At 35.8% G+C, this 63,504-nt stretch overlaps 3 protein-coding genes across 3 annotated transcripts; 2 read left to right on the forward strand and 1 right to left on the reverse strand.

The window, feature by feature from the left end:
* The first annotated feature begins 11,743 nt into the window (after positions 1-11,743).
* LOC146140800 (transient receptor potential cation channel subfamily M member-like 2) lies at positions 11,744-35,043 on the forward strand. The gene is made up of 30 exons (XM_083391329.1): positions 11,744-11,873; positions 12,714-12,773; positions 13,424-13,604; positions 14,066-14,166; positions 14,684-14,746; positions 15,294-15,483; positions 15,598-15,692; positions 16,200-16,338; positions 16,798-16,956; positions 17,345-17,514; positions 18,036-18,181; positions 18,251-18,332; positions 18,834-19,061; positions 19,370-19,537; positions 19,909-20,047; positions 20,203-20,315; positions 20,476-20,616; positions 21,255-21,370; positions 22,167-22,296; positions 22,914-23,097; positions 23,721-23,874; positions 24,331-24,497; positions 25,236-25,362; positions 25,766-25,947; positions 26,718-26,800; positions 27,781-27,965; positions 29,904-30,096; positions 30,817-30,963; positions 32,575-32,688; positions 33,563-35,043. The coding sequence occupies exons 1-30, from the start codon at positions 11,772-11,774 to the stop codon at positions 33,677-33,679; spliced, it is 4,176 nt and encodes a 1,391-aa protein (XP_083247455.1). The 5' UTR covers positions 11,744-11,771; the 3' UTR covers positions 33,680-35,043.
* Positions 35,044-37,986: 2,943 nt separating this feature from the next.
* On the forward strand, positions 37,987-43,652 carry LOC146140801 (uridine phosphorylase 1-like). The gene is made up of 8 exons (XM_083392712.1): positions 37,987-38,109; positions 38,183-38,312; positions 40,243-40,361; positions 40,440-40,512; positions 40,611-40,681; positions 40,984-41,119; positions 41,341-41,490; positions 42,875-43,652. The coding sequence occupies exons 1-8, from the start codon at positions 37,987-37,989 to the stop codon at positions 43,006-43,008; spliced, it is 936 nt and encodes a 311-aa protein (XP_083248838.1). The 3' UTR covers positions 43,009-43,652.
* Positions 43,653-44,188: 536 nt separating this feature from the next.
* On the reverse strand, positions 44,189-52,325 carry LOC146140802 (uridine phosphorylase 2-like). The gene is made up of 8 exons (XM_083391348.1): positions 52,137-52,325; positions 51,067-51,181; positions 50,376-50,494; positions 49,925-49,997; positions 49,167-49,237; positions 48,683-48,818; positions 47,549-47,698; positions 44,189-44,809 (listed from the first exon to the last, which is right to left on the reverse strand). The coding sequence occupies exons 1-8, from the start codon at positions 52,260-52,262 to the stop codon at positions 44,679-44,681; spliced, it is 921 nt and encodes a 306-aa protein (XP_083247474.1). The 5' UTR covers positions 52,263-52,325; the 3' UTR covers positions 44,189-44,678.
* Positions 52,326-63,504: the final 11,179 nt, after the last annotated feature.

Raw genomic sequence — 63,504 nt, forward strand, 5'->3', positions numbered from 1 at the left:
TAAATATAATTTTTTAAATCTTCGTGATATTGATCATTCGCATGAAAACGTTAAAATGATGCCGATAGTGCAGGATGTTGAGAAAATATTTCTGAAAGATAAGTAACTGTTGGTACATCGGATGGTAATTGGCTTACCAAAATAATTTAGCCTATACGATATAGTGCAAGCATGTTCTGGCTAAAAAATAGTTAGCCTCTAGTAAGGTTCAAAACTCAAGACAGGATCGGCAACAGCGTTCAACAAGTTAAACGTACGTATAGGCTATACACCAGAGGTTCCCAACGTGGGCGGTACCGCCCACTTGTGGGCAGTGCCGAGTTACAAGGGGGCGTTTTACGTGTTTTTCTCATTTGGGGGGGGGGGCGCTTAATGCACATAAGGGGCGTTACATGAAAGTACTGATAGCAACATTTTATGAAAAGTTCACATATAAAATGTGACAAACCGCACTGTAGGTAACTTTTAACCTTAAATGGCAACTTCCGTACCTCGAACTTGTAGTAGTTTCCCGACCATTGTTACGTAATAGTTGTCTTTCTTATGTAAAGTTGTTGGTTGCCGTTGCGTTTTACCGTTTTATACGCGGCAAAATGTTTGTATATTTGAAAAATGGGTCGCTTACCTACGGCCCAGCCGCACCCCTTTGACAACTAGACACGAGTCCATTTCAAATAGTTTTTGACTATTTGACCTTAGTACAGACAAAAAAATTCGCGCTTTGCGCCAATGATCATTCTACGTCCAGTTTGTTTACACGTTTTGAGGCTGTCCATGAACTAGATCAGCGCTTCTTTACCGTTGCGCCGTGGAAGGCTGCCAAGTGCGTCGCAGACAAACGGAAAACGTATTCAACTCTTTTTTTTTGGCAAATGTAATAATAAAAACTAGCAGGAAATTTAAAAGAAATGCCGGTATACCCCTAAAAAATCACGCTCGCCAGGTGCGACCAGACTTAAAAAGATTAACAAACACTGAATTATACTATCTATTAAGGTTATCGCGTTTCCTCAAAGTAGCTTTATTACACTTTTCATTATAATAGTATGGTGAAAAAAATGCGGCCCACAGAGACCTTTCTGAGTTTGGTTGGCGACTAGGAAAGGTTGCCGACCCCTGATTTAAATTGTTGGTGCAGAAAGTTGAATTCTTCCTGGTAATGACATAACCTGGTGAAATAATGTATCTATAAATTCCTATAGTGAATGTATGTTAGACAACCTAAAGTATGACTGACAGCTTATCGAAACGAAAGTGATGGCAATATGAAGTTAGGCAACGATTAATAAAATACTTTACTGTAAAGCAAGATGGGGGGGCGATATGAAAAAATATTGAGCCCAGCAAAGGGGCACTAGTGTAAAAAAGGTTGGGAAACACTGGGCTACACAAAGTGTATTCTGTAATAAGGCCCTTAAAAATTCGTACTGGACAACGATAACGTCACACAGATTACAGTAATCTCCCGCTTAAGTCCGCACCCGTTTATGTCCGCATCCCAGTTAAGTCCGCAAAAAATTCTCCAAAAATCGGGATTCAAGTTTATCAAAAAGCCGAAAAAACTCGGGATTCAAGTTTTTTTTTGCCATTTTTGTACAGTAATTATCTACTATCGAGAGCTGTTCAGCGATTTGCTTTGCTTTGCTTTTAAAATCGCCAATAAAGATGGAACCGAAAGACTTGCTCGGCGCATGTTATTAAGTCAAAGATACAGCATATGTGTTAGGTCAGAAAATCAAACAATAGATGCTCGAGGTTGTTTTCTTTTACTTTCTTCTCACAACCGACAGTTTTCGCAGATCGTTTTCAAATAGCTTCTCTATTTTCCCAACCTCCTGAATAGATTTTTTATCTACATCGTAATTTGCGAGAATTCGCTTAATAGGATGACCTGGGTCACTCAATTTACTAGCGTAGGACCTTAACGTCACGCGTTATAGGATTTAATGGAGCAACTCTGATTTTAATTTATTACAATTTGGCGCCTGTTCGGTTCAAAAGTTTCAAAAAACCTAAAACAATAATTACAGTTTTATATGTTGCTTATTTTAAGCAAGGGTGGTAAAAGGTTGGCAGCATCGCGGGCCACAAAAAGTGCTACATGCGTTCCAGGGGCGGATAATTGATTTTCGTTTGGTCAGGACATAAAATGTTTGAAGATGATATCACAAAGCATTGTCGAATAACATATAAGCTCCATTAACTTGCTCCTATCGTCTAACTTATGCGCAAATAAACTCAGGTGTTTATAAGCGTGGAATGTTTTTTAACTAGATCAATTTTGCTGAAATTGCATCAGAGAAAGAGCGTTATTCTTTAGTCACAGTGAAATCCTGTAAAAACAGTACTTTCCAGAAGCGCGATATATGTTATCGTTTATTCACTTCCAAGTTGCAAAAATTGTCATTTATGTAGGTTTGTACTTTTTAGGTTATGTTTATATTAAAAACACGGAAAACCAAACGCAAATATAACTTAAAATTTCGCAAAACAGTCATTTAAAAAAGTTATATTATAGGACGTACTGCGACTTTCATACCGGTCTAACACATACCAAAATTAGTCTTTCTTGCCACCCCCTGTATCCAACCTTGATCAGCGATAGCAAACTGGTTTATTTAATGGTGGAACCGGAAAATGTTATCATTACCAAACAATTTGAACATGGTTGCTGTTTGTTGGTCACTTATATTTCTTTGATTCAAGTGTTTCGCAACCTTTATTGGATTGAGGCACCCTACAGAAATGATATATAGTTCTAGACACTCTTGCTCGTATTTTTTTGAGTTATTACCGGTAGCGTTGCAATGAGCGAGATTGTAACAGCACAGTAACTGAGCTAAACGGTTGAAAATAAACGTTTATTTTTTGGCACACATATTTTGCCTATTGGACCACACTGTTTTAAGCTATGCTTTTGTGATCTGGCGCTTGGTAATTAATCTTTTCCTCGCCTTTTTAGTATGCGTCTTGAAGCAGAGTTACGTATAACACTGTTAAATAGTTGATTAATGTCAAGTTTGACATAAATCTCTATGACGTGTTAAAATGGCCATTAGAACAATGTGAATTATAATTTTTAAAGACGTACAAACACGCACTAATGATTATGACTAACAAGAGTTTATTGTGCTGAGAAGTAGCCTAGTTTCTTTGTGCCATCCACTGTACTGTGTGTACCCGAAAAAATACCTATAAACGTTAAGTCCGCACCTACCGGGTAAGTCCGCACAAGCCTATATAAGATTCAGTTTGCGGACTTAACCGGGAGATTACTGTATATAGGCCTAGGCCCTAAAACTGGTACATTCACTTGGTAGCGAATATCGGCTCCGATCTGATATTAGGCTATATTAGGGTTCGGCAGCCTTTCATATATATACAGTGTGCCAGTTTATGAATAATTTTAAAATATCAACAACTCGCGTGCCGAAAATTTTTCTATGTTTGGTTTTGCACTGGCAACCAAGGCTACGGAGTCGGTTAAAAACAACCCGAGTCCGACTCTGTGCCAAATGTGCAATTTCATCTAGTCCCGAGTCCGGTTCAGACTCTACAGCATGTATCTCACCCATTTACGTAACTAAAATAAGATGGGTATTCAGCAATCTACTTATAGGGGTCATTGAAAATATGCCACCATATGCTATTTCACCAAAACTATTTACAGTTTGCTGCTTTATCAGTTTCTAAAGTTGTTGCTGCGCATGCGCACACGTCGAACTCTTTTTAACTAGTCCTACTCGAGTCCCCAGTTGACTCCGCAGCCCTGCTGTGATCTGACATCTAGTTTACGCATCTTAGGAGAGACGTCATTAAACCTAATTTCATAAGTTAAATTCTGTAAAGATACTTAAAAAAACGAATTGTCACGAACACAGTACTGTATCCGCTATTTTAGAACATACTTTTTAGCCGAATACCTCGAAATGTTAACTATCAGTTTCACTTTTAGCTTGGTTTCTCCGTGGCACAAAAACACTCGTGCTTACTTCTAATGTAGAATCTCCTGATTTTACGCAGTAAACATCCCGCCAATTTTAGGGCATTATGACGTAATACGAACGGTTAGTCGTAAACAACAAGTTTAAGGCCCACAAAAATAATTTTTAACTCAACAGTTAAGACACTAATTAGCGACACGAACACGGCCGAATCATTTGGCGTGCCCTGCAAAATCATCCCGGGTTGCCGACCCCTGGGCTATATATATTCACGAATTCCATTCTAAGCCATTTTTAATTTACCAATGACTCTTCGAATGATTTCATAGAGGCGCCATCCAATTTCTCAAGGGGCTCTAGCTCTACTGCACTACTCAACTGTTGAAATGATTTTATTAATGCCATGTTACGTTTGATATTAATCCTGCTTTTATTTTATCCTTTTTGCGTTTAGTCTTTGGGATACCGGTACATAACTTTGAAAAGTTCTTGGATTGTATGGACTATATTTACATTTTATGACCGATTTGCAATCAGTTTAGTCAGAACAACATATAGTATATAAAGCAGTTGATGGAGATCTAAGTTGTGCACAGGGTATGGGCAACCTGCCACTCCCGTCAAACTTTGTTTTTTAACTTTAAAACAATTAAACGACAACAAAACGAACTTAATTTTCTTCTTTTTATTCTGTTTTTTTTTTACATGTTAGCACAATGACTCTATGTGACTATACCATTGCATGTTTTCTATATATGCCAAATATTTTTGATACAACTTTTATATATGGCTACAGTCAGGCGCAGAGGTTTCAGTATGGGCGCCCCACGCGGGGGCAAGGGGGGGCACTTGTCCCCCCCCCCTGGAATTTTAAGATTCGATTATTAGTATTATTCGTAAAAGTGTAATATGTTTTACTAATAACGTTAAAAATATTATACAATATTTATTGCCCCCAGTGGCGTATCCAGGGGGTTGGGGGTTCTTGCCCCCCCCTTTTTGCAAGAGTTATTGTCGTTTTTTATTCGTTTTTGTCACAGTTTGACAAACTGTTCGAAGCGGCGTGCTTTTCAAGTAATTGGGTCACGCGTCTTAATCTAATGCGAAATCAAAATCAAGCCCAAAACGCCGTTTTTCGTCCTTTGTTTGGTCGACCTTTCGTTATTCGTTTAGGTTGACTGATAGCAAGTGTGTATAAGACAATTGACAACGCCAAGTCAAACCTTTTTTTTTCTCGCTAAAAACTTCGAGTTTGGCGCAGTTTTTATTTCTCGCTGTTAGCTCTCTGCGCTAATATCCGTTGTTGGTGTAACATAGGCATTTGTTTAAAGCGATAAAAAAACAGATTCTTAAAAGGAGATATAATGGTAATTGTCGTGCGCGTTTTAAAGTCTCCATTTTTATGCATAGATACTATTAGATAGGTAACGCAAAATTATGCTTTTTACGCATATTCTAAGTGTTAAGTGTGCAATTTACACAACTTATTTTCCCCCTAACCGCAGATTCTATTTTAGCTGACTTGGCACACAGCTCGGCGCAGATGTTGCACTAATCGTGGAATAACACAGCCGGAAAAAACGATTTTCGTTTAGTATTGAAGGTAGGGTTCCTCTTTTTCCCGGATTTTTTCACTCCCGGAAAACGGGATTGAAAAATGAAAATTCCCGGGTATCCCGAGAATCTCGACGAAAAAAATTATCCCTAATACGTCATTCTACTGTTTAAATTTTCTTTATATTGGCTCTAAACATTTGATTAAGCTCATTTATTTTCTGTTGTATTGCTTCTGCAATCTTACAAGACCTTCTCGTATTAAAAGCCGTACCCTTATTTGATTTGATTTTAAAAAAGCGCATGCAGGGCGCATTTTTTTTGATAGAATAAATTTAATCAAGTTTTTTCCGCTGGTAAGCGCAAATAAAGCAACTCAGGCAACGACTTTTATAGGTTTGGTAATATTTTTTTCTTCATACCAGTCAAAACAGACTATTTTTTTTAAGTTTTGCTATGTTGCCAATAACCGGGATTATAAAAAAACTCCCGGGATTCGAGATCGTTATTTTGCGGCAAATCCCGGTAATTTCCCGTCGAAACATTCCCGAAGAGTAACCCTACTTGGAGATGACGAAAGGCGTGCTTGTAATTTAGCGCTAGTCCCGTTTATAAACTTAGAAAACTACGCTGCTGAGCTGTTTTCGGCTCTAGGTGAATTTATTGTGCACTATAAGTCGATTTAACAAAACAAAACACAAAATAAAAAAAATAACATCCATGTGGCCCGCGCAATGTTTCTACAGCGTAGCCTATGATTTTTCTTTGTTAGTGTGAGTGCCGTTAGTATAGGTAGGCTACTCAAATTATCTCATGCCGCCCTGAGTAGGACTTGAGTTTGGTACCCCTGGAGAAAGCCTAGATTTATACAGTCCTAATAAGTGAAATTGTGATTTGAAAATTGCCTTCAAATTCTCATCTGTTTGATATGCCAAAACAATAGTGAGGCGCCTTTATGCTCAGACTCAGAGCGAGACAAATTACATTTTTTAAAGTAGAATTGAACTCGTACAAACAAAAAAGGATTGCTGGATATGGTCCTGTACAGCCACCTTTTTCAAATTCGCTGTAAAGATATGCTGTTTAAATATCACCAATTATTATAAACAATTAACAGTTTAAACCAGGGGTTCTTAAACTTTGTATGCCCCCTAGACACAATTTAGGGAAACTTTTATTTTTCGGAGCCACAAAAGCATATGCCATGTGCTTAGACTGTTAATCTTACTGTGTAATTATATGTATCGCTACTAGTGAAATATGGTGTAGAGATGTTAAACAGTGAACTTATATAAAAATATGTTTTTTATCTGTGACTTTCTTTAGCCAAGTGGTTTCAAAACGGGGTGCCGCGGCACCCTGGGTGCTATTTCTAATTCGGTAAAATGTTGCATAGGTCTGATTATGGTCATTTAGTTCTTATTTCTAAAGATTTAGGAGGAGAATAAATTAAGTGATTCGAATAAAAGAATATGGGTTAGTCACAGTAAGTTTTTTTATTGGTGCTCTTGGAACTTGATACTATGTTATTATTTATTCTGAGTAAGTCTTTCGCGCCCCCTTGCGATGCCTTTGCTCCCAGGTGGACGCACGGTACGCCTATAAGAACCCCTTGTTTAAACAATAGGGCGAAGTTTGTGGTAATAATCTTACCTTGGTCTTCACACGTCGGGGAGTTACTCCTAGATTCAGCAAAAGTCAGAACGATCACAAATGCTACAAGTAGCTTTGATCGTGTCATGATAAATACTATTGTAATTACCTGTAGAGAGTTAGATAACAATTAATCAAGGTAATCGGGTATAAACAATCAAAAAACAGTTTTATTGTTCTAGCTCTTCACAGACAAAATGCAATTATTATCTTAATGACTGACTATCTATAGCTGTTTAAATGGCTTACCTCTGTTACATGTATATTAAACACTGCTTCCGAAAAAAGAAATTGTACAACAACGTAATCATTCCTTCATATTTACAGCTAAATTACCGCCGTAATGCATATGGCTGGCCTTCGTTTTCCAATACCATATCAGTCATGCAACAACATCTTAAAATTTCCGGCAAAAATAAGCGCCAACATGTTGCATACGTAGGAGTTGACACCTTTGTGGCCTTAAAGACATGTTAAATGTGGTATTAAAATGCCAAATCAAATGTGAAACATTAAATTTGTTATTTTTATCGATCTCATGTTTGCTTATACTATACATTACGCATATGCTTTAATTGAACAACAGTATTAGTCTACATCTATAGTTCATGTTAAAATTGATAATAAAATATCCATTGTTTGAGAACCTAAACGGTCTTTTAAAATATGGCTATATAACTCTTAAAATATATCTAACGATCTTGTTTATTTTACCATATTCTGGTATACAAAGTAAAGGTAATTTGGTCTATTAAATTTTTGATGGTGCTACAGACTTGCACATGCAGATTTAAGCTGGAAGTACAATGTTCGACAAATCTGTATTTCAATTTGTCATTGTATACGCTCGATCATGTTTTAAAAAAACGACAACAAGGGAAAGCTAAATTGCTCTTGTAGGTTTGCGAAAAAAAGTAAAGTTTTGTGACATATATAACTTACACACATTGTACTGTGGACATACATGATTTTGTGTCGCCGGAGCGTTTATTTATCGTTATAACGTAATCTTGGCGCTATGATATAGCATCAGTAATATACCGTAGTTTTAAGTAGTTTGTGGATTTCATGACAAGATTTGTTGTCGCCAAAGCGTTAACTGTATCGCGAGTTATTCGTTATTCCGAGTATATATGCAAGCTTGTAATAAAAGTGGTATTACAGTAGTTATACACTTGTGTAACTATCTGCTGCTATAGAAAGGTAAAAATATTTATAAGTGAAGTGATTTGAAATGCGAGGCGCAACAAAATATCGCTCAATCCTTAAATGTTTGGCGCAACTTTCGCGCTTAAATGCATTTTTGGGGGGCATATAACGTGCTACACGAAGCTATAACGTGCTACACGAAGCTATAACGTGCTACACGAAGCTAAAACGTCCTGGAGCCCGGTTAAACTCTGATTGTTGTAAAACCAAAACGCATTTTTCACAGCGGGCCTAAAAACTGACCTAAAGGAATTTTTATTTATCTAGTTTTTTTGAGAAAATGTCTTTATTAAGGTTAGGTTTTCAATTTTCACATAACGATATTCCTCACACAGAGCCAGCTTTGGTTAGATAAAAAAGCGCAAAAATGTCGCGTTTTAGATCTACGACGCAGAGCAGCCTGAACGAATGGAATGTCCTAGGGATGTCCTATGTTATATAGCAGTGGTGGCCAACCACTCAGATACCAAGAGCCGCATTTATTACTTGGTTAACCGCAAAGAGCCACACCTTTTCACACATGGAACGAAAGAATGGCTTTTCACTCTATTTCTTACTCACTCCCATAAAGCGATCGCAAAAAAAAGTTCCTTTATATCTTTAAACAGACAAAATTTTAATTTAGAAGGAGACGCGACGCATTGAATGAAAAAAAGTGCACATTTCTCGAAATAATGTGATTTATCAATATTATTTGGGCATATTTTTGCTTTTAACTTGTTTCAAAAGTGTTACTAATGGCCTAAAGGCAGACATTCGGAACCGGCAATAATCCATAACTTAACCAAACGAAATCAAAACATTCTAAAAAATCATGCAACATGAAAGTGCAACATGAACGTAATGGCCGAATATAACTGGGTGAAGAGTCGCATGCGGCTCGCGAACCGCTTGTCGGCCACCCCTGTTGTATAGGCTAGCTGACCCGATGATAAGCAAACTAACTTTTAAAGTAATTTTACATCCGCTTTGGAGGTGGCAAGGTATTTTTTAAGTCTTTTGGTTGTTTGTAAATATTTTATTCTTATATCACATAATTCTCAGGTTGGAGGCACAGGTCTCTATACGAAACAATAACCATATTGGTGGACTCTTATATATATAGGTACCTTATCATCAGGCGCGGGTCTAGAATTTTTGTTTGACGGGGCTTGAAAACATTTTCAGAGACAATGTCATCAAGTTACGTCACGCCATAAAGAAAACCTTAAAAACAAGTCGATACTGGTTGTTCGCTAAGTTTTAGTTTTGAAAGATATTTCGCTGCATTACAAAGCTATTATATGAATATGAATTCGGGCACACCTCAATGTTGCTTAACTTGTCAATACTTTCCTTTTCGAGGATACATTTATAATTTAAATTATTGAAATATGGGCTTTGGACATTCTCGAAACATATTCAGATACCAACATCTGTTTGCAATGGTGTGATTTAACACTTTAAACTCGACTCGATCAACTAACGGGTACCTTTTTTTTAAGGCACACTTTAGGTATTCTCCGAACGGGTTTCCAAATACAAATATAAGTTATTTAGGTGTTACATTTTTGCCTGACTGCATGCCCTTTAAATAAAACTAACTACAAATGGTAACTCCACAAGTAATTGTGTTATATAATATTAGGGGAAGGCGGGGCAAAACGGACCCCTTAAGGGATAAATGCTATATTACGAGTTTCACAAAATATTTTTTGATGAATAGGGTAGGCTATCAACTGAAAGGTCTTACTGAAAGTTACTCCTATGCTAAAAAAAAACAACTGAAAGAAGCATACCTTCTGAATAAATTAACTTTTGTTGTCGATTTTAAAACGGGGCAAAACGGACCCCTGGCGGGGCAAAACGGACCTCACTTATAAAATATAATTCATTTGCTTTGTTGTGTGAAAAAGCCGGATCAAGGATTTGTGTTCAAGTGACGAGTAGAAATTTTCAGAGATGTTGTCACAAGTTACGTCACAACGTGACGTCATAATTTAAGTAATGGTATATATGGCGCCTTCATAGCTTGAAAATATTTTACTAAAGTAAGCCAAAACATACAAAAAACAAACAAAATAGCACTATAATAAGTACTGGTAGCATTGTCACTCTTTATAAGTTAGGCTACATGGTTATAAATAGGCCGTACCATACGTAAACTGCCTTATATTTATCTTCATGCATACCAACTCATAAGTATTAAAACAATTAGCAATCGAGATTTTTTACAACAGATATTGGTAAAATTTTTAATTGTGTGGCTTTCCTACAAAACTGATCTAAACATATTAAATAATGATTTATTATTTAATTTTATTCAATTTCCAAAATGTTTTACTGAAGCAGTTTTAGGCTAGTAATAACAGATTGACTTGTGAGGGGTCCGTTTTGCCCCGCTTGGGGGTCCGTTTTGCCCCAACACTATCAATCGCATAAAAACCTGGTTTCTTTCAAATCGTTCAACTTAAAACGCCAACTGTTTCGGATTAATAAACACACCCTAACCTACAAATTATTGAGCAAAAAAAGTAACTCCGTCTTTACTTGAACTTTACTAATAAACGCATCATTTTACTGCGCTATACTTATATCAATATCCCCCAAACACATTTTCTCCCCTCCCTGGTTTGTGCGAAATCGAATTAGTCTGATTTTTGTCGATAAACAAACGTTTTTTCGACAATAGTCACTGTTCAGTAAACAAATATTGACGCTGGCAATTTTCGTTAACGAGAAAGGTGAGGGGTCCGTTTTTCCCCGGGGTCCGTTTTGCCCCGCTTTCCCCTAAAGTCTACTCATAAGAGGGAAGTATGACAGGAACCGGTTCTGCAAACTATCACTTTTAAAATTATTGGCGTTAACCGGTTTCAGTTCGGAGTAATTTAAAAGTTCCGGTTCAACTCCGGTCGACTAAATTTGCTTTTAAAACCCGTGTATAAAGTTCCGATTGGGATGCCATGATAGTTGTGGGGGTCAATAAATGTAGAGCATAATTATTAAATAGCAACCCGTATTTAACCTAAGTTTCGTGACGTATTAAAAACAAGCAGTTCATTATTTAAATATCTGAAAAAAAATCAACGTTCTATTTACTAAATATTTTTTTTAAATTTCGAAAATGGCATGACTGTGTAAAATACAAGTCGTGACGACATGCGTGAACGGGTTCGGTTTTTAGTTGAAGTAATAATAAATAAATAAAAATGAAAAATGTATGCTTATCTAGAAAATCGAAAAGGCCTATACAGTAGTGCTTTAACAGGATTATTTATTTAAAATGGTAGTGGGAATACAAAATATTTAGATTGAGTATAATGTGGTATCCGGTTTCGAAAAAGAATTATTAATATATTCCGGCGAAATGACAAGTTCAGTCAGCCGTGTTAAATGTTGTTGTTGTTTAATGTTTATGCATGTCGTACGTAAATGGGAACTTATGCGAAAGTAAATTCAAGAAACAACAAAGTGTCCCACATGGATGGATTTCCGGGCATTCCAGTTGAAATGGATGATCTTGAAACACAACAGGTTTGTTTAAAAATGCTTAAAGAATAGTGAAGCATTTATTCGGCGCCGGTCTAAAGTATACGAGGCTCCAGTGTTCGTGGTGTTGTAATGACTTGACTCAAATGTACTTAATTCACTGTTTTCAAATGACTTGACTTAACTTTAGTCTTTTGACCAAAATGACTTGACTTAAGTATATCGGACAAATGACTTAAGTCAATGTCACATGAATTAGGTTTAAGTTAAGTGTTTTTAATTAAATTTGGTTATTTATCTCCAGTTTTGCACGTAAAAAATTGCTAGCTGTATATTGCGTTTTTGTTATTTTCATTTAGGTTTTTGCTCATATTCTGACGAGTTTATCAATTTTGATATTTTTTGTTCAACATTTAAATTTTTGTGTCAATGGCATGACTTGGAGTTGACTTGGTCTTTTTTTGACTTAGGGATCTGATGACTTGGAGTTGACTTGTTGTTTTAGCTAAAGACTTGACTTGGACTTAAGTTATTTTACATATGACTTAACTGGGACGAGTCATTTCAAAACGACTTGTTTACAACACTGTGGGGCTCTATCCATTTAGTACATAAATAAAAAGCAAAAAATACAGAAAAAGTACCGTCTACAAATTATGCTTTACGCACAATATTTGGGTTAAGGTTAGCATTTAGATGTGGGTGGTTAAGTATTATTATTAGTAAACAATAGTGTCAATAAATTGGTAACAATTTTTTTTAGTTTTTTTTCACCTAAATTCAGTAATTTCCTTTGTTTTTTTTTCAATGTAGGTGCTTTAAGTTTTTCAGGCAATATGTGTAATTTGTTTCAGTTTGCCTCCCTAACATCTGCTTTGTTTTTAGCAGCTTGGTTTCGCTTATGGTCAACTTGAGTTTGAGGATGCCACCAACAAATCAGCAAAGGTAAATATTTTAGGATTGTTTGTTTATTGGTTCCCTTTCATTTTGTTTTTTTACAAATAGTTGCAAAGTAAACTGTAATTTGCATTTAAACAAATAGAATTGCTTGATTGAAAATAGAATTAAATGATTGCATGCTGCAACACAAGTCACTATATGATATGTGCATAACATGTTTTGCATGTTGACTAAATGTCTAAGGTCAGGTGTTAAATCCAGACAGGTGTTTGGAAGTTGTATAACACAACACCAACCATCACTTTAATAGAACTCTGACAATCCATTCTTTTTGTAAGAAGGAAAATCCAATCCAAATATTATATATATATATGCATTTAGTAAAAACTCTAATCAAAAAAACATTATGCAGGTATGCTCCCGAAATTTATTAAATAAAAAATTGCAATGGTTCGGAACATAAGTCAAATTCAACGTTTATTATTCTTCTCCTAGTTTTAGTGATTTCGCTCAAACACCTGTAAAACCCCAACATTTGTTGTTGTGATGCATATGTTTTGCATTAACAGCTTTATATCATAGGGTGCTTACATTTGCTTTTAATTGCAGGTATCAACAAATTGTTTTAATGTGTTTGCATGATTTTAAAGTTAAAAATTTAGATTTATCAGAGATATTTTTATACTTGTTTGCAGTACATGATTGTCAGAAAAGATGACTCCATTAAAAACGTTGTCAAGTTCATGACAAAACGATGGCAACTCACTCTGCCAAGCCTCATTATATCAGTAACTGGAGGAGCTCAGAACTTCAAACTAAAGCCACGCCTCACACAAGTCTTTCGCAAAAGTTTGATCAAACTCGCCCAAAGTACAGGTAAAAATACACTTCAAATTTTTCGCTAAAATATGAAAGAGCTTATCAAACCTGGTCTCGTTGAGTAAATATTTTACTTATTTTAACTTTCATGAAAGTTTTTTAACCAGGCAATAAAGAAGTAATTTCTTTAAATTTAAAGAAACCTAATAACTAAACATGTCATTAAATTTATATTTTTTAATAAATCAGTTTAATTTCTAACTATTGAAAGGGCCCCTCTGTGAGTTAGGACTAATTTAAAGACAGTAAACAAATCCTATTAGGGCAACCATAAATAAAACCGAAATTTTATTGTGTACTACTTTTGTAGTCGATTAATGAGAATTTGCTATACAACTGCCTTCATATTATTCACATACAATTATGTTGTTTTACCACAAATCAGTAAACTAACAGCAACCATACAAAAAATGCCATCAAAGTTAGTCGTAGTTCTTTTAGAAATATTTTTTTACTAGGGGCATGGATAGTTACTGGTGGTACCCACACTGGAGTGATGAAACATGTTGGCAAGGCTGTTCATGAATATGCAACTGCCCATTCCAAGTCTGACAACAAGGTTTGGCAACTTTTTATTAAATTAACCTGAATATGATTTTTACTGATAGATTTGGGCAAACTTTAAACAAATATTATTACAAAACCCGAAAATTCTTATCATTTTTATTGCCTATTAAAATCACTTGGACACCTAGAGCTATCAGTGTAAAGAATTTTCTAAACTCAGAATAACTGTAGAGATAATCAGGGTAAAAAATAACTTTAAAAAAAATGTTGAGGCATTTTTGTTGTCCCTCTGATTCTTATAAGACTTTTTTCTGTTTACTGCAAGCATTGGATCTGAATTATATACATATATATATGTATATTGTATATATATATATATTGTTTGCCTATATAGTACACAATAGTGAGTTATACCATATTTACATTTTATATATTGCTAGATAAGCTGGGTAAAATAATGTGGATTCCTATTTTATCACATTATACTACTCTTTATATGTAAATGAAATGTTAACATACCCTGGTAAAATCCGTAATACAATTTTCACTCAAACCTAGTTATTTTTCAGGTAATAACTCTTGGAATTGCACCTTGGGGTGTTATTTATCACAGATCACTTCTTAGTCAGCAGGTATTGATAATTGTTATATATATACTAAGATGTTTGATATACAGAATGCCTTTTTAACTGTGTAAATCCAAGTCTTCCAATCGTGATTTTATAAACAAGGTGTAACACTTTATTATTATGATTATGAAGTACAGTAACTAAGTACATCATAAACATTTCCTATCTTACACATACTTGTAGCACAAATATATATCACTTTTAGGATTTATTTATTTATTGTAGTATTGATGTACTGAGCCATGTTTTTTATTTAACACTTTATGGGAGAGTTAAGTCTTCAATTGATTTTATCAGTTTCCATTAACTATACAATCAAATTAAAACGCTTTTAGAAGAAAATCTTGCAAACAACCTAATTCTCACTGCTAACATTTTTGTTGCAGGTAATAGAAAGTCTAAATTTTTATTTCAAAAGTGTTAAATAGTCCTGCTCAGGTATTATTGTCCTGTGCTATGTGAACTTCATTTCAAATCATAAGATAGCAAATATTGACTTTCAATAGTTGAACAATTGAACAAACGAAAAGAAGGATTTGATTTGTTACAGGCTGAACAGAGTGAAGAAACAATTTTATATCCAACTGACCCAGATAAAAGCAAAGCAAATCAAAGTGTGCTGGACAAAAATCATTCTCACTTTATTCTATTTGATGATGGTAGTGAAAATAGCATTGATGGGAAAAAATCAAGTTATGGCCATGAAATTGAATTCCGCGCCAAAATCGAAAAGCACTTAGGTAATAGGCATAATGTTAAAAACTTTATGCTAATATGTGGTACTATGTTTGTATATATTGTTTTTAATAACACACTCGTATAAAAATAGTTTACTGTGTATATAATGTATTTAGCTATGCAAACAACAACGTCATCCCCATCATCTTTGGATAAAACGAAAATCTTGATATGCTGTGTCATTGTTCAAGGTGGCCCTGGATCACTTAAGGTGTGTTTTTCTTTTGCTAAATAGCTGTATTGCTTACCACAAAAAATGTAAAATTTTATTCTCGCAGCAAGAAATTAAAGTACCGCTAAATGCCTTAAAATTTAATAATTTCATGCAAACAGCCTATTTGCTATATTTAATTTGGGCGAACCCTGAAATCCATAAAGGGGGCACTAAATTTGAATTTAATAAATTCTCCCATTTTTTGTTTGCCTCTTTAATTAAATGAATCTAATGCAGTTTAAGGGGCTGTTGTTGCACCAACACCGGATACTACCACAGACAGGAACATTACCTGTGCCTAAATTGTTTTATATTTAGTGTGAAAAATTTGTATTTTGTGTAAAAACAGGGTAAAAAACAAACTTGACATTGACATGTATTAATAATATGCGAATTGTAACGATTAGTCATATGCTGTTTTGAGAAATGTTTGAAATGCGCTGTCTTCAAATGTGAACAATTTTAGTATATATATTTGTCAGTATATTTATTGTTATGTTTTAGACTGTGTTCAATGCCCTGAAGGAGGGTACTCCTGTTGTGGTGGTTGCAGGTTCCGGGCAATGGGCCAATATCCTTGCTACTCTACTAACAAGCGAAGATGACAATGTTGACAGGAACATGATCAAAGAGTTACTGACAGGTAGGTTGGCTGTGAAGTATGTTACTATTTGTCTACCAAAAAGTTAACATATTTGTAAAAGTATATATATATGCCAACTCACTAAAATAAAAGCTTGGCTTTGGAAGGTCACTTCATATGCATTAATTTGTAATTTAAACCTGTTTAGTATACATTAACAATTCAGGTAAAACAAAATTATATTCGATAAATTAACAAAGAGAAGTATACCAACTAGTCAAAATACAGACAGATACAAGCAACAGATGATAGATTACCAGGAGCTCAAAAGTTCACAGAAGTGCCAAATCTATTGCTTAATGCCAAGGGAATATATAATACTCAATCTTTGGTACAATAGTGCAATAGAAGTCTGCATTTTTTGCAATTCTTGTGTGCAACAAACTAGTGAAATATACTATCGTTCTTGGCAGAATTTTATTGTTTTTTTAGTCATTTAAAATGTTTTTTGAATCCTAGAAAACTCAATGAAGTGGAAAAATGAAAATCAGATTGAAGAGTGGACAAACTTAGCTGAAGGCTGCCTAAAGCTGAAAATGCTTGTGACAGTTTTCCAGCTGGATGCACCTGACAGTGTAAATGATTTGGACATTGCAATTTTGCAGTCTCTTTTAAAAGGTAGCTTCATTAAGGGGGTAATAACTTGGGATGGCCAATTCTTGACTTTATATTCCGATGCCAATACCCAATACTTTGAACTGAAAGTATTGCGTTTAACACGTTATTCAATAATATCATACCTAAAAAAATGTGTCAAATTAAGACGTTTAAAGGTATTCGAATGGGTATAAATATCACCTTAGTGATGGACAAGTATCTCTACCACCACTTGGCATTGGGTATCGGCCCTACTAATAACCTAATAACACAATTGTAAATATAACAAACTATTTTTAACAACTTAAAAAAATATTTTACCGTAATGATATAACTAAAAGACAGTACACCAATTTACTTTTTAAGGTAGGTTTATATATTGTTTAATACAAAGGTTCTGCAGCAAAAGTTGAAGGTTCTGAACAAAGTCGTGATGACCGAACGAAGATTGATGCGAGTCAGCTTCGACTTGCTCTTGCTTGGAACAGAAGCGACATCGCAGCTTCGGAAATTTTAACTGATGATAGCAACATAAGCAAGCAAGACTTATTCGACATCTTTCTTGAAGCAATCACTGAGGTGGCCTATATATTTTTGTTTTTATCGACCAAACATTAGACAATGATACACAGTTCATTTTAAAATATTGCCTAATGCTCAATGTTTGATAAATTGATATATTTATAATCACACCTTATTTAAGATCTTGGAGCCAGAAGAAAACTTGTTTAACTTGAGTAAAAACTTATAACATTATTTATCAAAGTTGATCCACAATTAATGTTTTTTCAAACACACATTAACAGTTTCTATCGTGTGTTTAATAGTGATATGGAAGATTGTGCTTCCTATGCAATTTATTTGACTCCTTGTTTTATTAAGTCTGGTGCACAATGTGTTCCAATATTAAACATTATTCTAACCTACAACAACACAATAATCAGTCAAATCTAATATTGTTCGTTTCTGAAACTCAAAAACACTAAAATAGTTAACAAACTTATTTTGTAGATTTATTTATACAATACAGGAAAATATAGTTCACTATAAAACATGATTTTTACATCAGTTTTATCACTAAGCCAACCTACTATTTTAAGGACAAGCCAGAGTTTGTTCAAGTTCTGTTGGACCACGGGGTTGATTTGTCACGCCTAAAGTGGGATAAATTGGAGAAGCTCTATAAAGAGACCTCTAAAGATATCTTGAGTTCAAAAGAAATAACAGCACGGTGCGATATTCAAAAGTAAGCATAGGATAAATGCAATTTTTTTTTGGTAATGTTTTATATACTAAAACTCAAGTACGTTCACAGTGTTATGCGAAAACTTCTTGGCAAAACCTATCTTGGATCTGCCTATGAAAATAAAACGAATCGTCAATCTAAAGTTAATGTGGTAAGTAAGGTTTTCATTTTTTATGTCCTTGTGCAACCAATAGAATTGCAAAATTCCCGGGAATTTTCAGAGCCAAAACTTTCCATGGAAATTTTGGGAATTAACGGAAATTTTAGGAAATTTTCGGTTTTAAAGCAATCTTAGTTTGATATGGAAACGGGAAAATAATGCCCTTAAACTGTTTAGATTAAAAGTACATATATAACTAAATTACTTACGAACATACAAACACACGTGGTTTAGTTTATTAACTTCAAAAAATGAATAATCACCAAACTGCTTTTTTACAAACAACACTGACCGGTCTGGGCCAAAATATCCCCAGCTTACGGTAGCTAAATGTTTCAATATTTTTTCTCACAAAATGCAGTAACATTGGGTAGGACCTCTAAATGGGATAGATTTTTTTGGTAATTTTATTTTCTTTTTTGCGACACAATCGGTTAACAGATGTGCCTCCCTAAACATTCAGCTATAGAAACTGCAACCTTATATTTAAAGGATCTGGAGTATGGCAATGGCCAAAATCAATCAAATGCAAAAGAGCCATATGCGAAAGAGCCAAGTGCAAAAGTGCCAAATGCAAAACACGAGCTGTTTCAGTGGGCTATTCTTTCAAACCGTCCCGAAATTGCTGAGATACTTTGGCAAAGAATGTGGCAGCAACTACCAGCCTCTATAGCTGCAACTGCAATGTTTAAGGCATTGTCAAAGCAACACAAACAAAAAGTAAGCAATATGTTCATGTGATTGGCAACAGCGCAGATTTCATAAGTGCAGCATAACTGTGTATGCTTAGTCACTCTATTGTCCATAGATTTTGAGAGCTACATCCATAATCTATAAATAGTATAAATGTAATATGTTTAAATTTTTACATGTTTCTTTCTATTTTTTATATAAATGATTTTAGCTACTTTTATATAAATGATTTTAGCAAAATATTGTATATTTAGAAACAAGAGTTACTGGAACAGTCTGAGAATGATTTTAGCTACTTTTATATAAATGATTTTAGCAAAATATTGTATATTTAGAAACAAGAGTTACTGGAACAGTCTGAGAAATATAAAACCTATACGGTTTCCTTGCTGACCTGTCTTCACAATGAGCAACCTGAAACCACAAATAAACTTCTGACTTGGAAACAGGACCAATGGGGCGGTTTAACTTGCTTACAAATGGCAGTTGATGCTTCAAGCAGGGTGCGACATTAACAAATGTATTTTAAAAAAATCATATTTATCATATAATGCTAGTTACAATCAGGTGTATACTCTTTTATTAATGTATACTCTTATATTAGTTTTTCTGCTGCTTTGAATGCTGGTCTTAAGTTAGTTGTTAACAAATATTTGTCACATAGTTTCTGTTAGAAATTTTGACTACTTTCTAACGAGAAATGTTTACGCTGCAAACTGTAAACTTAACAGCTGCTTTAGCTGAATTTTTTTCTTGCTCCCCCAAAAAATAGTTGAAACTTTTTCTTTTTGAACTAATTTTCAACAGTCAATGCATTCTGATTAGCAGAAACGCATGTTATGTTGACCAAGTGTTAAATGCTTTTCTTGTACAGGAGGTTGTTTCTCACACAGCAGTGCAGGAACTGCTCACTGGTATATGGAGGGGAGGAATTGATCTGAACACGAGCAGATGGCGGGTGTTTGCCGCTTGCGTCTTTCCCATGCTTATTTTTTTAATTACGTTTAATAAAGGTGAATACCGCTGCTAAACTTCTTTCAAACACCGACCTAAGTTTTAATTACTAAATTAAAATAAATCACTGTTTTGTAAGTTGTTTGTTTCCTTGTTTATGTGTCCATTTTCCAAACTAACTGTATGTAAAACATTTATTGTGTATATTTTATAGTTGATAGCAAGGATTCTTCAGAAGATGATAAAGAACCAGGATTCTTTAAAAAGCTGTCACATTTTTTTACAGCTCCAATTGTCAAATATGTCTACAATATAATTTCCCATATGGTGAGATAAAAAAATAAGTCTATTTTATTTAACTTGGTAATACTATAACAAAATTCTGGCTGCAATTTATTCGAAAATATTCTGTTTAGTTTTGCAATATGTGTGATCTAAATCTGATATTTTTTCAAGCTTTTTGATTACTTTTTTGCATTTTTATAAGGTTTTTCTTCTACTGTTTGCCTACATTCTACTGTTCAACTTTTACCCTTATCAAGGCTCAATATCCATTACAGCCCCATCTATATTTGAATGGGTGTTGTTTACTTGGGTCATTGTATTCGCTTTTGATGAAGTTTATGAGGTAAGTTAAAAAACGTGTTATTAAAGTACTATCATTAGTAATCGTTTACTCGATTTAAATGGCTGGTATTGGAGTTATGTCGGGGGTTCTTAAACTGGGGTCCATGGACCATTAAGGGTCCGTGATCTATTTTTAGGGGTTCCATGAAGGCCTAAGTGAAATATTAGTGTATATTTAAAAAGTAATCAAATCTCAGAAGAGATTTCAATTAAAAATAAAACGGTTTTGCACTGAATGTATTTAGAATAGACTTTATTTACCTTTCACATTTTTTGGCTTCAATTTAATACGTCATCTCGGAAAATTTCTTGCCTACCGTGGTCCACGCGAAGCAAAAAAAAAGTTGAAGTTTGCATTAAAAAAAGTTTAAGAACCCCTGGGTTATGTTGATGTTTAATTGAGGCAATGTTATTTTAATCAACTAAAATGTATAATTGTTGTTGCTATATACTTGAACATTTGTTATTCAATAATTTTTCAAAAAACTCATTTTAATGCAAGTCTACAAAATCAAAAATGATTTTTGATTCAAAATTAATAATATTTTAATTTTAAATACAGATATCGTCATATTTACGATATAACCAAGAAATATGTTGTTATACATCAACCTAACGTTACTCAATATGTCGTGTTAGGTTTACCGACAGAAAAACAAGACTATTCAGCATAGAATCAAACTCTGGTTCTCAAATCATTGGAACAAAATGGACTTGTTGGCGTTATGTCTGTTCATTGTGGGATATGTTCTCAGGTTACAATTTCATCTTTTCTTTGTTTTACTATAAGAGATTCCTTATATACTCTGTTTGATCAACGCGCATGTTTCACCAATGAATTTATGCCATTGATCATGGTTTATATTTGGGAGGGGCGTTTTCTATCTGGCGAGCGAATTTTTTCTAGTTAATCACCTACCAAAGGTTCTTAACGCTTTACCAATGTTTTTTCTTCATAACCTATAATAAATACATTTTAATTTTTTTATAGTTAATTACCTATCTAAGGTAAAGTCTTAACGCTTAACCATTTTTTCTGCTTCGCAACCTAAAAAACACATTTAGGCTAATTGACCATGACAATATTAACGCTGCAGTCCGGGCGGTCGAACTTTTTAACCAAGCTATTTTATAAAGGAGTCTGAATAAAGTAAAAGTAAGACCAACCGCATTGTTATTCCTGTATATTATGTAAAACTGATGCAAAACGACATTCATCGTCAAACGTGAAATTATGCGACAGTAGTGCAATATAATAGGTAGTAGTGATTAAACTAGTTATATAGCCTTATCTTGATGGCCTCTTACATTTTGTTTACCTCCGTTAATAAAAAAAATTGGCAACACATTTTTCAATTTTATTTGCTTGTTTTTTTATGTAAGTGAAGATTGCATTTCTTGCGAAATGTTTTGTATAGCCTTTGTTTTTAATTCTTTTTTTATTACTTGTTACAACATTTCTCCATTGAAAAACATTTTCACCTGAAAAAAACTAGTAGCCGCCCAGCTTTAAAACAATCGAGTTTTCAAAATGTCGCATGTGATGGTCAGGTTTGATGTCAACATGGACGCTTCTCGCATTCTTTTGTCTTTCTCCTTCACGGTCTACTGCATTCGCATCCTGCACATTTTCACCTTGAGTTCTGAAATGGGACCCAAAGTCATTATGATCGGAAATATGGTAAGATGTGAACCATGAACACTATTCATTTAAAAATATGGTTTAAATCTAGTTAATCCACTAAAAGACTATGTTGCCCTAAACTAGAAAAGCATGTTGATTGTAGTTATTGATTTTTTCCCTCCCCCCCCTACTAGTTACCCTTAGAGCAGTGGTTTTCAGCCCGTGTGCCGCGACACTATAGGGTGCCATTTTAACGCTCAAGGGTGCCAAGGGGTATTTCAAATTCTTTAGGATTCCAATTTTTGCTCTGTTGGTAAGCTTTGTGATACATTTTTTTTGTAGGCTCATGATTAAAGTGTCAGTAATGAAAAAGGTTTTTATCAACCTTGTTGCACAGTTTATGTGCTGTTTTTAATCTCGTTTATTGTAACGTTACAGTTAACCATTCAGCAGAAAAACGAGCAAGGGTTCTGCGAACTATTTATAATTTCTCTAGGGTACCGCAAGCCCAAAAAGGTTACGAAACACTGCCTTAGGGGAAGCCGTTTTACATTTTTTTGCCATTATAAAAACTTTTTGTCAAATCACCCAACTCCCATCAAGGTATTTTCCTTATTACGATTTCTTGCCACAATGGTGGCGCAATCTGTTTAATTAATATCATCTATCTTCAGCTGAAAGACATCCTCTTCTTCATATTCATCCTGGTGGTGTTTCTCTTTGCTTACGGAGTTTCCAGTCAGGGCTTGCTCTACCCCAACGAGTGGCGCGCCTGGCCTGCCATCTCCGGCGTGGTTTACAAGCCCTACTGGCAAATATACGGCGAACTCTTCCTCGACGAAATCAACTACGACCCGAGTAAGTAAAAACAAACATACGTTTTTTTAATTTGCCATTCAACACCAATACCTAACGAGGCGCCAAACCCCGCTTATAGCCTGGGATTAAATGCTTTGTAAATAAAACGAAATTAAAGTTTAGTGGTCTATTTGATATTTATACCACTTTTCATGGTTAAATCCCTAATTGTCTTATGTGCATTGTGCAGCTTAAATCAATGGTTTTTTGCCACTGAAAAACTATTTGCTTATGTGTTATGTCTATGAATTATACTTGAAACGAGTCAAGTATTCCAAATTTAAACAGTTGAAAATTTATAAAATCTTTAAAAACATTAGAAAGGTATTTTTTGAATAAAAGGTTGGGCATCAATCGCTGTGGCAGCTTTGTATCAGAAGAGCCACGATGTGTATTTTTTGAGCGGAATAAGGGCCCAAAATGTAATTGTGCAATATTAAATTTTGCGTTCGTTTTTTAAATCTTACTTTCTTTTACGCTTTATGTTAAATTTGTGCAAATGAATTGAAAAATAGGTAACACCCTTAATCCCTTATGTCCTTCCAGAACGTGCCTTTATAAATTATATGTGTTGAGATGTTGTTGCAAGACCTTAAATTACTAGACTTGTGTGTCACGTTTAGATTCGGGAGCTTTTGATTGCACGAGCAATGTTACCTTGTTGGACGCCGGGTACCAGAGATGCCCGCGTGAGCAGGACACAGTTCCCGTCCTTTCAGCCATCTACATGTTGCTCGCCAACGTTCTACTTCTCAACCTGCTGATCGCCATGTTTAGGTGATACTTTTGCTTTTAATCCCTTGCAGCTACAGGGATTGTGTCCAAACTTTTATTATGTATATACAGTTAGATTCGATGCAAATGACAGCAAAAAGTTAAGAAAGGCTCCCGGTGTAATATGACACGTCAGCCGTTACTGTTTAGAATGGCCAGATTACAGTTGTTGTGTACACTTACACTTCAACTAACGGTTTGTAACAAGCAATGGTGTCACGGTTGGAGCTTGTTTGCCCTCTGAGACTGTGTAGCTCAGTTGGTAGAGCGACGGTCCCGGTATGGCCGGAGGTCGCGAGTTTGAACCTCACCGCAGGCTAGTTGTTCCGGCGTTGCTTGCATAATTAATCGACTGCTTCGGGTAGTCTATTAAAAGTTCCCGATGTACTTAACGCTACTTAGAATTCCATGGAAAAAGCCGAAGCAGATTAAAACTCATACGCCATTTGTTTTGCTTAGCTTCACGTTCAGCAAACTGACCGAAGAGAACGACAACATCTGGAAGTTCCAGCGCTACGAGCTTATCGAGGAGTATTACAGGCGCCCCTGGCTGCCCACGCCCTTCAGCATAATTTACTACGCTTTGTCTTTCTGCATTCAAAAGAAAGGAGACGATGACGCGTTTCGTGAGTTAATATACTACTTACTTGGAAAATTAAGACTTTAACCACAAAGCGTGTATTATTAAATGAATTAAAGCAGGCTTTTTGTGGTCAAATCGGGCGAATTTTAATGTTTTACTGATTACATGTAATTTCGACTTTAAATTTTTCTCTTAATTATACGCCAGAGCCAAATTCACCTGTACCGACGTAAGTGGTTTTAAACTTTTTTCAAACTACGGCAAGTAAGCAATTTATGCGAATTCGTTTTTAGTGAACATTTGCAAAATGCAAAATGACGTTAAATATTCTCCGAAGCAGTTTAACGTGGAATTTTAATGTTATGTTTTCTTGCGTATAAAACGTTTGTCCTGACTCATGATGAGAGCAACTGACTTCGCAAGAAAAAAATGACCGGACGGCTACTTGCGCTATTTGTTCTCGGTGTTTCATCTTTAAGTTAATATTATTATTCGAATTTCTATTCCTGGAAGTTTCGTAACACCCCTTTCCAAACTGTTTGATTGCTAACCTTTAAAGTGCTGTTTCTTAACCTTTTTAGCTTTCATGAAATTTTGTCGTAACCCCTGTCTACGATAGACGACGGAAGTAAATCAAATTTTAATAATAAGAATTAAACTCTGTATTTATAAGTTACGTGTTGAATACATGCATTAAAAACAGTCTTTTCACACTGCATGTCGTACCCCCGCTTACCCCTGCTATGCTGTTGTATATTGGAGAAATACTTATGCTTTCCAGAACACTCCGTTGAAAACAAAAAGGAAATAAAGTCTTTCGAGCACTGGAACGTCGAATCCTGTTTGGCGGAAAAAAGGGAAAAAGACAAACTTTCGGTGGACAGCAGAATACAAGTTATAACCGATCGGTGCGATGTAAAACATTTTTTTATTTGTGTTATATATTGAAACAGAGATTTTTCCGCAATTCGATGCTGATCTGTTTGTATGCTGGTCGTTTTAGTATAAAATTAATCATTTTACCAAAACTCTATGTGTCGCCATTTTTCTATTGATGACATTTTACCACAGACCAGCATAAGATTCGACATTACAATGCGATATAAGAATTTTTATTACAAAGATAGTTTGCGTAGATGTGTACTTTAGAAAAAAACAGCTGCAACAATAAACTTTGCTACTTTTAACGACAAACCTTGTCTAGCAATTTCGCCAACATTGGTAAAGAGTTTTCGGGGACTTAATTACTGCTTTTTCGAATAAGGATTTTAAATTACTGATTTTTCGAATAAGGCCGTTTTTTCGTTGCAGGCTGGACAGCTTGAACGGCTCGGTGGACAGTTTCTCCGAGCACCTTGCGCGTCAGAAGAAAATGAGTAAGCGAGTGAAAGAAGTCGAGTCGCTACTCGCCAACACTAACGAGGCGCTGCGTTGGATCATGCAAGCAATGCAGGACCACAACACCGCGCCCAAGCAAGCTCCCGACATGAACGGTGCGTAGAAGTGTTTGCTGAAAATTTTGTTCGTGTTTTGCAAACAATTTCGAACGAAAAATGTCATTCTACTAGCTACCTATAGTACAGTCCATTGTTCGACATGAACGGTGCGTAGAAGTGTTTGGTGAAAATTTTGTTTGTTTTTTGCAAAGAATATCGAACAAAAAAATGTCGTTCTAATGCCTATCTATATTACAGTTTTATTGTTCGTAGCCCGTACCTATAAGGTTGTTTCTGTGTATGTGTGTGTGCCTGTTAGTTGCGGTATTACTTTTCTTTTTCCTTTATACCTTAATTCAGTGTTTGTCAGCCTGTTATGGCTAGCGGCACCCCTTGGAAATGATAAATAGATTGCGGCACCCCTATTTACCGTGGATAATTCACTAGATTGTCACAATAAACGGAACTGAAACAACACACAAACTCTATACAACGTAGGAAGTTATAATTAAATTTATTTCACTCTAATCTTACACAAAAAGTTGTAAGAGTTGAGCAAAAATCAGATTTTCAAAGATTCTCAAATATCTCTCACCCTTCAAGGGTGCTTCGGCACCCCGGTTGAGAACCACTGCATTGTTTCGAATAGACAGTTGTTGCAAGTGCTCCATTATGACTTGGTTTCTGTATAAAACAAAAGCTACCCAGCCAAGACTACCTTTGCTTGCCATTGTTTTATTTTATTGTTTTTTTACTGGAACTTTCTTTAATAGAAAACTTTTTGTATTGCTATTCTTTTTCATAAAATTCAACTAATTTTATTTCAGTCCACAAAAAGGCCACAACTTCTCCGTACCCGAAGAGCAACGTAAACAGATACCCGGTGCCTGATTATCTCATCTCATGGACGGTAAGTCTAACGTTGATTTTACCAGCAATAGTTCTTATATGCTCAAGTTTTGTAACTCAAATTTAGTTACTACATAATTGAACCAAATGTATAGTAATTTTAATGGTCCCATACTACGCTTGAAGCTAATTCTGCTATAACGTCTTATGCTTTCGATCAAAATTACACTTGTTTCTAAAGTTGAGTACCGCAAAAGATGGTTCACGTTTTTGCGATTTACAAATTGTAAACGAATAATGTTCTAAGAGTTTTTCGTTGGTTGAGCCCCTTTTCTATATTTATATTAAGACCGATTTGGGCTATGTTTAGTCAACAGACGTGTGCAGTTGATGGAGACCTAAGTGGTGTGTTTGGCAGTTGGTCATTTTGTGTGCCTAATGTCTCTTGTCTCCTGAATTTTGCCACGATGAAGAATCAACTTCAGTATTTTTATATTATCTCACTTACTAATCCATAAACATCACGCTGTATATTTAGTATCTAAAGGCACAGTTGAATAAGGGAAGGGACGCGATTTAAAAAAGTTAAGAACTATACTGGTCTAGAAATAGTCCGAAATTTGACCCAGTTTTGGCGAACAGTTCAAGCTTAGTTTGACCAAGTGTGTTCATTTTTTATGTTGTGTATCTCTAAACTACATAAAGGTTTAACAGCGCTTTTAAAAGAGATAATCGATTTTAAAAGAAATAAAAAAAAGTAAAAAATGACTCTTTGTTAAGCACAACAAGGTACTAATTTCGGTATTTTTTAAGCATTTTGAACCTTTTTTATTCAAGATATTTCTATTATGTATTTATCGGCCGCATAAACATTTTATAACGAATTTGAAAAGATAAAAATCGGAAAAAGGGACAAATTTTAGGCCGGCCCAGTTTAAATCAAGACCTGGCCGTTAAGTAGCCGTTGGCGGAGTTAAAACAATCTGCGGCCTAAAGCTATACCCAAACTCCTCAAACACAAAATCTTAATTTTGCTTGTAGGTTCCGATGCCGAAGTACAGTCCTGTGTTTTACACTGCTCAATCCGTTCTCGACCAGCCCATGTGGGCCGACGAACCGTTGGAGGGCGCTATCGTGGTCAGACGTCCCCAGTTTAATGAGATGGACGGCGCTGTTGACCGTCGAAGTTACCTTGGTCGATACCGGGTCATCAACGGACTGCCAAGGTTTGACTGATTGACTTAAAGCTTGAAAAAGACAAATTACAATTTCCAGTGTACCGTACATCATATTTACCAAAAATTCGAAAATTTCGCAATTGACCTCATTTCAACGTTCATTCCTCCAAGAGCGCAGACCTTCTTATTTAGAACTGCTACGCTTACGTAACATCGCTTCTGTTGCATACAGGGTTCCTGCAAAATATACAATTTCATTTATAAAGGGCTATACACTAAGCAGGGCTGTGGAGTCGGAGTCGGACTCGGGACTCGACGGAGTCGGTTTGTTTTGCCGAAGTCGGACTCGGGACTCGAGTAAGACCGCGTAAAACTACCCGAGTCCCGAGTCCGACGTGCGCATGCGCAGTATCAAATTTTAAAACTGTTAAGGCGGCAAAATGTAAGTTGTAAAAGTGCAAATAGCAAATGGTTAAATATTTTTAAACCATGTAATGCGGGTGAATCAATTATGACACCAATATGAGTGGATCGCAGAAAATCCACCTTAATTTAGTTGCGTAAATGGGTAAAATACAGGCGAGTCAGAGCTGGACTCGGGACTCGACAAAATCTTACATTTGGCCGGAGTCGGACTCGGGTGTATTTTTTTGGCCGGAGTCGGACTTGGGTTGTTTTTAACCGACTCCGCAGCCCTGGCACTAAGGCCGTTTGTCTTAACCTTTTATGGCTAGCGGCACCCCTCAAAAATAACAAATATATTTCTGCACCCCTACAAGACTTTTTCGTAGGTAATTCAATAGAATCTCACAATAAACGAAACTGGAACAACACACATCAACTCTACACCACGTAGGAAGTTATAATTGGATTTATTTCACTCAAATCCTCACAAAAAAAGTTGTAGGAGTTGAGCAAAATTTACTAAAGATTCTGAAATATCTCTTGGCATCCTTGAGCAATAGAAATGGCATCCCAGGGTGCACTCTGGTTGAGAACCACTGATTTAAAGGAACGTAAAAAAAAAGTTAAACAAAAAATTATAAATTCGGTTTCACTTTTTAGTGCATATATAGTATATATTGTATAACATTCTTAAATGTCCGGAATCTCTTAAACTCTTTTTTATTTTCGATATTGATATAAAACCGGGTACACAGCAACACACATATCACAAGTTCGGTTTCTGAACGCGATCCATTGACGCTAAACAGCATCTCAGTTTGTAAAGTTGGCAAAAATGTAACATTCATGTGTAATACAGCCACATAACACTGTTCCAGAAGGAATCAATAACAGGACAGAAAGAAACATATGCTCCAAATTCTCGGGAGAGTTATTTCCAAAAATAGCATTTTATCGGTAGCAACCACGGAAACAAAGTGAAGATTATGGAAAATTGAACATTTACATGATTCTATGATTTCAAATCCATATAGAATTGCACATTTGCTTCTGTTGTTAAGTTTTAATGTGAATCAACGCAGTTTCGTTTTTTGTGCATTGATATACGTTTAGTCGTTTATATAAAGCGTTTTTCAATCGATAATGTGCATGGACACTGAAAACTAATGGATTCGATCCGATACTAAAGTCTTTATCAGTGTACAGGAACTTATTAAAACACAAAGGCTTACACAAGTGTAGTATCATAATTCGAATGAACAGAAAACGATTTTATTAAATCAGCAAAAGCATCATTGTAAGTTAAACATCATCGCCAATCACTAACAAGTAACTTACAATACGAGCTTCTACCGCGACAAGGTGGTAACACCAACTGCCTTGAAGGATAACTCCAATGTCACCATGTGCTCAGTGACCTTTGACCGTTTGACCTTGAGTAATAGAATGCTTACACAATTAACTAGGCCATAAAAGCACTTACATGAAAACGCGCTTTAGCAAACTTACTGTTAATCTTAACAGACACCATTTTTCTTTATTATTGTGTAACATCTAGCGACCAATTTTTGTCCGTTACAGGAATCCGTGCGGGCGCACCGGCATCACGGGCCGAGGTCTTCTGGGGCGCTACGGCCCCAACCACGCCGCCGACCCCATAGTGACCAGGTGGGAGAAGGACGGCAAGGGACATAACGTCGAGATCGGGGGCAAGAAGGTTCTTGAGTTCGTCGCCATCAAACGCGAGGATACTGGAGAGTGGGCCATTCCGGGGGTGAGCGACTTATATAGTTTTTCTTGTTGTTCTTTGCTTAGAATTTTGGTGTTGACTGGTAATTATTTGGGTCGACCGCGAACCTATGTTTCGGGATGCTGGTTTGCAGTGTAAAACAAGGTTGTTTTTAGTTGCCTGACCAATTGACCATATTGTACATAGTGCATACGATACATTGAAATTTCGTTATGTCAACCACTATGTTATCGAAGTTTATCGAAGCATACAACTAAAACATTTTGATGTCATCTCACAACCTGTCGATTGATGGTGATATATAGAGCGTTGTATTTATATCTTTTAAACAACAATACAAGACCCTAACGCACGACACATATGTACTTTTATTGGTTATTTTTCTACTGTTTTTATAACTACACTTTACTTTTCTCCTTTGTACTAACTGGTCAATCGTCCGGATTAACAAACAATATATAAACAAAGAAATAAAAAGTTGCTAACAATTAATCGGGGATCGTTATATACTACCTAATAAATTTGTTAGTGTTGTCCTTAAAAATAGCAACGCTTTAGGTAAAACGGCTGACTTTATATTTTGTTATTTGGGCGAATGCCTTTGGTTTTACATGGTTGTTTTTATAAAGCAGATCCCAAAAAAATTGTTCGTCGTTCGTATTCTATAAAAAAAAATCTCGTGACTGAAGAGTGATGGAAACGTCGAGGTTGGTATTAACGGCGATCTTCATTTCTTCTTACCAGGGAATGGTGGACCCGGGCGAAAAACTAACGACCACCCTTCATCGTGAGTTTACCGAGGAGGTTAAGGCGGTTTGTAGCAGCGGGAGCGTGGACGAAGAAGAGAGAAACCGAATCATCGACGATTTCTTCGCGTCTTCTGGTGTCGAGGTATAACCATGGCGTTTCGGTCGGAAATCACCCGTTTTCGTCCGATTGTATACAGCCCATATAGTTTCTAAAGTTGAAAATAGAGATCGACCGATATCATTTTTTCAGGCCGATACAGATAAACGATTTTTTATGGTAATAAATTAAGTTAATAAAAATTAAAATCCAAATGGCATTTCAGTTTATCTAGCCTTCTTATATTTATTTAACCCTTATTTTGCATATCAACGCATGGTGCTGAAAGAATTTTTTGGCGAAAAAATAAGAAGTTTGATTGTTTTTAGGAAAAACTATGCCATATTTTATAACAAAATACCGGCAAAAATTTCGGCTTAAAATTACTGATACTGATATATCGGTAGGATCGAAATATCGGCCGATATATCGGTAATATCTCCAGTTAAAAACCCGAGTAAACAATTTAAGGCGCTTGCTTTCAATTTCTACCGGTTTAGCGTTTACATAAGAATCAGCGTAGCAGTAATCAACTAACCAAAATTTGCTGTGAAAGGCTTCGGCTTAAAAAATACAAATTTAAGTATTTTAAAGTTTAAAGCATTTGACCAGTAGTTTTCCAGAATTTTGGTCATGGCCCACTTTGATGTATTTAAACCATTATCTTGGTGTCTAAAGAATCCTTTAAAAATAAACAGTTGAAAAAAACACGGATCATGATCAGATTTTATCGTATATTGTGGCTTTTATATTATATAATGGTAAAGATATGCAATATGCATGGCATCTATTACCACGCACCCGCTTTTTACTCCGCCTTATTAGAAAGTAATTTACTTAACATTACTTTTGAATTGTCCCCTTTGGGTATGGTAAGCGAATACCTGGATCTTTTTCAGCAGTTTTTTTTTTCAATTTTTAATTGTTAAACTTCCATGGGAACAAATCATCGTTTATACTGCGACGCATAATACAAAGCGTCGACAAGGCTATTCTCGAATGCATCTTAAAATTGCTGGTTATATATATAATCATTTAATCGCAATGTACTCTGATGATCCGCTTTTCACCACAAATCTGTGCTTGATACCTCAACTTTTCACATTATTTTAGCTTGCATTGTTGTTTAGGGGTAAGATACTTCAAAAGTCCTAAAAAAGTCAAATTAGGTATTAGCATTGTAAATTTATAAATTCCGCGATTAATTGGTTGTTTAAATAGCATATTTTTATGTTTTCGTGTTGCCACAAGGAGGGTTACAGAGTCGGTTAAAAATTCCGGAGTCCGAATCCGGCCAAAAAATAAACCCGAGTCCGTCTCCGGTCAAATGTGCGATATCGTCGACTCCCGAGTCCGGCCCTGACTCTACAGCCTGTATTCATCCAATTTACGTGACTAAATATAACGTGGATATTTACTATTTAGCCATCCACTTATAGGGGACTTATTCATTCACTCACAAAACATGTTTGGAAAATATTCCACCGTATGCTATATTTCCAAAATTTATTACTGCGCATGCGCACGTCGGACTCTGGTAGTTTTACGTGGTCTTAAGTCCCGAGTCCGACTCCAACTCCGCAGCCCTGGCCACAAGTGTTTAGCAAGGTTTTGCATAGCGTAGTCGTGAAGTATATTCGTTTAATTTTGTTGCAGATTTTCAAAGGTTATTGCGACGACCACCGCAACACTGACAACAGCTGGATAGAAACTACAGCCGTTAATTTCCACGACAATACTGGAGATGTGTTTAAAGACCTGACTTTTAATGTAAGCTGCAATATTCATACCGCATTTCAAATGCGGCATTTCACACAAAAGAAAACGTTTTTGAACTTTTAGGTAGAAAGGATTGCGGCGCGGTTTGTCGTTAAGTAGTTGCTGCGGTAATACGCGCTTCATTGTAGAAGCGCCCAATATTAATAAATTTTAATTTTACCTAGTACGACGAATGTCTTAGATTAAACCCTGCAATGCAAAAATTTAGATTCAAGATATGACAGAAAAATTTTCTCCGTTTTTCTAGCCCAGTACACTGCAAACTTTTTGCACTTGCGAAGTTTCGGTACACTAACAAAGTTAGACGTTTGGTCACCACACCCACAACGACTGAATATACAGGTTAAAAGCAGAGAAAAGCTTGCATTAAAAAAATGAACCTAAAATTGGTTTTTGTACTTATATGTTAGAATTGCCCTTGAAAGGCGATCTAAGGTAAAACAAAAACGTGCAAAAGATATAATAATAAGAACAAAACCACCATATGTTTGGTATTTAAATGTTATGTATAATTCGGATAAGCTTATTGCTTGGAAGTTCCGTTCTTTTAAATTATTTAAAAATTACGATTTTGGCGGTTAAATTTATGTTGGGCTTCCAGAAAAGTTTTTAATTATTGTTTCGAAAAAAAAAAAAATGTCTAACGTATTGTATAAACTGCCTGCATTGTACGGTTTATTTGTAAATTGGAATAAATGGAAAACAGTACCTATGACGAGTTCAGCAACGCCCTCTTGCCAATGAATTTAGAATCCTAAAAGTTTATTAAACCTAATCCATACAGGCCAACCAAACGAGCATCCTAGTCGTCCAACAAGTTATGATGGGTTTGTGTACTTTACTAACTATTAAATACTCTTTTCAGCCCGGTCCAGAGACGACCGGGGCGAGGTGGACCCGCATCGATTCGTCTCTCAAACTGTTCGCGAGTCATCAATCCTACATCAAGAGCGTTGCTCTTAAACGCGACGCTCACTTCTAAAAGCACCCGACTCAGCATAATGACCTGCTATACTTTTATCTAACACACCAATTGAAATTTAGTTGAAACTGAAAAGTTTTCGAATCTTCGTTCCAATTTAGATCAATTTAGTATTTTTAGATTCCAATGAACTTTTACCACTGTACGATTATAGAATGCGTACTTTTTATGAGAAATCAAGTAATTTCTTTAAAACTTTGTAAAACTGAAAGTAACAAGAGCGATAATTTCTGTTGTCTTTGCTACCTAAATTTCATATTTTACATGTTTATTTGATTTTTTTTTTTCTACTTACAATTATTGCATTTTTATGTTTAGTTGCAAACAGCCTATAATGGTATTTAGACTCCTGCTTCATATATATTAATTATTGCGTACTTTTTTTGCCTATGCCAATCCTAAAAAAAAACAAGAACTAACATAGCAAAAACCAGCCCGTTTTTTTATTATGATGTGTATGAAATGTATTTAAACATTACGCAACTGTATTTAGGTCGTATGTAACAACACACTGTGTAGAATTTTACTATAACTGATGTTAGCCAGTATTTAAAAAACATAAAACTGTGGGTTTTTTCGTATTTCTTTGTATAGGACTTTACTAAAAACAGAAATGTATCAGTTTTGGTTTGTCTAAATAAATAACATTTTCTTATTTACTCGTTACCTTCTTTTCATTCGTTTAGTTGCAAACTTTATTGTTTTGGCATGTTTGTTGCATCAGCTTGCATTTGATATATTTATATGCGAAAGTTTGACACTGCACTTCGTTAATATTTTAAATCACCTCAGTTATTTGTTTCATCGCATGCTATAATGTTAATCAGTCGTTATTGTGTCGTTTTTCTTTCAAGTTTTTTTCCTGTATTGCACTATATGCAACTGTTGTGTACGGCAAGTAGCACAGTTTGTTTCGGTCCACTCGTTTTTTTGCAATGCTCCTAATCTCTACCACATCTTTTCTTAAATATTGAATAGTCGTTTCTAGGAATGTCCGATCATTGACATTTATCCTGATACCGACACTCGCTATTTTGGTATTTAAAAGTACCGCAATCAAGTTTTTGCCTTCGAGTTAAACAGACTGGCTACCTTCCCTGTTCATAAAATGTGTTATTTTTCTAGGTAGAATAACGGCGTAAAATATTTTGGACATCCCTAAAAATATTATTGTTTGTTGTAGTTTCATTGTCCTCATTGTCATTTAGTATGAAATATACTTAAGCACTAAACGCTTTTTCAAATTTTGCGTATAGTTGTGAGATTAATTCATACGATTAAGCCATCCGTTAATTGCACGATTGTATTTTTAACTTACAATTGTTGCACTGTTAATTAAACTTTACTTCATTTTACCAATAAAAGCATCCTTTAATTAGGAATGACATTCGCTGTAAAAATACTTACAAAACCAGTGAGAAAGAAGACACCTATGTCTGTGTTACAGGTAAAGCTTAGAATAAATGGTGTGTCATCCCAGGCTTTCTTGCATTCTTACTTATACCTGCTTGATGCAGATACAACACACTATGTTGGATATTTTATTTGGGTATGTTTGTCCTCCTTCGGTTATCTGTAGTCGTTTCGAGGAGGAGAAACAATCCTTTAACTATCGCGCTTCATCCAGTATTATTTTTTAACAAATAACAACTGAAGTCCCACTCCAAATCATCAGTTGCCTAACGCCCAGTTCAAGTTTTATTAGAGCAGATAAACTTCAATTCAAGTCATTGACGTAAAATTAAATAGATAAACTACTTAAATTGAGTAACTCGTCCGATCATGAGTAGTAACTCAAACAAAAGTGTAAAACAACATTTAGCAAGCAAATTTTTACATGCAAAGATTGGGATTAGATCTTCATAATTTTATATAAAAAAAGTCGTTTGATTGAACGACGTTAGTCCCAAGTCACGTCATATGTGTCCAAAAGACTTAAGTAGCACAATAGGCACGCGGTTTACGTTTTAAAAGAAGTACCATTTTGCGTGTGACTCGAAATTGTCTGGTTATTTTAAATTTACATATTGTTTTAAGCATAACGTTACTTAAACAAACGAATCCATTCCTTGTAAGATTCGGTGAACTAGTTTTAAATCGGCTAGTTGTAAAAGTATTTGTTGTTGCAGGCGAAATTTAAGTTGCTATTAATTATCATATACATTGATCAACTTAAAATGACACTTCTTGTTCAGTTTAGCGAATCATGCTAATGCGGGAGCGAACCATAATGAAAGGTGTTATTGCGAATAAACAAACGATAAAACAGTAGCCTGGTTTTCTTACAGTACATCAAATAATTTTACCTCATTAAACGTGCGCGATCAGAACTCGGCGTGTGAACAGTATATTATGAGACTGCTGATTTTGGCATCAAATGACATCACTTAAATAAATAACACATTTCATATGGAGGTGCTTAATATTTGTAACTACACGGCTTAAACACCAAACTAAAAAAGAAATGGACAAATTAGTTGTGCAGCGGGAAATAGGTTGCCAGTTTGAACGATGCACACAGGCTGGTTTGTAGCAAACCACGCCTGTCGAAGAAAACAATAAAATGGAAATGAAAGTATACAACAGAATAAACAAATGACAGAAGAAATTCGCATTTAAGAAATGATCCAACACTTAGTAAGTATCCGACGAGGGATTGATTATTGTAATAGGAGTTTTAACCATAGAACAGCTCCTCTGGTAATTAACCTATATTTGTATCCAACGTTATTAGGAGTTATTCTTTATTTCTTTATCTATCCCTGGTTGCATGAGTTTAAGAATACTCGTTTCTTTAACCCCAGCAACAATTTTTAGGGAGACTATTTTTTAAAGAAAATATTTTTTCAAATATTCCAGGGAACGGCACAATAGCTTGTGCGGTCAATGCCCCCATCGCGGTACCAAGGTAAAAAAAAACCTACGCTAATCTGCAGAACGTACGCCACTACGTGTAGGCATTACTACAGGCGTAAGTAATCTTATAAATCATGGTATATAAGAAATGTAGTATATATACAAGTTGCAACGACGCTGTAACATCGACTGTTGCAATCGTGCATCCTTTAAATTGGACGCTAAAGATTTGTTCACTCGTTAGTCTGTTCACTGTTCTGAATAGAGTGCGTCATACAGTAAGAAATATTGTATAACAGCGCTGTTTGAGCCGTCCAGTTTTTTTTTAGGCACGGATGCCTTTTCGATAGCTGGTAAGTCATTTTTCAGTCTTGTCGGTAATCGCGATATGTTGATATGTCGCGATTACAAACAAGCTAAATGCTCCGTTCAACATAGGCTGCATTGGTTAATTATTCATAAGATTTTTTTATCACATACGTTAAACAACCGCAGCGAAAAGCAGCTATAGACTCTTTAAAAACGTATGGCGTATTTTATTATCTACTGTACAGCATTTGTACACTACTAAGGTCTACGTCGTGAGACAGCTGTAGCAACATTTAGTTCATTTGAAGATTGTGCCACTTTAATCCAGTCGAAACAGCTATGCTTCCTGTCGAAAACGAGTTAATAGTGTGCGCTCCAATAGGTTATTTCGGTATTGCAGTTTTGGAAACCACAGTGTTTACAGGGCATTCACCAAACTGTAGTGAGTCGCACCGGTTATATGTTCGAATATGGCAAAGATAAAGTAGTTTACTTATTTCTACAGATGAATTGTTGTAAGCCAGAGCTTGCTAAACTGGAGGTCCCCATTGTACAAAAACTCAAGTGGGCTTAAGGAGAATTATATTACTATACTTTATTGTAGGAATCGTTGGAAACCTATAGTGTTCCAGTCAAGCTTACCAAGACCTTTAGTTCCAAAAGTGTATAAATTGAATAAAGATTCGTTTAAGTATGCACAAATTTGCCAAAAGCTTTAAACCAAACTAGCAATTCAATGTTATTTTTTTTTTTTTAGTATGATGCATATGGGCTCCATGTGGTCATAGTGTACCCTAATGTGTGTATCACACAGAAGACCAAAATACGTATTGGACGTTAATACTTGGGTCTAATTTTAGAAATCAATAAAACAAGAGTTATAAAAAATAATACAATGCTGTTTCCTAGGGCCGCATTGTTTTTGCAAGACTTTTCTATTAATTGTTTGCACACTTATGTAGGAGATGGTAATGTCAAAAGTAAAAGCTATTATATTTTCAAACGCATGTGACCAAAACGGAACGTCTTGTAATATGGGCTACTACAATATTTTCGCAGTAACCTTTCAGCATCTATAGTCCTGTATAAACCTGGATTGTCTAGTTACGCCGCGCAAATACTGGATTAAGTAAACAATAAAAATGGCTGAAAGTGGCAGCGATGAATTCAAGCTTGAAAACCCCTATCTGACAACAAAGGATCACATGTTTCACCTCGGAATATCGACAACTGATCAGCTGCCCAGTCGATTTGGCGATGTCAAGGTAGCAATTGGTCGAGTTGCGTTCATTCAACCTAATGATTTTATAGAAAGTTTTGTGATCGTATTGTTTGCAGTTTGTTTGCATGGGTGGAAAGAAAGAGCGAATGCGAAGTTTTGCCGAACTCTTGTACGATCAGTTGGGGAAGCCGAAAAATTCTGAGTTGGAAAACGAAAGCGCCCCTTTAGAAAACTGCCACCACCACGGTAACTTGAAGCGAATATCCTCGATTAGACTTGTATCAGGCGTAAATAATTCATTACATCCTAGCGTTTTTAGTACATGCAATGGAGCTATAACTTGGTAGGACAAATGTAGAACTACTATATTGTTTTCACAGTCACAATAATTGTTGCTACATCACGAATATAGTCTTTTTAATTGTTATACGTTAAGTGCAGTGTTTATCAGCCTATGGGTCCCGACCCAAAATTTTATTTTTTAGTTTACATGGTTAAATTTGTTGCGGATCAATTCTGAGCAAGATTGGTCAAAATGTGAGAAAACTGTGGATGAAATACGAAGACATGGTTCATAATAATTAAATACGCACTTCTAGAAATGGTTTCTTAAGTTTTGTTCACTTACAAAAAGTTTAATAGGATGAATGTAAGTATAGACTGATACTGCAATAATTGGATAAGTGGACTATAATTGTTTTGGGAATGACTTCTAATGGCTTTTATCAGTCATTTCAAAGTCACTTATTTACAATACAGAGAGATCCACCCCTTTTTAAGTGTTTAAGTTTATGTGAATCCAGCCATAAGATCTAAAAACAGAACAACATCGACGTCCGAATAAAACATCAACGTTGGAATAAACTGAATCTAGGGCTAATTTCGACAGGTTTAGGTGTATTCGAAAAGGTTTGGGTGTAATTCAGACGATTTATATCTTATACTGTCGTTGATTTTACTGTGTATTTGACTTTATTATGTCGTTGGTTTTTCTATGATGTACTAGAATCTAGATTATTCTGCTTTAGATAATGGTGCTTTCTATAAAGCAGGGGTCGGCAACCTTTTTTGCTCTGCGGACCGGTTTAAAACTAAAATTTTGTCGCGGACCGGCCTTAAAACCAACAACAAATGTTCAGTAAAGGAAATATATTACAAATTTTTTAATGCGTAATTTATGCTTGTTTTTTCGCAAAGAGATGCTCCCATATGGGAATTATTGAATTTACTGAAACCCGCGATCGGCATAGGCTACGCCCCGCCAAGCAACTAAATTTAAACCAGCCCGCTGCTCATTTCAATAAAACCTTTAGGCCTTTACGTTTTTCTTAGATTACACTTGTATGCCATTAAATTACACTTGTATACCATTATTACCAATTCCTACTCTTACGAGCTTGTCAAAACAAGGAAATTTAAAGCATCCTTTCAAAAGAAGTTACACTTTGTATAACATATAATAATGTAACTTTCTTTAGTTACGTAATAGAAAAACTAAAAAAAATAATAGCAATAAGACAAAGTACTAACCACAGACCGACACCTAAAATGTATAGAATAGACATACGTACAAAGCTTGCCAGATTGCCTTTTTTGACAACAAATTTCTAAAATATTGCCTTTTTTCAACGTGGTTGATGTCAGAAAAACCATTGGGCTTTTTGGCTTTATCTATCCTAAAAGTAATTAAAATGCATACGTTTTTTTCCTAACCTTTCCTACTTTTATTTGAAAATAATAAATCATTTTATTATGGAACCTTACTTGTATTCTATTGCACATAAATACAAGGAGTTAGATGTTGTAATAAAAATATGCATTTTTGGATGTTGTGAACGTGCTATATATAACTCATATGGCCACAGTAAACTAGTTTTTTTGAACTTGAGCGCGATACTATTTCTGATTTTTTATCATACCAATCAAGCCATGGCGTTTATTAAAACGAAAGTGAATGTGTTTTAAATATACAAATATATTTCATTGTTTTTTTTTTTGTTTTTTTCAGGTTTATACGTACAGTCCGTATTTAAACAAAATTTTCTGACAACATTTTCTGGCAAATCTGGCAACCCTGCTAAGGACCGAAAAAAAATCCTCGGGGACCGATACCGGTCCGCGGACCGGCGGTTGCCGACCACTGGTATATAGGTCTAATTGTATAATCCCCTTTAAGTTCACAGATTGAGAAACATTTCGTCGTCTGCTGGTCGGTATTCTTTGTTCAAAGTCGGACCGGTTTTGTCAGCTAGCCATGGTATTGGAATGGCCTCCCTTTCTGTTGTATTGCATGAGGTAAGGGGCTTTGTTCAACCTCTCTACTTATCCAGCCTTCAACACAGCAGCCCATTCTTACGTCCACTATTATTTCAGATTTTCAAGCTCATGCACTTTTCCGGCTGTAAGGATGTCGTGTTCATAAGACTTGGAACGTGTGGCGGTTTAGGTGAATATACCGTGTGATACTTACGCAATTTTTTAAATAGAAAAATTACTACTTCCTGCTGGTGTATTCGCGAGGATAATACGAAGCTTTTATACCAGGTTTAGACCCTGGAACGGTGGTTGTCACCAAGCAGTCCTATAGCGGAATGCTCGAAGATTGCTTTGTTCAGGTAAATAATTACTTGCTGTATTTTATCCTTTCAGAAACAAGCAAACTTCGTTTAGTGTGAAATTTGGGCGACCTTCAGTTTTCATTGACATAAATACAAAACTGTTTGAAGAGCTAAATGTAGTTAAATGTCAGTTGCCCAGAAATACGTTTAGAAAGTTAAACACACAGACATGAGACACGCAAAAAGTTGTAAATTCACGTCTTTGATTTCTCAATATACTTGTGTTTGAATAAGATAAGCTTTTGCACCGGCCTTCACCTGTATTAGTTTTGTAAAATTTATTGCGCGTATTGTTTCAGGTTGCATGTGGCAAACAACATCGATACGACAGTCACACGAACCCAGAAGTATCGCAGCAGCTCATGGAATGCGCCGCCAAACTTAACGTCAAAGCTATCATGGGAAATACCTTGGGCACAAACGATTTCTTCGAAGGTTGGTGTATATCAATGGAGGGTCAAAAACACGCGGCCCGTGGGCTGCCAGCAACCTTATGTGTTTCAATTTCGTAGGCAAATTAAGATTTGATTTTTGTTTTACCTTCGGTTAATTGTTTTGATAGTATAAAAATGAGAATTTGGTAAAATGAAAACTTTTTATTAGAGCTTCAGCTTACTTGAGCTCTGATTAAATTCCACGTATTTCCACGTTTACAGAGCAAGGCCGACTGGACGGAGCCCTGTGTAGCTTTACATTGGAAGACAAGTTCGCCTTTTTAAAGCGAGCCCACGACCAATTCGGCATCAAAAACATCGAAATGGAGAGCACCTGTTTTGCAGCGCTTTGCAATCGTGCCAAAGTCAAGTGTAAGACACGTCATTCGATAAAGTAGTTATACAAGCGGAACTGCGCCTGGTTTCAACGTTTGTAGTTTCAGTTCTTAAGCAGCACGTCGAACGCTTTTCCGTATTATTGCAACCTTCAACGAATATAGAGTGTTTGCACTTGAAAGTTGTAAAAATACTTTCTGACAAAGACATGGCATACAGCGGCAAGAATGATTGCGAAGGGTTTTGTCCAGAAACGATCGCAAAGAAAAATAGTTTGTCTATAATGACGCAGAAAAAGTTTTATCTTATTCTTTTGGGGCAATATATCCGGCATGGACCTCATGTTGAGTAAAGTAACAGACAACACCCAATTGCTTTATGGCACATTTAATTAAATTAATTTCTGCTGCTGCACCTCGAAGCAAGTTTTGAAACGCGTCGTTGTGTGTTTAATAATGCTAGACTCATGTCATGTTTGCGAACGATTTCATAAACGAAAATCAAGTACATGTAAGGCAGGGTTGCCAGATGAAAAACATAAAAACGCCAAACTTGCTCTAAAAAAAGGCCAAAAAAAGCCAAATCTACTACAAACTCTAACAAGCCTATGTTTTTCCTTAAATAAATAAAAAATGCAATAAATGGTCATGCTGATACATTAAATTTCTCTTTTTGTGGCAAATATTCTTAATTTTTTTTGTTTTCGCAAATTTTTCTTAGCAATTTTTCTTTTTTTGTGATATATTTTGGAATTTTTTTTCTCTTTTTGTGTTAGTTTGATCTCTTCTTAACATTACACTCATGACATTTTGGAATAAAACGAAAAAAGCCTAAAAAAGCCAAATTTCATTAGGATTTTTTTTTGAAAAAATAAAATCCAAAGAGGTTCAAAGAAAGCCTAAATTTTCAAATTTGGCTTTAAAAAATCCTAACTGGCAACCATAATGTAAGGAGTAATTGTAATAATGCTGCCTCCCATTCTATTATTTATTTGTGTTAAATCACAATGGAACTGTTACGTCACACTCAATCATTTTGTAACATCCTACAATGTGATTTTGTCACTTACCAAGATTGTGACTAAGCATGTTTCCAAGCGTTAATTAGTTTATTAAAAGTATATTTATAAGTTTTTTTGCGGACCTCCTGAAAAACTTTTTGCGATCCCCGTCAGGGAACTACTGGTCTAGATGCTTTGCAATACATTTTTAGCAAATGATCCCACAATTGTAGCGATATTAGTGACTACAGTTTTTTTAAAAGCCAAAAACAGTCCTTGGAAATTGCGTTTCATAAATTTGTTGGCCTGCAGTGGTAAAAAAACGTTGCTGCTAGTACATGTCTCGCTGGTCTTCGAGATCCTATACTGTCCTCGCAAAAAGTAAAAATTAACATGTGATGCCGATTTTTTTTGTTTCAGGCGCGGTTGTTTGCGCTGCTATAATCAATAGACTTGATGGCGACGAAATCACTGACGATGCAAACGTTGTGCACGAATGGGAACTGCAACCTCAACGCATCGTTGTGGACTTCATCAAACAACACCTCGTATGACATGACAAACTTTGTCAAGGCGTGAACCATATGAACTGGAACGTTGTTTTACCGCTGTTAAAGTTCACAACATACAGCGATCGTAAGACCAGAGTGAAAAGTAGCGACATTAACAAACTTTGTATCTTTATTTACAAATAAGTATCTGAATACACCACCGCCTTTATTATCCGTTATTAATTGTTGATACCCTCTTGACCAAAAAAAAAGAAATACATACACACTCACGTATTAAACAACTGTGGTCAAGCACTTCTCATGTCGTTTTTTAACCAATGATAACGGCTTTCGTTTTGGAAGCCATCACAGACAACCGAATCTGTCGATCAACGATGCAAGCAAGGCAGGCTAAAAAATGGTTAGTCTGCGATACATTTCAGTGTATGGTAAAGCCGTGTTATCATTAATAAATGAGTGTTTTGGTGAGTTGTATTTTGTATTTTTTTAATTTCAATTATAATTTGTTTTATAATTATGCTTAAAATTTTCCTAAATATTTTTACAACACTTCTGTCTACGCCAGATATTTGGCAATTTTTTTTGAAATATGTTTGTTGGAAAGTTTACTGTTTAATGTTGTAAAGAATACATTGCTACAAGTTTTTTTGAAAGAGTTTAAAACTTGTAAGACGTGGTTAAGATGTAGAAGCGGCAAATGTACTTTTGTTGGTCGAAATAGCTTTATCGAGCTTAACTTGAAACCGACTTTTAGTTCAACGATACAATCACAACCAGTTTGAAGCACACCGCTTTGCATTGTACCAAATGTTAAATACAAGGCCACAGAGAAACAAAAGTAGGATTGTGTATAAAAAGAGTTTTTGTCTATTTCACTCGATGTTGACTCTGAGTGAGAGTGTTTTTTTATTGGACAACTTTAAAAGAGCGTTAGGGCAGCGGTACGTTGTTGCTCGATAAACTTTTACTGATTGCACAGTTGTCCAGATATTAAATATGCAGCTTACAGGCTTTGCTGTAAGTTAGCAAAGTAAGTGTAATATCTGGATTCGCAAATTGCCTGGATGTTAATGCAAAAACAAATACCTATCCCTGGAATATCTAATGTGTTTTGCAAATGCTGGTTGCTGTGCACTGCTCCATATTGCCAGAAGTGAAATATATTAATTATAGTAAGTTTAGTGTTAGAACTAAAACCTAAACCAATGTCAAACCACCTATACCATTGCTAAATCATTTTATTTGTTTTTTTGCGCAACTTATCACCAACTACCAACAAATGCATCACGATAATTACGTTTTTTTGTTTTGACAGTGATATAGAACTAGTTCAGTGATAGATTAAAAAAATGATTTCGAATATATAATTGCAAATGATGAATATAATTATGTATTTTATTATATAAAAAGTAAACGCTTATATTATCGATGACAATACAATAAAAAATGGAAACTATAATGCACATGATTCGATAAAAAAAGCTTAGGATTGATCTATAGGAAAAACACAAGCACAATGTATTATGTAACCCACATGAAATGATCGTACTACTTAAAAAAATGAAGACGTCATCGTAATTCTCAAGTATATTCGAAAGAAGAAATACACCTAATTTGCTTAATAGGGTTTATTCGCTTTGAAAAACTGAAACGCGATAAATTTGTGCTTTCCGAAGGGTCCGCGCACCACATTTAGCAACCGAGGGTGTAGTTTATAAATTCGACTTAATCAATGCCACAACCAGCCTCTGAGGTTCTAATTCCCAATCTGCCAACTGCTTCATATCCGTGGTGAGGTCGTCTCGCACCAGTCGATTCACCAAAGCCACGCATACGATACCACCTGCAACAAAACGCCACCGAAAACTATTTTTGTGATTTTACGGTGATTCACCAAGTTGTTGCTTGTTTATCCTTTAAAACGGTGATTCTCAACCACCCCGAGGTGCCATTTGTAATTCCCAAGAGTGTCGAGAGATATTTAAGAATATTTGAGAATCTGGTTTATGTTTAACTCTCACAACTTTTTTCGTAGGATTAGAATAGAATAAATCTTATTGAAACTTCCTATACGTTGTGTAGAGATGTCGTGTGTTGGTCTAGTTGCGTTAAATGTGACACTCTAGTGATTTACCTACGAAAAATCTTGTAGGGGTGCCGCAAGACATAAAAGGTTGAGAACCACTGCTTTAAAAGGAAATAAACCGTTTAAGGTTCTCTTTTTAGCTTAACCCATACGTTACTCAAACTACTTTTAAATAACAGGTATCAAAGGCTTAAACCAGCAGGTAAACTTTAAAACTGACATGCCGAATTGGTAAACGTATTTCTCATCGGCCAGACTCACCTTAACTGAATTTCTGGCAACAACAAAGTCAATTCTTGAGGAGTATATTAGAAAGTGCTAATCCAGTGGTCGGCAAACTGTGGGCCGCGGCCCAAAGAGTCTATGTTTTATAGTATGTTTTACATTATTGCATGGCAGTGCTTCGGCATCAATGCGCCTGGTAACATTTTACCCTTTCTTGGTGTCAACAGCTTATACGCTAACGCTGCGTAAACTTAGAATCCCTGCAAAAGCAATTTCTACCACAATATATCTAGCTAAATATAATTTTCTATTCAAGTTTGCAATATGGTTATTGTATCATGAGTAGGGCGATTATTTTTGGACCAAAAATATTAGAAACTTTGACCAAAAATATTGAAATTTTGACCTAAAATATACATTTTTGACATAATTTTGACCTATCAGAAAACCATCGATTTAAACAACATTTGTTATTTAAAGTACAAACAGGACCAAAACTCCGGTGCCAAAACGGCGGCGCTCTGATGGCGCCGGTCAGACTAGGGCGTCCAAACTTAGTCACCAGAACGGCCGATGCGAGACCTAATGTCCACGATCATCCCATACCCTCTACCTACAGTTTTGGGCGTTGTTTTGGCCATTTAGGCCTTCTTCCGATAAATTTAAGGTTTATTCCGATGAATTCAGGCCTAATTCCGATAAATTTAGGACATATTCCAATGAATTTAGGCCTTATTCCGACAGATTCAGGTATTATCCAAACGGTTTTGATGTTATGATGTGCTGGATTTTACTGCGTATTTACCTACACTATGTCGTTGGTCTTAATACTGGTTTTATAGATTTTTCTTCTTTAGGTACTGTTGATTTTTAGGTCTTATTGTGGGTTCCCAGTAAATACACGTCTCACGTAGGCTAAACCATTCGCCAAAAAACAAATAGACGGATATTTTTTTAGTTGCATAATACCACACCGGTTGGTTCGAGAACACCACGCTTCCTAAATTACTTAAACACTGACGTTACTTGTAAAGTCAAATATAAGGATATTGTGTACTATTATCAGTTTTATACTTTTCATAATTTCTTGCGTCGTGTGACAACTCACAATTGTACAGTCCAATTTTTGTTGAATTATACTGTAAATGTCGTTATTTCGAGCAATATTGCAACTCGTTTATGTGCCATATGCGTCACGTATCCTTTTAATTGAAATTTTACCAATTTAACCTAATCATTCCGATTTAGTTTTTTATTTATTTATTTATTTATTTGTTTATATACGCTAAATTAAACTGGATTTTAGCTTAATTTTTGCGCACGAATTCGTTCGATAAAAACAATGGTTTCTAACTTGCTATTATAATGCCTCCAACTCAAAACAAATATCGTGGCACTGTTTTTGTAGTGGTTTTATGTAGTTGGGCCTTCAATAGCTCCGAAAAGGATACTTTGGGCCGCGACGAAAAAAGTATGCCGACCACTATGCTAAAGGGGATTTCGTGAATGCTAATTTAAAACAAATGCACTTCGTACGTTATACGAAATGTCAATGTTCACAGCCTCGGTAGTTGCCAGGCAATACACTGAAGCAATTGGTAAGTGAACCACAACATTTTAAACCGAATTAGTACCTTTATTCTCGATAGGCTTGCAGATATAAACCTTGGCAAATTGTGCGTTTAACATGCCTTATTTATATAGGCCAAAACACTACTGTTCAGACATATCTTATATATCTTGTTTGAAAAGTTGAAGCATTTAACCACCGTTTAACTAATGCTCCTGTTTTTAACTCACAGTTTTGAAACTGGGTCGCAACAAGGATGTATATTAGAGGTGGTTCCCACTTTACGTTGAGTTTCTATGTTTAATTGTCTACAGCTGGGATAAAATATATAGTTCTTCTTTAAGTGTGTTCTCATTCTATAGACAGCGCTCCATTGTTAACTGTCGAGCAAATGTAATTGGACGAACAGCCAACATAGCCCCAACATTTATTTGTGCCTTTTTACTGGTGTACCGTATTTTTTTCTTAATTGGTGTTCTTGGGTCGCCACCACTTCCACAGATAAGATTTTACGTCGCCAACAAAATCTGTTCATAAGTGCTAGATTACAGTTATTAAAACACATAGGTGTGTGAGCATCTTTCATTGAATATGTGTAGGTTATTTTTGTTTTGTTTGGACATGTTCGTTTTTTTTCTTTATTGTTATGCATTAATCGTATAGGCAGAGGGGTGAACGTGTGACGGGTACAACAAACTTACATCTGAGGCCCGCTCGTCGGCACATTGCACTGAAGCAAGTGCTTTCCATTTCCAAGTTCTTTACACCGAAGTCGTCGTGAGCTCGTTTCAGGAACGCCATTTTTTCGTCTGGGCTGAAACTGCACATAGCACCGTCCAACCTCGCTTGCTCTGAAGAATTAAGGTCGAATAAATGTGAAAGATGACAGAGGAGCGTAGTACAAGTTTAAAACGAAATATTCAACGGTAAAAGCCAACAGACTATTACCACGAGATATTAAAACAACAGTGATTACAATAATTTAAAACGTCGTGCGCTACTTGATTGAGATATAACGATACCAAAATAGGCTTAATAAGATAGTTAACAGTTGCTGTATGTAAATCCATTCCGTAAAATGTAACAAAGGACGCATTTCAGTGATGACTTAATCAATGATTTGACTGGACTTAAGTGATTGTTACTTGACTTAAGACAAATGAATTGCCTGAACTAAATCTTTTAAATAATTGACTTAACGTAGACTTCAGTCATTAGGTCCAATTGCTTGGGTTAAAATTAAGTGTTTTCATTTAACTTCGTATTTAAAAAAATTGCATGTAAAACGATGAGATTGCTATACGTTGTTATTTTTGGAGATTTTTAGTTTAATTATTGCTCATAATAATTGGACGAGTTAGGAATTTTAATGGTTTATCGTTTTATTATTATATCAGTGGTTTGACTTGGAGATGACTTGCTCTACTAATGACGTGATTGACTTGGGCAACTGGTGACTGGAGTTGGTTTGAAGAGACTTAACTTGGACGTAAGTTGTTTCACAAAGGAACTGACTGGGACTTCATTTCAAGATGACTTGTTTACAACAATGTTTGTTTAGCAGTCACTGTAAAAACGTAAAACATAAGGCCTACGTTGTACAATAGCGAGAGCGTGTTTTTTGCAAAAGCATGAAACCGCATCAGGCGCAATTCGCTTGATTCGTCCAACTCAAACCCCTTTTAACAAACAGGTAAAAACCCAGACACACTTTAACAAGTATGTCAAAATACGCATGTTTGACTTTTCGCAAGTGTTTCGTTCAATAATTTTTCTCAAACTTATTTCGAGCACATGTAAATTTATTTGTTTTAAACGAAACAAAAAGTTTGCACCTTCGTAAAAGTCGTTGCTGCCTAAGGTGTTGCCAGGAATTGCTTTAACGTTGATACGTTTTGAGCATTTCAACAGTTCTGCCGCTAGAGTGGGATCTGTCACAGCATCGTATCTCATTTCCTTTCCACAAGCAACCTACAAATTAAGCATGGAATCAAGTCGTCACAATGTCAGGTTTATCAACTAAAAATCAGCTGCAGCCCATATCTAATAATAATTAACTGGGATTCACGATTTTTTCTGTTTAATTAATTATTGCATTTAGTCACATTGAATATTTTCATGCAAGCTGCAGGGTAGTATATTTAGGAGATGTCTATCTGATTCAACTGTCTGCCGATCAAAACGTAGAAAATATACCGCACGTTGCCTGCTCTTGTTCGATGTAGCCTATACTTTTAAGCAATCTTTTAATCATTTAATGTCAATTTTTTTTAATCTGTGTAACTTGCAACCTTCGAAGTCCTGTTTTCGCCATCTTACCGACTTGTAGCAATTTTCAAGAAGCCCGTTGTACGCCTTGTCGGTGATCACCACTGTTCCGGGATCCAACCCTGTACAAGAAATGCGTGCAAAACAAATACGTATATACGAAACGATTTTCTTTCCGATCGTTAAATTTAAAGTAAATATTTTACTTTAAATCATTTGAACTTTAAAATGGTTTCACAAGTTTCGACAATAATACAAAATATTGCCTGACATAAAATAAAAGTTAAAGAGACACCTTTAAAATAGCAAACAAACTTACAACCAGGGCTGCGGAGTCGGAGTCGGGCTCGGGACTCGAGTAAGATCACGTAAAACTACCCCAGTCCCGAGTCCGACATGCGCATGCGCAGTACCAAATTTTACAACTGATATGCCGCCAACTGGAAATTGTAAAGGTGGAATGGGATATTGTGGAACATTTTCCAACCATGAATTGTGAGTGAATGAAGTATATGACACCCCAATAAGTGGATTGCTGAATTTCACTTTATTTTAGATAGGTAAATTAGAGCAATACAGGCTGTAGAGTCAGAGCCGGACTCGGGACTCGCCGAAATCGAAAATTTGACCGGCAAACAAACCTTGCAACAATACCTTATGCAGTAAAACACACAAAATGGAAAGTTCTAAAGAAGGATGGCTTGATTCATTCATAAAAACATATGTTTTTTCTTCCACGGCAATGTTTCACAAGCGAGACATTTGAACGTAACGCAAAATCTTAAAGACAGTATAAGGAGAAAACATACCCAATCCTCCTGACGTTCCGATACGGAGAAAAGTGACGTCACTACATCCGGCGAAGTGAATCAACTTAAGTATCTGTAAAATACAAAATGCGGTGAATATTAGTAAGTAACCAATAGCTTAAATCAAGGTTTCTCAGCATTATTCGGGGACACACAAACATACATTATTTTATCAGCCAGTTTAACTCGAGTATTCATAATGACTTAGAGATCTCCCTTATCACGTTCCATACCGTATTTCCATAACGTAAGCAAATGTGGCCACAAAGTTTAATGAGCACAAGAAACAGGGCCACGACACGTAAAAGATTGAGAAACATTGGTCGAAGTATCACATGATATGATAACTTGTCGGTCTTTTGATGCAAGATTCGGGCAAAATCAAATTGTCCAATTTTGTGACACAAGTATAAAGTCAGCCATCATCGACAAGTCCAATAAAGCGTTATACCTCGTGAAGCACAACTGATAATGACGCCATTCCGATTCCGTGGCTCACTGATAAAACTGGTCCGATTTTAAAAAGAGAGTAACGGCCACCGGAAGACGAAATGTCCTTCAAACGTTGTTCTAATTTGAAAAAAAAAAACATATGGGTTTAGCAAAGTTTAAAATGGCACAAATATATTAAATGCGTAACCTATACGTAGAATACTCGTATAATTACAAAAAATGGGCCATGTCATATCAATTGGAAGATAAATTGCTCCCTTTTCTCTTGGCTGTCTAGGGTATTTGATGGTGTTGTCTATTGTCGATCGAAATACATTTTGTAGGTGTGCCGCCGAATTGTATTTTTTTTTTACAGTACCATAACGAAATGTACAGTGACGAAACGAGTTGTATACTTGACCCACCCGAACACGAACGCTAACCCGCACCTTAACCAAATAATGTTAGAAATGCTATAAACCCGAGAAAGAAAAAATATTTTATGTCCACCTATTCCAAAGGACAGCGTTTAATTAATTATTTAAGTCAACAAACATTATTTTGGATAGGGTGATACTTGTTGACGTAATTTCAATTTTAACGACTTGTTTCGTCACTGTATACAAAAATAATAGGATTCTAAAGCAGTGCCAAATTAGCTGCACATGATCACTCAAAGTTAATACAAAATCCTGTAAAAGGTTATTTACTTGTTTTTGCGTCGGCTGTATCATCCAGTTCTGAGTTTTGGGGACAGCCGAGCTCTTCATACAAAAGCTCGGCGAAGTTGCGCATCCTCTTGCTTTTGCCTCCCATGCAAACATACTATCAATTACAACAAAGCAACATATTTATCCACATAAAAAGCAGCTAAATTGTATAATAATCACTAGATTCATCGCCTCTTGTTGACTTCACAACGTGTGGTACGGGACAAGGGTGCCGATAAGGTTGTCCAAAAGTAACAATCGCCCTATTCGTATATCATTGTTACGTTTATTGTTTTGTTTGTGAGCAGTTATTTTACCTTGTTTAGTTAGGATGGTGTTTTGTAACGAAAGGTTTAAACTTAAAATTGCTTTGGATGTTTCAGGAAGTATATATAGCCTAAATTTTTAATATAAAACACTGATGACAACGTTAAACTGCTTGGATGGCATTACCGGTCGGTATTTGTTAATTTAACGTAGCGGAAATTTTTAACGTAGCTAAGTTAAGTAAAATAATCTCAGTATAAGAACATTGACTTAATTTGGAACGATGCATATGTTGTACGTAAATAAATCCGTGCAGCGCTGCTATATGACGCCAGTATGGCCTATTGTTTACTACAGTAATTTGCTTGCAACGTTTTACAACTGCTTTGATTGTACGAAAACCAACGTGCTTCTTAGCTTGGGCAGATAAATGTTGGCCTGTACTTATGCTACCTCTTACATGTCTTGATTTTACGTTGACGCCCCTTGTTTTATTCATTTAATAGAAAACCGCGCTACAGGAGAATGCGCGACGAGCGCGTATTTCACTTACCTACAGTATTTGTATACTGAGCCCACTGAGCTGATAGCCCGGGCAAGCCACGTCATTAAGTTTTGGTCAACGTACAAGTGTAATTAGACTTAAATCGATATAAGCAACCAGTCGGGTGGTTATTGTTGACTTTTGACTTCTGTAGGCTCCGCACTTTTACAGTTTTGTGGTTTAGCAAAGACATCAAAACACGTTGGCAACAGTTATATATATATCGGCTCATGCAGGTTTTCCATTAAAATAAACATACCTTGATGTCACTGAATCGCTGCGCCAGGTTGTCTGAGGTGGTCAGTGCAATATGATACAAGTGCTCCTTGTTGGTGAGATTCGGGTTGTTCAGCTGAAATTTGCCACCGCTGTTACCGTCCGGCATGTTGCTTTTTATTGATGTTGAACCACAATTTGTTTAATCAAACACTTTTTACCACTCAGTAGCAGCTCTGCAACGCAATGAGACGCATTCTGATTTATTATGAGTATACATGAACGACGTATACGCCTACGTCCTTTATCGTGGTATTTACAGTTCTACCTAGACAAATTCCTGCTACGTATAACGTCTGACAGCACTGAAGGCAATAAATAATGATTGGGGTAATAGCTGAATTTCTTGTAATGGCTTATTACAGACCGGCGCCTACCATATTCCGGTTCAATACAGGCGTCGCCATTGTTGTCGTACCAACTGGTCAAGTGCCATTAACAAAAGTACTAAAACCAACACGTTTTGTGCAGCTGACATGCAGCAGTCAAAATAACCACGACTATTTGTCAATGGTAGCATAGTCTGAACCTATACAGATGCGTAGAACAACCATATTATTACAAACTTAATAAACAACAATACATTTTGCCTAAAAATTGTAACCTGATTTTACTATATGTCAAAAATGACAAACTTTAAATTAACCTTGTACTGCAAGACAAATAAAATATCACTTGCTTCTAGCTTCCGTTTATTATAATCACAGCTTCCTGTACTGATAGCAGTTAATCCGAAACACTATAGCCTGTCCTGTGCGTGCAGCGTCATAGTTGACGCAATATTTTTATGCCGCATTACATCGTGTGTGATGCAGCTGAAATGTTACGTACTTCCGCCTGCAAATAACTGGGACGCGAACAATAACTTTGCACATTTTTAAAGCTGCTTATCTATTTAATAGATATATACTCAACATATTCCACCGTTTTTCAATTATTATAAATATGGAATAGGGGTAGTTCCGAAACTATAAACTTGGCCATGACGTAAAGCTCTGGAAATGATAATATTAACTTATCATTTTTTAAACACCAATATCAATTAATACAAAACTTGTACCAAGCAACAAAACAACGCTTTGTGGATTCCAGTCCTAGTCAAGCCAACTAAAAGTAAAGAACGTCCCGCCAGTTTACGATTTGATCGCACAGCCATAAAACTAGAGCATTGTGAAAGTGCTTGTTGACCTCCAAATTTTAAATGTTTTCTGGAAAACGCCAACGCATTACTACAAAATCATCCTTGTTTTGAATTCCATACTTCATGAAGTAAAAATAAACTCGTAAGTTTAAATATTAGTTAGCCATATTACCTAATAAAAATTTAACTTTAAACAACAAAGAGAATGTTCCTGTTGGACAACAAACCAACTGCCTATTCAAAATCAAGTTGTGAAGTTGCTTGTCGAAAATCTGAAGTTACAAACGGCAAAGGAAATGGCTGGCAATTAACTTGCAATTGGAGGAATGACCCATAAATGTTTTCCGGGTGGTTTACAGTCGGCCAACAAGGAAAGGAGCTTCTACTTATTGTAGCAGTCAGCCCATGTTAAAAAACAGTGTTTTAAAAATCTCCACAAACCTGTGTTTTGAAAATTGTCAAAGGGTTGAAAAGATACATTTCAATTCAAATTTAACGGCAATACGTCAGATTTTGTCCAAAAAACACAACACAACAGTATACACCAAATAAGATATTTCCCAATAAAAGTCCTGGGTAAACAAAATCCTTAACTTCACTTTAACTGTTCTGTCAAGTTAGTTCTAAAGCCGAATTTATGTACCAGGTGTTTAAAAATACGCCTACAACACGCGTTTGTGTGCGTAAAGTTCAAAATTGAGTGAGAATTCAGAGGTGTAAAAACTTACTTTTTTTAAAACGTGAAGACAGTATACAAGTTTTAACCACACGTTAAGCCATCGAGTTTAACAAAGTGATTTTCATTACTGCCAGTTTAACAAAGTGATTTTCATTACTGCCCAGTTTAAATTTTGCAATACCGGTACTTGTTTGCGTAAATTAGGTTATATAGCCTTGCTGGCAGGGTTGCCATCAGTTAAGAACAAAAACTTAGCGCGTTGCTCTGTGATGACGTAGTAGTGTTATCTCCATTAGTTATAGAGTACTCGGGAATCTTTTTTCGTCGCAACCAAAAATAATCTTTATAAGAGCTATTGATTCCCACTAACGTGAAAGCACTACGATAACAGGGGCGGATCAATGATTTTTGTGTTTTGGGGCCCCAATATTTTTAGGATGACGTCACAAAACGATTAATCTCACAACGCCTGTTGGTTCTTGAGTAAACCTGCGCGCAAATATGCAGCTGAAATACAGACTAATCGGGCGTAGCGTTTAAAAAAATCGCCTCCACTTGTTTTAAATTGGAAATTTATTCGTTAAAATCATGGCACATAAAATATTTTTGAATATTTTTTGAAATAATGACATTTATAGCATAATTGAACATAAATTGGGCTTGGCAGAGTTTATGAGTCACACACCGCATTATGTCACCCAGATATGTTCGATAAGATCGAATCGGAGCCGATACCCAATGCGAATCAGTACTCGTTCGTTCGATACGAGGATTGTAATTGTATTGGTGTCAATTCGATACCAAATTCATTAAGGAACGCCAGCCTTTATTTATGATCAAACGCAGTAATACTACCTCTAAATTTATCAATACAAAGTAGGTTAACTGGGTAACTAAACTTATACCGAACGTTTTCCGAGAAAACTATTTTACTTATTTGACCATAATTAGCCTACATGTTTTCGAGCTTATAGATAGAACCCACTTGGGTGTAAAGTTTGAACTCAATTACTGTATGTTTCTACTTGAACGTAACTTTGAACACAAGTTTCAAATATAAAGGAGAGCTCATAAAGTTACACTTGGATTATTGCATACGGTCGAAATGCTTGATTTGATGTACATTTTTCGTATTAATTTTAATGATTAGCAAAAACTCCTTCAAAAAACGCAAGTAAAAACCTCCGGGAACGTAGCGGCACGCCAGGCCACACCGGTTGCGGAGCACTGGTCCAAATGAACAATCAGCCCTGAACATACAAACTTATAATTCAATGTCAGCCTATGGCCCTATAGAAGCAGTGTTGTAACAACTTAAGCCAATGACCTGACTTAAGTCACTCTTTTCAAATGACTTGACTTGGCTTGAATTTAAGTCGTTTTGGTAAGCTGACTTGATTTACCTTAAGTATTTTTAGATAGTCGCTTTTTTATGTACTTTATTTATTTGTAAAAAGTTTTGCCTAAATGTAATTTTACCTTACCGTGCAGCTGACTGGAAAATCCATTGGACTCAGCGCTGCTCCGGCCGTATCGCGCATGATTTGTTTCTTACATTGTGTATTATAAACTCAGCGACAACGTAAAAATAAACATTACGTACTTACTTACTTAGACAAAGACTTGGGTTAAAATTAAGTTTTGTCACTTAACTTCTTATTATAAAATTGAGCTATATATCTCAAGTCTGGCACGGAAAACGATTACATCGGTACGCGTTGTTTTCTTGTCGTTTTTTAGTGTTTACCAATTTTAATGATTTATCGCTTTATTATTATGTAAGTGGTTTGACTCAGAAATGACTTGCTCTACTAGTGACTTAACTGGGGCTTGTCTTGGGCAACTGGTGATTTGAATTGGGAATAGTGACTTGTTTACAACAATGCCTATACATAACGATAGTCCTATTGTCAAGTTTACTTAATCATCAATCTACCAGGCAGTAGGCTACGATCAACTTTTAAGAACAACCAATCCATTGCTAATACCTGAGTTATGTTGTGTAATCTGGTCAAAGAACTCGGTAAGATAATAATTGAATGAAGGGTGAATCGAACTTGAATGATTTTTTTCACTCCCCATTCAAAGTGGTTGATTCTATGAAAAACATTCTTCGAAATAAATCCAAGACAAATTTTGCAAACAAATCAACAATAAGCTTGTTTCTCATATATAAGCACATTTGTGATCAGGCACCTAAAAATAAGCACATATCAATAATGGCTACGTATAAACTTAGATGTGGTCGACATCAAAACAATAACTGAAATGACCATCGCGGACATACCTACAAACTTTAAAAAAATTACCATTTCAGCCATACCTATGGTCACTTTTAGTCATTAGTAGGCTATTGCGTTGTACCGCTTGTTCGAAAGATTCTCAAACTATGCTTCGTGACCTTTCGGTGCAATCCTTTCAATTTGTCAAGTGCACCCCAAAAATGAAGATGTTTTGTATCAAAACGCAATTGCGATAAAAGCATGCTTGTTGTAAATAACATTTATCACAGGCATATGCATGTGAACTCAAGTTACAAACAGGAAGCACAGAAGCAGAAAACGGGAAATATCATTTTGTCATGTCGAATGTTAACGGCCTCGGGAAGTCGTAATAAGTCAAATTTGGAAAGTCGATCGAACTTAGATAAATAAAATGTGCAAAGCGGTTTATATGAACGGCTTCCTTAATTTGGCAAATGTATTATTTGACGCGAATCGATGCCGTCATTGCATAATAAATCCGCGTTCTGGCTATGCGGTAGCGACTGTATCGTTTATTTACCTCTGTCGAATTAACTCCATCTGATTACAAAGTTTCTGACGATATGGTCGACCATGTCTAAAACAAGGTTCCGCAGCAAAAAAACTTATTTGAAGAAAAAATCGCCCAGGCTTGTGATTTAACAAAATTTCTTACACCATTCAACCAGTTGCGGATCTAGATTTTTTTTGTTTCAAGGTGAAATAAATAATCTTTAAAAACTTCTTGTTTTCGATTTCGAGCCAATTCATAACAAACATCCTGTCCAAATCCATTTAATGAGTTGGCGGCTGACGCCATACATTTGCGCTTAGCAAGAAAAACTTACGTCAATTGTTTTTATTCAAACACAACCTTTACTTTAGAAAAAACGAGACACCTCGAGCACAAGATTATTAATATTATTCGGTCAAATGAGTTCTCTATTAACCCAAGGGCTATTGAACCTTCAGCTGTATGGCTGCGAAACAAACCTGTAAAAAGTTTGAGCGGAGCGCAAAAAATGCAGGGTTTTCTTAAGTTCAAGACGTATTGCTTGAGATACAATAGTGTCAAAGCGCAAAGATTGTTGCGACACAATGGTATCGAAGCGTGAAAATTATGGCGACACAATGGCGGTAAGACGCAAATTTTTTTTTAGGTTTGTCAGCTCTGGGGAAATGGTATTTGGATGGACCTGATAGTTCACATCCTAAGCTTTAAGCACTGAGATTATTGTATCTGTTTCTAAAAACAAATCTTGGACGATTACAAACGTAACAAATGCCAAATCAAATTTTGTTGCAATGTAATGCAAGATTTTATACTAGAACCAAGCGGTTAAACTGTAATGTCAGTCTTTAAGATAAAATATTCAAACTCTGCTGTACAGAACACTGTAGTACACTAAATTAATTAACCTTGAGTAACTTGTATTTCGGCGTCACACTTCAACTCACACTCGACGATTTTGTGTTGCATGGTGCTTTAACTATGGGCAAAGGTGGCCAACGGGTTAGAAATGTCTTTCTTCGTTAACCGCAAAGAGCCACACTTTCGACAGAGGCAGAAATGACATTTTCATTCCTTGAACACAGATGCTATGATTTTCGTTTATGGTGCTACGAACACAACACAACAGTTGTTTCACAAATGACTTGACTGGGACTTTTTCATTACAAACTGACTTGTTTTTAACACTGCCTAACCATAAGTATAGTCATATTGATAACTTAATTATCACGCTTTTTATTCATTGAACACAGTTGCTAGGATTTTGAGTGCTACGTACACTTTTAGGACAGGCCTCACAACGTTACGAAGCTAGTAATTTTGCGTAACTTTCTGTTTTTGGTCGAACTCATAATCCATTGTGCAACTGATATTTGATCTAAACACAATTAAGGGCCAAGGCGTTGAAAATAAGGGTCAAGTGAAAAGCGAAAAAGTGTGTTCATTTTGTTTAAAATGGTGGATATTAGTATTTTTCTGTCGCGCCCCGTTTTGTAATTGTCTGTTTGATTGGGGCCGGTTTACGTTAGATAATTTATAACTTGTGTCGTTTGAATAGACAGAAAACATAAAAGGTAAATGCAGTTTGCACGAGAGACTTTAAGATAAAAAATGTCTCCCAAACATGCGAGACAATTCGAGCAGGTCTAACGGTTGCGCAATATTTTAGTCAAGCAGGTCGATTAACTTACTGACTGCCGCGTTTAATTAAGTTACTTCAATCAAAAAACTTTCTGCCAGTATTCTTTTGAAGCGTATGCTGGTAACAAAAGATTAAATTAGATTTGTTTCCTGATGCTGGCCTTGTAAGCCAATGTGAGTTATGTCAAAATAAAGCATTAGCCATTCAATATTGGTAGAGTCAGTTCGGTGTTCACTGTTCATATTTGGAGATATATCCGAATCATCAGTAAAGAACCTTTAAATACAATACTGATTGTTTACCGTGATAAAAGTTTACCAAGTTACTCCACAGCTGGAAATTCGCGAAACGTGAATGAACTTGCACCTAAAGACATTCTAAAATAATTTATATAACCCTTTGTATTTGAATAAAACCTTTTTATAAGCTATACTTTTGGTGCATTTTAGTTTCATTTGTCGTTGCGTTTCTTTAAAATCATTAAGACGACGGATAATAATTTTTCTACTTTGTTTTCAAAGGCTTTCTGCAAACTTAAAGTTTGCAACGGTAAAACCTCATTCTACCAAGGGAATCGCGGAAGTTTTGTCCTTAAGCAAAACGTCACACGCAAATATGCCTCTTTTCGTAAACCTGTTTTTCCTTTTTCTAAAGACAAGTTTACAGAAAGAAATGACGTTTCTCTGCCATCGATTCTAGTTGTTTCACCGACTGTCTAGTTCAGCGTTTCTCAACCGGTGCGCCATGGAAGGCTACCAGGTGCGCCGCGAGCAAAAGGAAAAAATAATGTTGCTTCTATTATATAAAACATATATATTTTTACCTTTTCTGTTAAGCTTAGCTCATTGATTAGATAGGAATTTCAAGCAAAAACGAAATAAGACCTACAAAGCAACAATATCTAAATCAGATAATTAATCTATAGTAGGCCTATTAAGACCACCGACATAATAACGCCATATTCGCAGTAATAACCACGACAGATTAAGATCTAAAATAGACTTGATAATACCTAAACATGTCGAAATAAGTCCAAAATTAATCGGAATAAGCCTTAAGAGGACAAAATAACGTTTTTAGTCTTAAAGGCTGGATTCCCTTTAAAAATATGCAACTATAAAACCTATATAATAAAAAAATTGCAGGCAATTTAAGAGAAATACCGGTACACCTAAAAAAGTTCGAGCTCGCTTCGCTCGCAAGGAGTTGCGCCGCCAAGTTTTCATACGTTTCTGGTGCGCCTCAAGCAACAAAGGTTAAGAAATACTGGTCTAGTTAGTGCTAAAATCGTCTACAATTACCGTTTCTAAACCTGCAGTTGCGTTTTCACCTTAGACAAACAGTAACAAATCGCCAACAACGCTTGAAGCCGATTGTTCGACGGTTAGCAAGGGGGGACTGAGGGGCCATGGCCCCCCAAATATGTATAAAAATTATTCTTAATAATTTGTTTTTTTAGCATTTATGAGCAGTACCATAACATTCGATCACAGACATACAACACCTTTAATTGTCATGCATTGTTACGTCACAAACGATATAGTTAATATTACGTTTGCTATACATTAATGTAGTTTTACTACTTTTAGACAGTTTTTGCTCTTTTAATGGTTTTGGGTATTGCGTTTAACACTCATTCAGTTGCTGCTCGAAAAGGTTTGCTAGCATTGTTTTTGTGTTCGTTACAGGAGTTAATACAATGACAAAAGCTAAACAAAAAATTCCAAACTTTTTGCCCCCCAAAATTTCGGCTGGCTACGCCACTGGCCTGATGTTGATTACGCTTCTCTCGGAGTCTTTTGTGAGTGTTTCACAGCAAGTATACGAGCTCGTTTTAATTCTGTTGTATCGGTCGTACAGTTTAGATATAAAACGACGTACTATATAGTTAAACTAAATTTCCCCATAGCTGTTCTGTCACTTGCAAAATTACGTCCATTTCTTAAGTTATAAAGTGTACATTACGTAAGAGGTTGTCTCTTGCATACCATAGTCTCAAGCCAGTGGTCGGCAAACTGTTATTGTCGCAACCCAAAATATACTGTTTCCAGAGTTATTGAAGGTCAACTACGTAAAACCACTACGAAAACAGGGGAGAATCCTGTATTTTGGCTTTAGATAGGGTGTATTTATTTAAAATTGCACACAAAGTTACGTCATAAAGCAATTGATCTTAAAAACACCTCGTGTGCAAATGCGCAAAAAATGCAGTTAAAACCAGTTTAATAGCGCGAGTGCGAAATAAATTGCTTTAATTTGTTTTAAAATGGCCACAATTGAAATATTACGTGAAACATGAGGCACAGTTATAGAAAATGAGAATATTCCGTGATTTATCAGTGGCTTTAAGCGGCCGCTTATCATTAACATATACTTCTTATTCTTTATTATATTTTACTTTGGTGGTTGGCGTTATGTTATACGCTGCTTGTCGTTGTCCATTTTAGTCTTGGGTGTATTTTATTTATTTATTTTACATTTTTCTTTTACGGTATTTTAAATATTTTTTTGCTATTTATTTGTAGGAATAAACTAAATTGATGATGTCATTCATTTATACGGCGAAATGCATAAATGCATATTTCGATTAAAACTTTCCTGGCGGATTAATGTTCGAAGCGGTGTGCTTCTAGAGCTATTACAATTGACTATTGAGTTTTTCACTCACTCGACGCAAGATGCTACATACAATGTATATCGCCTTTGGGCAGAAAATATTTAAGGAAATCGAAAAGCAAATTCGCGCAATCTGCGATAAAATATTATATTATATGGCCTAAAGGGCGTATGTGATGTAACATGTCCGAATTGAGTTAGCATATCTTTTAGTTAGACTTTGCTCTAAGGTTATAATGTTTTTCATATTATGGATTACATTAAATATGGACAAGGTGTTGAATTTGGTTTTGATTTTCAGAGGTTACACCTTTTAACTCCCTACATTTGGTTTAATATAGAGCAGACCAGGACCAAGTGCGACCCGCGGTTTGTTTTCAATAAAATTTTATAAAAAAAAACACGTTTTTCTCTCTTGATTTTCAAAAGGTTGATCTAATAAATTGCACTTAAGGCATACTCGCATATTATTCTACGCCTGTCAGCTAGTCCAAATAAGGACATTCAGAGCAGTCTATTCCAAATAATCACACATTGTGTTATGTGTATTTTAAATCTCCTTTTTGACCAGGCCACCACAACATTTTCTATTTCTCTTGCGGCCCGCTTCCAAAAATAATTGCCCACCTCTGCTACAAAATGCATCGCCTTTCGCCTTTAGCCTTTCTGCATCAAAATTACGGTTTTATTTTTCTTTGCCGTTCAGGTGAACGATTTCGACATATTTTGCCACACGAAATGATGTATTCTTGTTTGTGTTGTCTGGTTAAGTTGCCGAAAAAGTTGAGTTGTCAAAGTTTTATTTTGCTTACCAGTGATATCTGTTGATTCGTCTGAATTAATACCTAATGATTGGTTTTATGGGAGGTATATGACATTCGTTGCATTTTCTCAGGAACCACATCTCAGCCGCACTCAGGTTGTCAATCAGTTCCTTTGTGAAAGTCCAACTTTCACACCCCTAGAGTATAGAACGGGTCCGTCATACTACAGTTATCTATCGTCTTCCCCTTACTTCTGCATTGATCAGCCGTTCAACAAGGAGGAAAGTTACATTTATTGAACAATGTTTTTCGTCCAGTAGAAAAAAGAAGAGATTACCGATCTACTTTTTCAACGATAATGTAGGTATATAACAGTTATTTTGGCAAAGCGTGGTGATGCCAACAGCGCCTAGCTGTGTTTCATCAAAAAGTCAACGTATTTTGGACAAGCAGCTCAACTTACTGACAGTCGAGTTTTACTTAGTTGTTTAGTTCCCCAAATTCCTGACTGTATTCTTTTCAATAGGATTATAACAGATTAATTTAGATTTGTTTCCTGGTGTACAGTAGGCCGTGTATTCGTGTAAGCATGTGTTTTATGTCAAAATTAAGCAGACGTCATTCAATATTTGTGGCGTTAGCTGCGTGTTCATTTTTGGGGTCGAATTTAACAAATCTTTTGTAAAAGTCCTAATGCCCAACCCATGTAAACAACTTAGATGTCATGGACTGTGTCAGATTGTTCTGAGCAAACAAAATCGTAAAAAATAAACAAACATAAAATTGACCCAAACACCGGGAAACTATTGAAAATTACAAAATCATAAACGTGCAAATTGGAAAATCGTTAACTATGTATTAATTGCGTCCAACTAGACAAGAGTAATTTTGATGCTAACCAGGGACGCCGGAGCGATTTCAGGGCAAGGGGGGCGACTTTTTTGGTAAGGGCAACATAGACCGCCATATTGGGGGGTCCGGGGATTCTCCCCCGAAAAATTTTTTGCGGCCACGCCCTCTAGATTGGCTTAAAATGGTACCAAAAATGTTTTAACAAATGTCAACCATGTCATTTTACGAATTTTTTGTGATTTCCGTCGCTTTACGATATCCGTCGCATAATATTTAATGTTGTGAAATCAAAATATATCATTTTTCATGAAAAGGGCACTTTTGCAAAGTGTTATTTTCTTTGCTCTACAGCAATAATTTCCAACCGGTGTTCTGCGGAACACTATAGTGTCCCGGAATATAAATTTTGTGCTCATTCAAACAGGCCATATAGGTTTCGCACTAGGAAAAACAGAAAGCAAATAAATTGTTGTGTTGTTATTTATTGTAATGTATTATTATATCCTTTCGTTGGGGTTCTCCAGGATTATTTAATGCATAGATGTTCCAAAAAACGTAAGCGCTTCATGAACCTGACCAAAGATCCGCATGTTTTAGGTCAACAACAACTGCATCTTAAATTATTGTAGTTCGTGAAATGACCGCTTTTAAAATATTTGATGTTTAACCAGTGGTAATATAAAGCTGTAAATGTCGGTTAAATTCAAGATGATTATACTTTTAGCGTTTAAGGACTCTTACTTTTGATGTCACCTGGTATGCTTGGGGAAATAGTTGTTTAAATGAGTCATTAAAACTGTCAACCTTTAAGCCAGATTCTTACATAACCCACTGTGGACGTCTAGCCATATACAGTCCTTTCCCCAAGTAAGCCTTGTGAGTGCATCATTAACCCAACGACAT

The sequence above is a fragment of the Ascidiella aspersa genome, chromosome 6, assembly GCF_963924565.1.
Source record: "Ascidiella aspersa chromosome 6, kaAscAspe10.2, whole genome shotgun sequence".
In the NCBI taxonomy this organism is placed as follows: Eukaryota; Metazoa; Chordata; class Ascidiacea; order Phlebobranchia; family Ascidiidae; genus Ascidiella; species Ascidiella aspersa.

Coding starts and splice junctions, on each gene's coding strand:
- LOC146140801 (XM_083392712.1), top strand. CDS start 37,987: ATGGCTGAAAGTGGCAGCGATGAATTCAAGCTTGAAAACCCCTATCTG. Junction 40,362..40,439: donor TTTCTGTTGTATTGCATGAG/GTAAGGGGCTTT, acceptor CTATTATTTCAG/ATTTTCAAGCTCATGCACTT. Junction 40,513..40,610: donor TGGAACGTGTGGCGGTTTAG/GTGAATATACCG, acceptor CTTTTATACCAG/GTTTAGACCCTGGAACGGTG.
- LOC146140800 (XM_083391329.1), top strand. CDS start 11,772: ATGGGAACTTATGCGAAAGTAAATTCAAGAAACAACAAAGTGTCCCAC. Junction 12,774..13,423: donor CCACCAACAAATCAGCAAAG/GTAAATATTTTA, acceptor ACTTGTTTGCAG/TACATGATTGTCAGAAAAGA. Junction 19,062..19,369: donor CAAAGCAACACAAACAAAAA/GTAAGCAATATG, acceptor TTGTATATTTAG/AAACAAGAGTTACTGGAACA.
- LOC146140802 (XM_083391348.1), bottom strand. CDS start 52,262: ATGCCGGACGGTAACAGCGGTGGCAAATTTCAGCTGAACAACCCGAAT. Junction 51,182..52,136: donor AGCGATTCAGTGACATCAAG/GTATGTTTATTT, acceptor TGTAATTGATAG/TATGTTTGCATGGGAGGCAA. Junction 44,810..47,548: donor CCGACGAGCGGGCCTCAGAT/GTAAGTTTGTTG, acceptor GTTTTGTTGCAG/GTGGTATCGTATGCGTGGCT.